The 72,089-nt window shown below is 34.1% G+C and overlaps 3 protein-coding genes and 1 non-coding gene across 4 annotated transcripts; 3 read left to right on the top strand and 1 right to left on the bottom strand.

Annotated features, from left to right (window-relative positions):
* Nucleotides 1-3,200: 3,200 nt before the first annotated feature.
* LOC130977324 (small nucleolar RNA R71) lies at nucleotides 3,201-3,308 on the top strand. Its single transcript, XR_009085021.1, has one exon. It is a non-coding gene; the product is annotated as a small nucleolar RNA R71 (small nucleolar RNA).
* A 38,463-nt stretch (nucleotides 3,309-41,771) lies between these two features.
* Nucleotides 41,772-43,591, top strand: LOC130975518 (uncharacterized). Its single transcript, XM_057900306.1, has 4 exons — nucleotides 41,772-41,880; nucleotides 42,001-42,053; nucleotides 42,128-42,343; nucleotides 43,217-43,591. Exons 1-4 carry the CDS (start codon nucleotides 41,772-41,774, stop codon nucleotides 43,589-43,591), a joined length of 753 nt encoding a protein of 250 aa, XP_057756289.1.
* Nucleotides 43,592-62,169: 18,578 nt separating this feature from the next.
* LOC130975517 (uncharacterized) lies at nucleotides 62,170-62,582 on the bottom strand. Its single transcript, XM_057900304.1, has 2 exons — nucleotides 62,433-62,582; nucleotides 62,170-62,352 (listed from the first exon to the last, which is right to left on the bottom strand). The coding sequence occupies exons 1-2, from the start codon at nucleotides 62,580-62,582 to the stop codon at nucleotides 62,170-62,172; spliced, it is 333 nt and encodes a 110-aa protein (XP_057756287.1).
* A 5,190-nt stretch (nucleotides 62,583-67,772) lies between these two features.
* On the top strand, nucleotides 67,773-70,155 carry LOC130973310 (uncharacterized). The gene has a single exon (XM_057897779.1). It carries the CDS (start codon nucleotides 68,750-68,752, stop codon nucleotides 69,695-69,697), a length of 948 nt encoding a protein of 315 aa, XP_057753762.1. The 5' UTR covers nucleotides 67,773-68,749; the 3' UTR covers nucleotides 69,698-70,155.
* The last annotated feature ends 1,934 nt before the right edge of the window (nucleotides 70,156-72,089 follow it).

The following is a 72,089-nucleotide window of genomic DNA, read 5'->3' as shown; positions in this document are numbered from 1 at the left end:
GTCTAGAGTAACTTCGGACCGGTTGCTAGTGGGAATAACTGAGCGTTGGATGAACTCCAACCATCCTCTAGCTACGGGTTTGAGGTCATGCCTTCTCAATTGAACCGGCTTTTCTCTTGAATCTCTCTTCCATTGGGCGCCCTCTTCACATATGACTGTGAGGACTTGGTCCAACCTTTGATCAAAGTTGACCCTTCTAGTGTAAGGATGTTCATCTCCTTGCATCATGGGCATATTGAATGCCAACCTTACACTTTCCGGACTAAAATCCAAGTATTTCCCCCGAACCATAGTAAGATAATTCTTTGGATTCGGGTTCACACTTTGATCATGGTTCTTGGTGATCCATGCATTGGCATAGAACTCTTGAACCATTAAGATTCCGACTTGTTGAATGGGGTTGGTAAGAACTTCCCAAACTCTTCTTCGGATCTCATGTCGGATCTCCGGATATTCACCCTTTTTAAGTGAAAAAGGGGCCTCGGGGATCACCTTCTTCAAGGCCACAACTTCATAGAAGTGGTCTTGATGCACCCTTGAGATGAATCTCTCCATCTCCCATGACTCGGAGGTAGAAGCTTTTGCCTTCCCTTTCCTCTTTCTAGAGGTTTCTCCGGCCTTGGATGCCATAAATGGTTATGGAAAAACGAAAAAGCAACGCTTTTACCACACCAAACTTAAAAGGTTTGCTCGTCCTCGAGCAAAAGAAGAAAGAAGAGAGTAGAAGAAGAAGAAATGAGGAAGAAGGGAATGGCTTTTGTGTTCGGCCAAAGAGGGGGAGAAGTGGTGTTTAGGTTGTGTGAAAATGAAGGGGTGAAGAAGGGTTTATATAGGGGAGGGGGGAGGGTAAGGTTCGGTCAAGTGAGGGTGGGTTTGGGTGGGAAAGTGGTTTGAATTTGAATGATGAGGTAGGTGGGGTTTTATGAAGGATGGATATGAGTGGTGAAGAGGAAGATGGGATTTGATAGGTGAAGGGTTTTTGGGGAAGAGGTATTGAGGTGATTGGTGAATGGGTGAAGAAGAGAGAGAGTGGTGGGGTTGGTGGGGATCCTGTGGGGTCCACAGATCCTGTGGTGTCAAGGAAAAGTCATCCCTGCACCAAATGGCAAGCAAAATCACGTTTTGAGCCAATTCTAGCGTTAAACGCCGAGCTGGTGCCCATTTCTGGCGTTTAACACCAGGTTCTTGCCCTTTTCTGGCGTTTAACGCCAGTCTGGTGCCCCTTTCTGGCGTTAAACGCCCAGAATGGTGCCAGACTGGGCGTTAAACGCCCACCTGCTAGCCTTACTGGCGTTTAAACGCCAGTAAGTTCTTCCTCCAGGGTGTGCTATTTTTCTTCCTGTTTTTCATTATGTTTTTGCTTTTTCAATTGATTTTGTGACTTCTCATGATCATCAACCTACAAAATAAAATAAAATAACAAAGGAAAATATGTAAAATATAGAATTGGGTTGCCTCCCAACAAGCGCTTCTTTAATGTCAGTAGCTTGACAGATGGCTCTCATGGAGCCTCACATTTTCTCAGAGCAATGTTGGAACCTCCCAACACCAAACTTAGAGTTTGAATGTGGGGGTTCAACACCAAACTTAGAGTCTGGTTGTGGCCTCCCAACACCAAACTTAGAGTTTGACTGTGGGGGCTCTGTTTGACTCTGATTTAAGAGAAGCTCTTCATGCTTCCTCTCTATGGTGACAGAGGGATCTCCTTGAGCCTTAAACACAAAGGATTCTTCATTCACTTGAATGATCAGTTCGCCTCTATCAACATCAATCACAGCCTTTGCTGTGGCTAGGAAGGGTCTGCCAAGGATGATGGTTTCATCCATGCACTTCCCAGTCTCTAGGACTATGAAATTAGCAGGGATGTAATGGTTTTCAATCTTCACCAAAACATCCTCTACAAGTCCATGAGCTAGTTTTCTTGAGTTGTCTGCCATTTCTAATGAGATTCTTGCAGCTTGCACCTCAAAGATCCCTAGCTTCTCTATTACAGAGAGAGGCATGAGGTTTACACTTGACCCTAAGTCACACAGAGCCTTCTTGAAGGTCATGGTGCATATGGTACAAGGTATTGAAAACTTCCCAGGATCTTGTCTCTTTTGAGGTAATTTTTGCCTAGACAAGTCATCCAGTTCTTTGGTGAGCAAAGGAGGTTCATTCTCCCAAGTCTCATTTCCAAATAACTTGTCATTTAGCTTCATGATTGCTCCAAGGTATTTAGCAACTTGCTCTTTAGTGACATACTCATCCTCTTCAGAGGAAGAATACTCATCAGAGCTCATGAATGGCAGAAGTAAGTCCAATGGAATCTCTATGGTCTCATTTTGAGCCTCAAATTCCCATGGTTCCTCGTTGGGGAACTCAGTGGAGGTCAGTGCACGCCCATTGAGGTCTTCCTCAGTGGCGTTCACTGCCTCTCTTTCCTCTCCAAATTCGGCCATGTTGATGGCCTTGCACTCTCCTTTTGGATTTTCTTCTGTGTTGCTTGGGAGAGTACTAGGAGGGAGTTCAGTAACTTTCTTGCTCAGCTGTCCCACTTGTGCCTCCAAATTCCTAATGGAGGACTTTGTTTCAGTCATGAAACTTTGAGTGGTTTTGATTAGATCAGAGACCATAGTTGCTAAGTCAGAGGGATTCTGCTTAGAATTCTCTGTCTGTTGCTGAGAAGATGATGGAAAAGGCTTGCCATTGCTAAACCTGTTTCTTCCACCATTATTGTTATTGAAACCTTGTTGAGGTCTCTCTTGATTCTTCCATGAGAAATTTGGATGATTTCTCCATGAAGAATTATAGGTGTTTCCATAGGGTTCTCCTAGGTAATTCACCTCTTCCATTGAAGGGTTCTCAGGATCATATGCTTCTTCTTCAGATGAAGCATCCTTAGTACTGCTTGGTGCATTTTGCATTCCAGACAGACTTTGAGAAATCAAATTGACTTGTTGAGTCAATATCTTGTTCTGAGCCAATAGGGCATTCAGAGTATCAATCTCAAGAACTCCTTTCTTCTGATTAGTCCCATTGTTCACAGGATTCCTTTCAGAAGTGTACATGAATTGGTTATTTGCAACCATTTCAATTAGCTCTTGAGCTTCTGTAGGCGTCTTCTTCAAATGAAGAGATCCTCCAGCAGAGCTATCCAAAGACATCTTGGATAGTTCAGAGAGACCATCATAGAAAATACCTATGATGCTCCATTCAGAAAGCATGTCAGAAGGACATTTTCTGATCAATTGTTTGTATCTTTCCCAAGCTTCATAGAGGGATTCTCCATCCTTTTGTCTGAAGGTTTGGACTTCCACTCTAAGCTTACTCAATTTTTGAGGTGGAAAGAACTTTGCCAAGAAGGCATTGACTAGCTTTTCCCATGAGTCCAGGCTTTCTTTAGGTTGTGAGTCCAACCATGTCCTAGCTCTGTCTCTTACAGCAAAAGGGAATAGCATAAGTCTGTAGACCTCAGGGTCAACCCCATTAGTCTTGACAGTGTCACAGATTTGCAAGAACTCAGCCAAAAACTGATGAGGATCTTCCAATGGAAGTCCATGAAACTTGCAATTCTGTTGCATTAGAGAAACTAATTGAGGCTTAAGCTCAAAGTTGTTTGCTCCAATGGCAGGGATAGAGATGCTTCTCCCATAGAAGTCAGGAGTAGGTGCAGTAAAGTCACCCAACACCTTCCTTGCATTGTTTGCATTGTTGTTGTTTTCGGCTGCCATGTCTTCTTCTTCTTTGAAGATTTCTGTTAGGTCCTCTATAGAGAATTGTGCCTTAGCTTCTCTTAGCTTTCACTTTAAGGTCCTTTCAGGTTCAGGGTCAGCTTCAACAAGAATGCCTTTGTCTCTGCTCCTGCTCATGAAAGAGAAGAGAACAAGAAAATGTGGAATCCTCTATGTCACAGTATAGAGATTCCTTGAGGTGTCAGAAGAACAGAAAAATAGAAGAAAGAGGTAGAAGAATTCGAACTTAATCAGATAGAGTTCGAATTGTGCATTGAGAAGGAGTGGTACTCCAAAAATAAAAGGATGTGGGAAGAGGGAAAGAGAATTTTTGAAAATTAATTAAAAAGTTTTTTAAAAATCATTTTGAAAAATTGATTGATAATTTTCGAAAACTCACAGTGGAAAAGGAATCAAGTGATTTTTGAAAAAGATTTTGAAATTAGAAGTCAAAAAGATTTGATTGAAAACTTATTTTGAAAAAGATGTGGTTAAGAAGATATGATTGATTTTAAAAAAATGTGATTGAGAAAATATGATTTGAAAATAATTTTAAAAAGATTTGATTTTAAAAATTAGTAACTTGGCTATCAAGAAAAGATATGATTCAAACATTAAACCTTTCTCAACAGAAAAGGCAACATACTTGAAATGCTGAATCAAATCATTAATTGATAGCAAGTATCTTTGAAAAAGGAAAGAAATTGATTTTGAAAACATTTGATTGAAAAGATATGATTTGAAAAAGATTTGATTTTGAAAAACTTTGAAAACTTGAAAAAAATTGATTTGAAAACAAAATTCTCCCCCTTGTGCCATCCTGGCGTTAAACGCCCAGAATGGTATCCATTCTGGCGTTTAACGCCCAAAATGCTACCTTTTGGGCGTTAAACGCCCAACCAGGTACCCTGGCTGGCGTTTAAACGCCAGTCTGTCCTTCTTCACTGGGCGTTTTGAACGCCCAGCTTTTTCTGTGTAATTCCTCTGCTGCATGTTCTGAATCTTCAGTTCCCTGTACTATTGACTTGAAAATAGAACCAAGATCAAATAAACAATACATGCAAGACACCAAACTTAAAAGTAGACACTAGACTCAAACAAGAAACATAAAATATTTTTGGTTTTTATGATTTTTAAAAATTTTTTTGTGCTTTTTTCGAAAATTATATGGAAATAGAAAATAAAAGTTTCAGAATTCTTAATTTGGATTCCAGGAATCATTGCAATGCTAGTCTAAGACTCCGGTCCAGGAATTAGACATGGCTTCACAGCCAGCCAAGCTTTCAAAGAAAGCTTCGGTCCAAAACACTAGACATGGCCAATGGCCAGCCAAGCCTTAGCAGATCATTGCTCCAATAGCAAGATTGATAGAGATCAACAAGCTCTTGTGATGATCAGTTGAAACCTCGGTCCAATAAGATTAGACATGGCTTCTCAGCCAGCCAGACTTCAACAGATCATCATGAAACACTAGAATTCATTCTTAAGAACTCTGAAAAAAAAAATACCTAATCTAAGCAACAAGATGAACCGTCAGTTGTCCATACACAAAACAATCCCCGGCAACGGCGCCAAAAACTTGGTGCGCGAAATTGTGATCACTACACAACTTTGCACAACTAACCAGCAAGTGCACTGGGTCGTCCAAGTAATAAACCTTACGCGAGTAAGGGTCGATCCCACGGAGATTGTTGGTATGAAGCAAGCTATGGTCACCTTGTAAATCTTAGTCAGGCAGACTCAAATGGGTATAGTGATATACGAATAAAGCATAAAGATACAGATAGAGGTACTTATGTAATTCATTGGTAGGAACTTCAGATAAGCGTATGAAGATGCCTTCCCTTCCGTCTCTCTGCTTTCCTACTGTCTTCATCCAATCCTTCTTACTCCTTTCCATGGCAAGCTTATGTAGGGTTTCACCGTTGTCAGTGGCTACCTCCCATCCTCTCAGTGAAAATGTTCCTATGCTCTGTCACAGCATATGGCTAATCAGCTGTCGGTTCTCGGTCAGGTCGGAATAGAATCCAGTGATTCTTTTGCGTCTGTCACTAACGCCCCGCCTGCTAGGAGTTTGAAGCACGTCACAGTCATTCAATCATTGAATCCTACTCAGAATACCACAGACAAGGTTTAGACCTTCCGGATTCTCTTGAATGCCGCCATCAGTTCTCGCCTATACCACGAAGACTCTGATCTCACGGAATGGCTGGCTCGTTTGTCAGGCGAGTACTCGGTTGTCAGGCGATCAACCATGCATCGTGTATCAGGAATCCAAGAGATATTCACTAGAGCCTTGGTTGCTTGTAGAACAAAAGTGGTTGTCAGTCACCTTGTTCATAGGTGAGGATGATGATGAGTGTCACGGATCATCACATTCATCAAGTTGAAGAACAAGTGATATCTTGGACAAAGAACAAGCGGAATTGAATAGAAGAACAATAGTAATTGCATTAATACTCGAGGTACAGCAGAGCTCCACACCTTAATCTATGGTGTGTAGAAACTCCACCGTTGAAAATACATAAGAACAAGGTCTAGGCATGGCCGAATGGCCAGCCTCCCAAAGTGAGTTCAATCGTAAAAATATGATCAAAAGCTCTCTAATACAATAGCAAAAGGTCCTACTTATAGAAAACTAGTAGCCTAGGGTGTACAGAGATGAGTAAATGACATAAAAATCCACTTCCGGGCCCACTTGGTGTGTGCTTGGGCTGAGCAATGAAGCAATTTCGTGTAGAGACTCTTCTTGGAGTTAAACGCTAGCTTTTATGCCAGTTTGGGTGTTTAACTCCCATTTAGGTGCCAGTTCCGGCGTTTAACGCTGGAATTTCTGAGGGTGACTTTGAACGCCGGTTTGGGCCATCAAATCTTGGGCAAAGTATGGACTATCATATATTGCTGGAAATCCCAGGATGTCTACTTTCCAACGCCGTTGAGAGCGCGCTAATTGGCCTTCTGTAGCTCAAGAAAATCCACTTCGAGTGCAGGGAGGTCAGAATCCAACAGCATCTGCAGTCCTTTTCAGTCTTTGAATCAGATTTTTGCTCAGGTCCTTCAATTTCAGCCAGAAAATACCTGAAATCACAGAAAAACACACAAACTCATAGTAAAGTCCAGAAAAGTGAATTTTAACTAAAAACTAATAAAAATATACTAAAAACTAACTAGATCATACTAAAAACATACTAAAAACAATGCCAAAAAGCGTACAAATTATCCGCTCATCAACAGTCCTTTATGCAAACTAACTGTTTGTTATATTTACTGATTTGATTTGGATTAAGCCTTTAGCTGAGATTTTCGTGGATAGTTTGGGGAACCCTTTCTTTAACCATAGCATATTGTTGGCAGTTGTACATTTTATGGCTTTGGGTTCAACTGTATGAAGCTGTTCCTGGGAAAAGGTACAATAGATATGTGGAGCTTGCTCAAGCAGCATTTGGTGAGTTTATTTGATATAGTTTATTTATTATATCACATTGTTATGTAAAGTTGCATAATTAACAATGCAAGAATGCTTTACATATAATTGATCCTCAAAAACTATGTTGGGTACTCAAACTAAATTAATTGAAGATTCATACACATATAACAGTCCTACAACTATCATTGCATGATTTGAAAAGGTTTCAACCTTACTTTTTCAGGTGAAAGATTAGGGGTGTGGCTTGCTCTCTTCCCAACTGTTTATTTATCAGTACGAATTGTAACTGCATTGATCCTTATAGAAGGGGAAACCATGAAACTCTTCTTCCAAATAGTTTGTGGTCCAACGTGTACCTCAAATCCTTTAATCACAGTAGAGTGGTACCTGGTTTTTACTTCTCTATCCATTGTCTTGTCTCAGCTTCCAAACCTCAATTCAATTGCAGGGCTCTCACTCATAGGTGCTGTGACAGCAATTACTTACTCCACCATGGTTTGGGTTCTATCTGTGAGCCAACAAAGGCCACCCTCCATCTCTTATGAGCCTTTGTCATCGCCATCATCTTCTACATCTTTGTTTCTTGCCTTGAATTCTCTTGGAATCATAGCATTTTCTTTCAGAGGCCACAATTTGGCACTAGAGATTCATGTACTAATAATGCCTTGCCATAAAATTTGTGTAATTAAACTTCTGATTTTTCTCTCTTTAGTTAATGAAAATATGAGCTTTTCTTCTTTTTCAGGCTATAATACCGTCGACTTTTAAGCACCCAAGACCCAGCTCGGGTGCCAATGTGGAAAGGTGCCAAGGTTGCTTATTTCTTCATTGCATTGTGCCTCTTTCCTTTAGCTTAGTTAATGGATTATGAATGATTCTTTAGGTAACTGCAGAATTTCAAATATAACTGAGTTGTTTGTAGCTGTTTATCAAAATTTGAGAACTTAGGGTTAAATATAATGGGAGGGACCAATGTGAGTATAAATTAGAAATGAGCCAGCTCAGCTAGCCGTTGGAGTCATCTAGCGTGGCAAAACGATGCCACATAAGCGCTCTGGTGATGACTCATCACCAGAAATATGTCCAGGGACCATTATGAGTGCTCGAAGCTCTATCTGGAGGACTACAGTGGGAAAATCGGGATCTTGAGGACTACATTAAGTAATCATGCGAATCTCAGTGACTACTATAGGGATTTACTCGTACAAAGTCTGATTTTTTTGTAGTGTCAATCGAAGTAATACGCACTTTTTTTCTTCGATTGAAACCAACATGCTCTCTCTCTCTCTCTCTCTCTCTCTCTCTCTCTCTCTCAATTTTCTGGTTCGGTCGTCTTGAAATTCAAAAATTCTAAGTATTAACCGTCAAAATTAATCTCTATAAACATTTGTCTGCCTTTCTCCTGTTCTTGGCATTCTCTAGTGATTCATCCTTTCTCGAAGAGTTTCCAAGTCACCCCCCATTCACCGGCGATTGGAGAAAGGTGAAGAGTTCACCAGCAAAGTTTATGAGGTTTTTTATGGGCCGTGCACAACTTCTCCATAGGTCATGCAAGCTCCTCCCGGGCAAAGTTTCTGTAATCACGCACGGGCCGTGTTGCTCTCATTCTTCCCTTTGTGATTTTTCTCTTCTTGTTGTCGTAAGAGTTGGGCTTTGCGGCTTTTTTCCTTATTCGTCTCATCTCTATAATAGCAAGTATTACTCACTGTCGCCGTCAATTATGGTAAGTCTGCCACTTTATCTCTCCTTCTCATCGATGCCATCCCCTTTTTTTGGGTTCTTCAACACTTAGATTTACGTTTGATACACTGAAGCTTCAACTTTAATGTGAATTTTTTTTCTTTTTTTTTCTGGTCTGAATGATCTGAAACGATTAATGGAAAGATTGAAAGTTGTACTAAATTGTTGTATTTCTCTTTTTATTGATGTAGTTGAAATTAAAGTTGCATTTATGTAATCTGTTTCAATCAATTTCTTGCTGTTAGGGGTGTTTATGGATCGGATCGTATCCACAGATCCGCGGTAAATATCCGCATCCGATCCTAAAATTGCGGATATGATCCGATCTATAAATTGATCGGATCGCGGATATCTGCTCTACATCCGCGTATCCAATCTACGGATCCGCAGATTCGCACAATAATAATTAATATATATATATATATATATATATATATATATATATATGTTTGGTATTATATTTACTTATTTGTTTGTTTTAGTTAGTAATTATTATTCATATATTGTATTATTTTATTTTTGTTATTTAGAAAAAGTTTGATTAAAAATATTTTAGGAATAAATAAGTTTAAAAGTGTGAAATAAATATTTTTATTGAACTTTTTACGTAAAAATATGATTAAAAAGAGAAGGTTCAATTATGCGGATATATCCGATATCCGATCCGATCCGAACATTTGCGGATCGCATCAGATCGGATCCAACATTAAAAAACACGGATATCATATCCGATCCGATCCGATTCTATGAAAATTGTGCGGATTGAATCAAATTTTTGGCCATATCCGATCCAATCCGATCCACGTACACCCTTACTTGCTGTGTGTTGTTATTATAATTTGAAATTAAGTTTATATTTGTGCAATTTGTTGTTGTTATCATGATCTGTGAATTGAACTTGTTGTGGGTGAGTTAATTTATTTGAGACTTGTTTACATGTAATCTGCAACCTGTATATAGTCAGCTCTATTTGTTCTTCAAAGTTCTAATATAAATAGATTAGCTTAATTGCAGTTCTATATACATAATATAGAACGCAAGTCACAGATATAAAGCATAGAAATAGATTTTTATAGACTATCATATTCTCATGAACTTTATCATTTGAAGAAATAGAATTATAGTATATTGCTAGTTTTATACTATCTTTAAAAAAATCTATGAAGTATGAGTTAATGAATCATTCTTTTTTGTCTACATGTGTGCTTCCTCTACATGAAAGTGATAATGCATTAAAATGTAAAGTTGTCTTGATTTTTTTTCTAGATTAAGAGAGTGCAATTGATACATTAAGGTTGATATTCGTGAAAGGATATAGTCTTAGTGTCTATTCAGAATATCTTTATACATGTTCCATTATTTCATTGTATATTGTCTTAGTATTTAACAGAGACATAGCTTCAATAAGGACTTCTCTATAATTTCTACAATTTTATTCTACAATCCACTTATATAATACAATTTTATTCTATAATGATGAGCTGCTATGTTTAGTAGATGCCAACGTGCTGAAACTCTAAATAGATATTTTTATTGATGCACACAAAGTGTTTTCTCTAACGGTTGAACAGTTGTTGTCATTAGAGCTGTGATTATCTTAGTTGAACATTAATGATTCTTGACAAATTTTGTAACTGTTGTTCTCTTATCTAGTTAAAAATTGTTTGCCATGAATCGGCTTTGATTTTGAGTATTTTATTCAATGATTGATAATGTCAGCATCATGAATTATCTTTAATCAAATTATTTTAAGAAAATGAACATATGGTTTGATGACTTATAATATTTTCTAGTCAGTATGCTGGACAAAGATATTCTCATAAGGAGTAGTTTGTTGTAGTAATTATTTATCTTGTTATATTTTCATTGTGATTTTAATTATATCCTTTAGTTGATGACAAAATGAGGTTGTTGATGTTGCAGATTATTTGGAAATTAGCATTAGAGGTGCACTGTAATTTTAAGAAGACGATTGTGTAGCAAGAAGGATGTAAAGGCCAGTTGGAATAAGTAGGTTTGGGCTATGAGTTTTAAAGTGTTGGATGTACTAATTTTTATTTATAAGTTTAACTTAGTTACTAGTTTTATTATTTATTTGTGTTGTTGGAAATTTCGAATTAATTGGTATTATGTTGGTGTAAAAGGGAGTTTACGATTGAGTTCAAAATTTTTGGTGTATGTTAGCTTATTTCTACTCAATTCTTTAGATGTTATAATTAACCATTATTTTTCATGATCTTTGAACACTTTGTTATGGATGAGAGATGACACCAATTGTCAGAAAACAACAAGCTTTTCCCATCCAGTTCATGAATTTTGACTTCATAAAAAATTCAACAATTTTTCAAATAAGAAAAATTGCCTCAAGAGTTAAGTCAAAGTAGCGATATCTTTATTAAAATATTAAACGAATTGTTCCCAGTTCTACAAGATATTTTTCAACCTGTTCGATTTTAATCTAAAATAATTCACACAGACTAAGCCTTTTGTGCCTCATCATGAATGACACTGATCGTAGCATAAGGGTTATGTGATAATGTGATATATGCGTTGACTAGATACAGTGTATCCAACATTGAAGTTTCATGAAATGTCACTTTTAAAATACTGTTAAATACAAGGTGACCGTATCATCATAACCACGCGATAGCAGTAGAGAGCACAAGGTGAAATCGCTTCACTTATTCCTCCTAGAAGGGGTTTTTTCCTTCGTCGAAGACACTGCACCTGACGAGCTGACTTCCAACCTCTGTTTGTTGTTACTCTGTCTCAGCCTATTCTTTACGTGAGAGGCTATCCCCGACTAATTGACATGTACTTTAAGGGAGACTTCCATGAATATTCATTTTGAATAGGCCACATGAAAGTACTCCTCCACATGGGCAAGGAAAATATCCATGTTAGTGTTCAACCCACTCAGAGCACACGATAGCAAGAGACCTTTTCAGAAAGTAGAACTTCCTCCTGAAAATCCAAGAGATGAAAAAAACACGTTATAACTGAATCTGATGTTCGGCACCAAAATTTGACATCAATAATAGTTATGACTTATGATCATAATAAAGCGTAACAAAACAACGATGTCCTAACCTGGTTGTAAGCCGACAAGAAGGCTTCAGGTGACCATTACTGAAGATACTTGTACACAAAAACTCTGCAGTCATCACTGAATAATGAATGCACCAGGGTTAGCATTCTTTATGCCTGGTCTTTAAACCGCCAAAAACCGATAACATTATACAAACTATCCAAAAAAAATATGTTCTACGAAAAGTCACTCTCACCTATTGTGTTGTCTAGGTACAAGGGAATAAATGGTGCAAAGTCCAGAATTGGTAGGAACATGGCTAGGGTCAGCAAAGAGAGGATCTGTTCCAGCTTCTTCTTCGACTGCACACAATCAATCATAAGTGTAACACAAATAGAGATTAACTTAACAAATATGCAAATTGACAGAGTTTAAATATCATACTCACCACCAACAAGTCTAGTTGCTTTCTTTCAAAAGTTGGACACCTTTGGTGGATAGAGTCAAGTACGTATACTATTCTATCCCTGCAATCAAGTGCATAAGCGCACCAGTGCTCATTCCACAAAAAGGGTCCCATTATCTACAAACAAATACGCATTACATGGCCCATAAAAAAAGTATTCAAATGCATAAAACAATGAGAATTATGGCGCTTTTACCAGATTTTTGTCCGCTATCTGAATGCACCTGAAGTAAGGATAATCTTTCAGTTCCTGAAGCGGTCGGTACTTTCCTGACTGATATTGGCTAAGGTTTGATGCAAAGGATGCCTTAAACACCCAAATCTTTAAGTCAAACGTTGGAATTAATGACAAAGATAAAAAATTGGAACAAAGAATTTCAGACAACAATTATCATCAAATACAGGTCGAGACAAATACATTCTTCCAATCGATCATCCGAGCTTTCAGCATTAAAAACTCCGATGACAAACTGTATAAGCTGACAATGCACAAGACACTATTACAGTGGGATGCAATGCAATAAGGAGACAAAAAAAATTCTTAAAACTATACATACATGGTTGTTTATCTAAAGTCTAGATTTTGCACTTGTGGTATCCTCTCAAGTCAAGTAATAGTCAAACCCAATCGCAATCACCTAAATAAAGGCAAATAAAGACTCTTTAGGTAACGAGACCCAATCCAAAGGAGTTCTCCAACATGTCTCCTATAGGTTTAATCGTGATTAATGAAAATGCAGCAAATATAAACATACTCAGACTTGGTTTGGTAAAATTTTTTAAAGAGGTTTTTGTGCTTTTTAAAAGTACAAGTTCTTCATTTTGTATTTGGTAAATAAAAAAGACTATGTGCTTGTGTTTCCAGCTTTTATAAGATCGGGATACTTTTGAAAACACTTAAGGTGTAGCTTTTTAAAGTTGGTTTGTGTTTTTCAAAATTTAAAAGTCTAATATAACTTCATATATTAACTAATTTTTAAATTTAACATTTAAATTTATGTCTCTTATAGTATTTTTAAATTTTAAAAGCTATTTTATCAAACATAATTATTATTACTTGCATTTATTAAAAATTATTTTTAATTTAATTTATCAAATATAAATGATACACTTCTTAAAAATTATTTTTTAAAAATTAACTTTTATAAATTATTTTTGAAAAATAAAAACTTTACTGTCATTACTAGTATAATGCTATGAAGCACAGATTCGTTCATTGTGCCGGCGTATCCGTGTCGGACGCGAATCCGACGCCGACACTCGGTGGATACGTCAAACGAGCGTATCGGCGGCATGTCTTCTTGCGGTGCAAAATTTTGGTGAAGCGGTCACGAATCCAAACGAGTCTGACACGATGCAGATGTTTATGAGACGAATCTTTCTTCTGGGCTACAAATCGTTTGTCTTTGGTGGCTTACTTACTCACTAGTTTAGCCGTTCTTGGTTCTCTGCGTTATATTAAAGAAGAAGAAAAATAGAAGATACAGAGGATGATAGACTTGAAGCTGTGGCGTTTGCAGATGATGGACTTGGAGGAGAAGAAATTGATACATTTTCTGTTAATGAGATAGCAAGAGTAGATTAAAGTTTTTTATTTTTTTTAATAATTGCATAATTTTAAAACTTTTTTATGCAACTATATTTACTTTTATATTTACAATATGATATTTTATTTATTTAATATATTATTTAAATTTTAATTCACAATATATCCTAAACGTATCGTATCCAATTTTTTATAAAAAGAACGTGTCGACGTATCCGTGTCGTGTCGTGTCCCCGTATCGCGTGTTGTATTGGTGCTTCCTAGGTATAATGTTAAAAGAACGTGTTTTACCCCAAATTCGCAATCGCTGCCAGCGTAATTGGAAAAGAATATGCATTACATAAAGATTAACGAGTACATGAAAATTAACTAGCACATGAAAATTAACAATTATATTTAAATGTATATTGAACTTCTCTTTAAACTCATAGTTAGGTGGTTTCACATAAATTTTGTTTGACCAATTTGTCTACATAAACCATATTGACATTTGGTATCAAATCAATATTTTTACATATAATAACAAGTAAAAAAAATATCGAGTGAAAATAAAACAAAATAAATTTAATTTGTCCATCTCATTGTGAAACCTTATAGTCTCCCATCAATGATTTATTGAGTTAGAAAGTTGTTAATTATGGCATTCACTCAAAACGTGCTCAACAAAATATTGAGATAAAACATATACTTCTTCAACTATGTAGACTTTGACTGCAAACCGATTTCAATTTTGCAGTGACGAAGTTGGATTTTTTTTTTTTTATTTTGCTGGCACAGTCTGCAAAATTGGACTGCTTGAGAAATTAGAAAATAATGCGCAAAAAAATTATTTTATAACGATATAAAATGAGAAAATATTTAAATAAATAAAAAGCCCTTCAATCAAATTCGTTTCCCTTTCGGCTTTTTAAGGCAATATCTCTGGTCTCTAGTCTGAAATCTGAATACAAAAAGTGAATATTATGTGACAGATAATAAGTTGTTGAAATATTAAATACTGAATTAATTTAATAAAAAATCTCTAAACTGCTGATACCATAACACCCAGCTAATATAAGAAAATGGCCTCTCGTGCTTGGGATTTGGGATTCTTCCATTTAACTAACTTCGATCATAATGGAAAAAAAGAAAAATAACATACATAATATTAATAAATAAATAATTTAAATGGTAGCTTTCTATGCTTTTTTAAATATTTTTAAAATGTGTTATTCATGGAAGCGAGTTGTAGGTGATTAAATACAATAGAAAAAAACAAGTCTTTTTTTTCATAAACCTTTTTATTGGTTTTTTTATGTATTCCCTAATTCTACATATCAAAAACTAATCCCTTGCACATCCAAGTTTCATCTAAAGATTTGCTGGGAACTTTTAAAAGTATTTGAAGAGCTCCGGAAAAAAAAACTGTTTTTCTCGAATATTATATTCACTGTTCAAAAACCAGTTGGGCTTTCCAGAAGAAACTCATTCCTATTTGAATGGGTTGAAGCCCATTGGGCCCTTTTTTTTCCTATTGAATGTAGTGCCATGACAAAAAACCTAAGGCCGAATACCTAATTGTTATAACATTTTCTGTGTACCATAATACCAAAAAGAAAACCAACTTGGGTTGGTTGAGTGATCAGCTCACTTGTCCGCTTAAACAAGTGTCGGAGGTTTGAATCCCACCTTGTGCATGCAGCAACTCATTGGCCAACGACAGACTTTTAAATGGAGCTCAGATCTGCAACGAATTAGTCCTTGACCTGTCGGGTTAGGAGATATTGTGGGCAACCAAAAAACATAATACCAAAAAAAACATTTTTATGTGTACCATGAAGGCATGAAGTTTGAGATATCCAAAGCCTCCCATGTTCAACTCTAAAAATTTTTGGGGGGAATCAAGAAGTAAATTTATTAGTAAACTGGCTTTAATTTAGTGGCAAATCTTGATATCTGTTACGGTGTTGCATTCGGGTTCAAAACTTGGCTGATATGAAATATGATAGGAGCCTTTAAATATTACATGTATAAATGTATAGTGTGTAAGTTTGTGATATCCCAATATCTAAGATGAAAATTGTCTAATTCAGCTGACAAAAAAAATTTAGTAAACTGATAAAATAAAATATTAATTATTATTGAATTTTTTTTTTATAATATTCGAGTCTTGTTCTTAATTCGAAAGTGATTTGATATTTTTCTTTTACTTTCTTATTCTCTATTTTAAAAGAACTTGATCCAAATTTTTAGTTATACAATAGAAAATGAACTTGAGACGTTGAAAAGAATTAAATAAACAAATAAAAGCTTGGATGATTTACACATGAACGATGAATGATGATTGTGTCAAGGGAACTTATATTAAACCTTGAGAAATATAACTATAATCTTTCCTAGTTGTTTTGCTCAAAGTTAGTGATGTTTTTTAGATTATTTAGCATTGGCTATAGTAGAGAAAGAAATAATAGTAATATACATGACTATGGTGGCACATATTGTTAAAGGGTTTGCTATGCTATTTAAAAGTTTAGTGTTTAATTGCTAAAAAAAGTTAAATAATTAATATTTAATTTAAAAGTATAAAAATTAATAAATTTTAAATATTTAAAATTTATTATAAAAATAAGTTAAACAAAAATTAAATACTAAATAATAAGCACAAGAGAATTGGCCGAATATTAATTCATAGCAGAAACGATCAAATAAAATTCATGAGAATTTTTCATGGCAATTAGAGAAAAATATTTTCTGCCAAATTATCTTATGGATTTTATTCTTAATTTCTATTGAATTTATGCTCTTTTCACTAATTTTAAAACAAATCTATAAAAATATAATAATAAAAGTAGTTAAGTACGATTTGGTTCCTATAGTTTAGGTCGAAAATTTTATTCGTCTCAAATTTTTTTTGTATACAGAATCGTTCTTAAAATTCAACTTAATTTTAAAATCGTTCTTTTTATCTAAATCTTAACATTTTGGACTAACCTCTAACAAAAAATTATATATATATATATAAAAGCACGGAAAAGAGGAAGGTGGCGACAATGCCGGCGAGGGAGATGTTCGTGCCGCTCGCCGCTGCTTTTCACTCACTCGCCGTTGTTCGACACTACCTGCCTTTGTTCGTCGCCACTCGACACTCGCATCCTCGTCGTTTTGCAATTTTGCCTCTGTTTTTTGTCATTCGCCACTCACTTTTTCTTATGCTTCATTTCACTTCTAAATTAGGGTTCTAATTCTATTTTTATTTTCAATTTTGTTGATTCTTTAATATTTGAAATGTAAATTTGTTGATTCTTTGATACTAATTTTTTCTTCTATTTTTTATTTATTACATTGTTTTTTTTTTTACTGTCTTGTTGTTGTGTCTTGTTGATGCTGCTGGTATTTTTTGTTTATTCCTTTTGCTTCTGTTTTAAAACTTCAATTGTTATTGTTAGTGCTATGAAAATTCTTATTGCTGAAAAAACAAAAGTATAAATTTTTGGATGAAGAAGAATAAAAAGAAGAGAAACCAAGTATTTTAGTGAAAAAAGTGGTTGGAGAAGGATTGTTAGAGAAGGGTATTTTGATCCAACTGACGCTTTTAAAATCAAGTTGAACCTTAGGGACGATTTTGTATACAAAAAAAGATTGGAGACGAATAAAATTTTAAGCCTAAACTATAGGGACCAAAATCATACTTAATCCTAACAAAAACCTTAATATTAATAATATAAAAATAACTAATTGTACTAATGAATTTAGCGAATCCTAATAAAAGTACTTATCAAATAAGAAAACTAATGTTGTATCCGTGTGACAAAAGTACCTCTGTCAGTTCAAGATCTATGTCCTCCAACTCACTCTCTCCTAAGAATCACTAATTTACTCACTCTCAGGTCTCACCTCTTTACCTCACTCATCCTAGTTCCACATAGTCATTGCCAAACACAACGGCAGCCAACGACGGAAGATGTCACTCGTCACTCCTCTTGCCGGTTTCTCTGTCTTGTCACCACACCGCCAGTGTCTGCTTGCTTCTGCCTTTTTTGTTTGTGTCGTTCCGGCCGCCTTAGCTCTATTGTGCCTTACATGTCTCTGCCTTTGCCTCGTGCCTCATCTGCCTCTGCTTCTTTCGTCATAATTGTGTTGATTTCTCTGTAGACTTTGTTCTATTCCTTTTCAAAATTCTACTTTTGTAATAATTCCAAATTGAAAAATCATTCATGTTTCTATTTTTGACTTTTTGCTTTTATAGTGTAGTGTAGGTGAATCTCTTTTATTTTTAGTTATTCTTATTAATTTTTTATACTGGATTTTTTTTTGTTTTAATGTAGCTTGAAGGATTAGGAGGTTGCTCTTATTGATCATTCCTTCAGTAATTGCTTTTTTTATTCTTCTTGTTTTCATTATTTTATTGCTTCTTGTTTACTAACTCTCAGGCAGCCGTGGTGTTTAGTTAGTTGTCTTGTGTTTTTTTTTATGTCTTTAATTTGGTTTGTTCTGATTTTTTAAATGTTTTTATTTTTGTATTGATGTTGTTCCTCACTTCTAATGGTGGATCTATATATATATATATAAAAGACATGCGTCCTCCATCTTCCCCTTCGCAATGGCGCCGAGAACGACTCCACTATTGGCTATGTGTCGCGCACCACCATCTTTTTCCAATTGCAAATTTAGGGTATACGTATCTTAGTTTGTTGGAGTTAATTATGTGAAATTGAGAATGGGATCTGAATTGAGAATGGAGGTTGAAGATAAAGGTATGATAATTTGATAATTTTACTAAAAATTCTAATAAAAAATTAGAGTTTGGGTACTTGTCCTATAGAACTCATCTTTTATGGATATAACGTTAGAGCATCTTCAATATTTAGTTTTAATTTCATTTTATTTTGGGTCTCATATAATATCACATAAACATTTGTGGGACCATATATTATAAAAATTGATTTGAAACTCAATGTGAAATTGATCATTTCAATACTTGGTTTCATTTCAATTTAACAATGCTACATAAAAAGGTTACAATGTTCATTTAATGAGTTTAATGGATATACAAATGACAGCATTTTACTAGTCTTTCTTTAAAGGATAAACCACCAAAAATACATCCGAATAATTTTGTCGCTTTAAAGGATAAACCACCAAAAATACACCTGAATAATTTTGTCGCTGACAAAAATACACTCGGATTTTTTGTTATCGACAAAAATACCCTCAAATAATTTAAAAACTCGACAAAAAATGGCCAACATTAAATATATATTTTCAAAAAATATTTTAGAGATTGGATTTTAATACAGTATTTTGCAAACATGATTAGAAAAATGAGATATTTTTATTCTTAAAATTTAGTAATTTTTTATTAAATATATTTTTTGTAATTTTTTTGTTCACAACCAATAATATCAATATCATTTTAAAGATTGTATTTAGTACGAATTTTAATTTTAAATCAGTTCAATTACTATAAAAATCAAAACTGATATAAAAAAATATCTCATTAGAATTACTCTTAGTTTCTTTGTTTGTTGAAGATTTTTATCAACATTCACAAAATTTATAGGTATAAATAATTTTTTTTTATTAATAAACTTATAAATCTATATCATATAATCAGGTACACTACGACCTACGCTACTATTCACTATAGTTGGGGCATGCATTACACAAAATACTCAAAATAATTCCACAAAATCTTGTTAGAAAAAGCCCTATTTTGGAGTGTTATTATAGAATTTATTGATTGATCGTAAAAATGTTTGTGCGATTATTTATGAGGGTTGAAGAGAATAGGCAACACAGGTGGGGATAGTCAAATATGTGGGACCTTTATTATTTCAATATCCAATTTTTTAATTTATCTATCACATGTTTTAATGATATATTTAAAATTGTCAATTACTTTTTTAAAAAATAAAATTGTAATTAATAATTTTAAAACATTTATTAATTAAAAGATTAGTTAACATATACCTCACGAATAAGAGCGGAACTAGAATAAACTTTAGAGTAAAACAAAGATTAATTTTATAATATAACATAAACTAAATTAAATATTTTAAAGAGACTAAACTAAAATTTTTATGTAATTTACAAAAAAATTGAGATTAAGGAGCCATTGCTCCTCTTTTCTTATACTAGGCTCTGCCTCTGCTGACGAATATATGATAATATTACTGTTAATAAAAAATTTTAAAATATTTTTAAAAAAATAAAAAATAAGTATATTAAAATTTTAAAATTTATATTTTTAATAAAAAAATTTTAATTTATAATTTTAATATATGTCTTTATCACATAAGTTAGCTAAACCTTTAGTTAAAATAACTTTTTTAGGGTCCCTTCCCTACAGAAAAGAGCACTTTCAAGCAGCAGAAGAAGCATTAATGTGTTAGAAGTGACTCTACTTTGGGAGTTATAAATGGTCCAACATAAATGCAATCAAGCATACCATATTATATATACATAACGTACACACATCCATATATGTGCATGTATATACATACATAAACTATATATAATAAGAAAGTTTTCAAATGTATTTAGAATAATGGTATTTCAATAATCTTAAACTCTTAACCGTTCATTTTAATTAATATATGTTATATATTTTTATAATTGAAATCAACAATTTTAAAACATCAATATATTTAAAAAAATTTATACAATATATTTGTATAATAATTTAATAATTATATAAAATTTATATGTGTATAATAAACACAATTATCATAATTGAATTGACTAGTCAAATCAATCCAATTGATCATAAATTAATTGAATCGATCGATTAACTAAAAATCAACTATTAGATCGATTTGATTTTTAAAAAAAGAATTAAAAATTAAAAATTGATAAAAAAAATATAAAAAATAAATTGAATTAATTCATGTTTTAATGTTTAATTAATTTAAAATAATAAAATATAAAAAATTTCTTTTTTAAAAAATATAAATTTTTATTATATTTCATTTAATTTTAATTGAATATCAATAAATTTTTAAATTTTTTTTTTTATGAGTTCAAAAACCGGTTTGATCTATAGATAAAACCTTGGGAAAGAGGTAGTGAGGAGTGAAGAGTGAAGAGTGAAGCGAGATATATCATATATGTAATGGAGATTTTTGTTGCAAATAAAGAGCAAAGCCAAAAAGAGAAGAGAGACAGAGAGGCTAATGTCACAATGTCACATGGCAATGCCAAAATGGAAAGGGCAAAGGCACATGCGCATCATCTCATGCCATCTGTGGACCTCCTTCCCTTCAACATATATTTAACTTTATAAATTAATTAATTAATTAAATAATTTCATACTGCATTGCTGCGCGACAGAAGATGGTTGCTTTGCATGAGCTGGCATGGCAGCTCTTCTTTTTTTTTTTTTTCTCTTTTAATTTCGTTTTGTTTGTTAGTGTTATGAATAAATTTATAATTTTTCTTTTTTAGTTTTTACTTTGTTTTGGTGGTCCTTTTTATTTTTTAACTTTTTGCTCGTATTAAATTATGCAACGATCACATTATTCTAATTGTGAATACAGAGAATTCTGTGCTTGCTTCTTTCATGCTTTGAGATGAAAAGTGGCCCCTCCTTTCAACTCTTTATTCATATCTTTACATTTGTTTACGGGAAAAAATCAGAATTAGTCAATAATTAGTTCATACTTAATAAGAACAACTCAATTTTTTTTTTACTCTTTTACTCGGGGACGGAGCTAAAATTTTAAATTGGATGGGCCAATATAAAAATTATAAATTGAGAAAAAAATAAAATTAAAATAGATTAAATTGTAAAATAATAAACTTTTTATATAAAAATTATAACTCTTCATCTACACAGGCTCCGGCCTTTTACTATTTTTATTTAATTATTGATAAAAAATTGACTTCAAAAATTACAAATAAAAAACCTAATTTTGACCTTGTTAATTTACATAAGTTGCTACAACTGAGAGAATTTTACAACTTGTTTGATAATATTCATACTCATAGTAGCAATGACTTATGAGCAAATTTTTTAACTCATTAATAAAAGGGGTATAGGTTTTATTTGTTAATAGGTTATAATAAGCACATCATGACATAAAAAAAAGAAAGTATATTTATGATATTAACTAAATATTTAACAATATTACAAACTTTTATTAACTAAATATTTAGCTCGTGTTGAATGTAACTAGTAAACTTAGATCTACGATTTAAAAGGACTGCTCTTAGAGCCGCTTTAAAGTAATACTATTACAATAGTGATTTATGGAATGCAATTTGTTCAATGATATGGATCAAATAAAATGTAAGTAATTAAAGTGAAAAAACATTATTTTAATAAATCACTACTAAATTAGTATTTCTTTCTACGAAAATTTTAAAGGTTAACAAATCTACTTATAAAAAAATAAATTTGATTTTATATTTATAAAAAATAGACTTTTACTGATAAAATTATCGAAACCTTAAAAAGTTATTTAAAATTTTTAAAATATTTTCTAATCTAAAGTAATCTTAAATTCAAATTTTACTCCATAATTTCACTACTTCAATCCCAAATTTTACCATCATCCAAATTCTTCCTCATCAGCATTCGTCCCCAATTACCATTATCATCGCCGCCATCACCACCACGCCATTGCCATCACAAACTCTTTCTCTTCACCCCCACAATCATACTATTTCATCATGCCAACGAGTTCATCCTCTTTCTCATATGGGCACAAATCACAAATCTCCTTTGTCTCATCTGGGAGCAAATTAAAAACCTCTTCTCCAACAGCTTTGTGAATGCGATACTGTAACCTACCTAATTTTTCTTTCTCATGAAAACAACCATTACCGAAAGTTCATCGTGAAAGAAAATGACGAAATAAAAATAGTGAGAAAAAAATAGATTGAGATAGAGAAAAGAGAAGAGGGACACAACTGATGGAATCACAGCTATCGCTGCCACTGTTGAAAAATTCGAAAGAGAGAAAGAAAGAAACACCAAATAGAGAAAGAGGGAGAAAAAAGAGACAAAGTGTGATGGTGAGGAGTAAGGATGGAGATGAAGGAGAGAGTCACTACCGTCGCTGCTGAGGCAAAGAGAGAGGACACTATACAGTGGAAAGGAGAAAACACAAAGGGATGAGCTATTTGTAAAACCCGGTTAATTAACGGCTAATTAACCCATAAATGAGAATTTATTCTAGACAGCCTAAAATGTGATTTTTATGGCTAAATGGGATAGAGGAGACTGAGACGAGAATTTTGGTACCAATTTTATAGAATTCGGACCAAGATTGGACCGAACGGGCCAAACCGGGCCAATTGGACCCAAAGTGGGCCCTTGGCCCAACATAACTTAACCAAAACCCTAGTTTTCAGCACTCTCTCTCCTCATTTGTTACACACACAAGCTGAAAATTAGAGAGAAAGGGAGAAGAACACTCTCTCAAGTTCTTTCTCTCACTTGATCTTCAAACCACCATAACTTTTGATCTAGAGCTCCGATCGCCGCCCCGTTTGCGGCCACGCGTTCACCGCGGAGAGCTCTACAAAACCCATACCATCAATCTTGAGGTAAGCCACACTTTGCTGTTCGAATCTCAGCCCTTATTTTCGAGTTTATTGGGTGAAATGTTGAGATTTTGGGTTCTTTGATGTTATAGGACCCAACTCACTTGAAGGAGAAGGTTAATCTTGTCTCCTTGGACCTTGGGTGTGGTAAGATTCTCAACCCTAGTGTATTTTGTGATTTTATGATGTTTGGGTTTTGAGATGTTGTGTATGGGTATGATGATTGTGGCTTAGGTTGTGTATATGTGTGTATTGGAGCTTGATTGGTGATATTGAAAAGCTTGGAAAGGGTTTGGTAGTGAAAAATCTGTTCTTGGAGGTTTTGAGGCCTTGAGAGCTTGTGGATAAAAGGTTTGGAAGTGCTCCGGTGGAGCTTGGGAAAATCGGCTAAGGTATGGTTTCGGTTTCCCGTATCTAATATGTAATGTGGTAGGAAATACTTAGGCTAGAGGCCCTAAGATAGGCATTGAATGGTTGATGTTGTTGAATGATTGAGATATATGATGTGGTCATATATGTGATGATGATTATTGATGCCTTGGTGGTATGATGTATGAGAAATATGCATGTTGTGATATATGCTTGATGATTGGTTATGGTTGAATTGTGGGTTGAACCATGTTGTTGGTGAGTATGATGTTGATTATGTACAATAATGATTTATTGGAATTGGTGTTGTTGGTAATTGGCATGAGAAATAGTGTATGATATGTCAATGTGTTTGTGTTTGAGCCACTTGGGTGAAGTGGGGTAAAATGATGAAGTAGTGATTTTGGTAATTGGGGTAATGTGTCAATGTGTGAGTTGAGGAGGCTTGATGGGGAGTTTGATACATTTTGATTGATTTCAAAGAAAAGGGATGAAATTGGCATGTTTTGATTGACTTTGAAAGGAGTTGAAAATGGTTTGTTTTGAAAATGGCATATTGTGGTTTTGAATGAAATTATGGTTTTTGGGCATACTTTGACGGGACATAACTTGGACTACGGATCTCCGTTTTGTACCAAATCTGTTTAAAAATGAAATTGGATCCGGGATGTCCATGCCGTTCGAAGAACGGGTGAAAAACGATTTGAAATGATGAAGTTATGTCCGTTGGAAGATTGGGGTTTAAATCTGTGAAATTCTGCAGCTTTTAACTTAGAAAATTTTTAGCAGAATGACCCCTTGCGCGTGGGCGCACCTGGCGCGTGCGCGCCGATCTTCCGAAACATGCCATCCACGCGTACGCGTGATGTGCGCGAGCGCGCCGATTGTGCTGCACCCAATGCCCAGTCATTTTCCCGAGAGTTATGCCAGAACTGTGCCGGTGTTGTGCCTGGGGCACAAGAACACCCGCGCGTACGCGTGGTTGACGCGTGCGCGTCGATGGGCAAGTTTGGAATCCACGCGTTAGCGTGCATGACGCTTACGCGTCGATGAGTTGTTGAGGCCATCCATGCGTGCGCGTGGAGTGCGCGTACGCGCGGCCCTGTTTTCATCCCAAAGTTGATTTTTGAGTTTTAAAAGCCAAATCTCATACTTCTAAGCCTCCGATCTCACCATGTATGTCTTAAATCATTATGGCATGCCTAGCTATTAGAAAGGGGCTAGTGAATGAGGTAACTTGCGAGTGAAGCAAGGGGAAGATGAATGATCAATGAGGATCAAGATGATTATGTGAGATGCGGAGGATGGTGGTGGAAGTGCTTGGTATGCCATTGGCCGAAGGGCCGTGATTATTTGTGAAATGGCTGGTTATGGATTTAACCGTGAGCCGAATGGCGAATATGGATGTTGATCCATGGATGAGAATTCATGCATGTTGTGCTGAATTGTTGATAATTGTGATTTGTACTTCCACTATCTGAGATACGAGTTTCCCTGGGTAGTAGCAGTGGCTAGCCACCACGTGCTCCAGGTTGAGACTTGATACTCTGTTTACCCTATGTCGTCAGGGTGGCCGGGCACTGTGAAATTCCCGGATGAGCTCACTCCCAAATATTCACCTGTGATGGTGATGGATAAATATTCACCTGTGATGGTGATGGATAAATATTCACCAGTGATGGTGATGGATATGGATCATGTTTATGATCAAGCTCATATTGAGCAAACTCGAGTTGGGGAGACACGACAGAGGGACAGTCCAGTGGTTAACTGCCAGGACTTGTCGGGTTGGCTCTATAACCGACAGATGATATCATCGGCCACTAGGAACAGGCATTCATCATATGCATACTATGTGAATTGTTTGAGATTGCCTATTTGACTGTATATTACTTGCTACTTGTCTAAATGTTTTAAATGCTCCTATTTGTATATTCTTTGTCTGATATACCTGTGTTTGCTATAATATACTCCTGCTGGTGGTTGGGAGGATTGAAGGAATTGGAAAGGGAAGTATTAGTTAGACTGAAGAATCTTTAGTCAAATGCCCTTATATGGTTTAGCTTGTTTATAAGCTTTGATATTATCTGGAGGAAGTTCTAGGATTGCCTTTGGCTTTCCTCCATTATTATGTATTATATATGTGGAAGCTGTTACCATGCTGGGGACCTCTGGTTCTCACCCATGCGGATTTTGTGGTTTTCAGATGCAGGACGTGAGGTTTCCCGCTGAGGCATGCTGGAGACTTCTAGCTTTGCGAAGATCCTTTGTTCTTGGGGACTATGTTTTTGGTTTATATGCTTTGCTTAGATACTTTTATCTCCACTAAATAATACAAACTGTGATGACTCCTCTTATGGGAGATTTTGGAGAATAGGTTTTCTGTATTTGTGTCCCTTTGGGTTTCCTTTGGGGTTTTCCTTATTTTATCATATGTATATATTGCTATGCTCGGACCGGTTATCTTCGCAGCCGGATCTTGAGTCTTGATATTCCTGTTTTTGACACTCTTTTGTATATATATAATCTCGCGTTGGTTTATCTTTGCTCGTTACGTTATCGATCGGAGTGTTGCGCTTTTGAGTTGCGGTTTTTTGTTTACCCCTTTTTCTACAAAGGCTCCTAGTTATAATCAATCATTCATACTACTATACGTACTAAATTTTTATTTTAGAGGTCGTAATACCTTGCCATCTCTGAATTATGACTTAAGCATAAGACTCTGTATGGTAGGGTGTTACATTATGGTATCAGAGCAGTTCGTTCCTGTAGAGCCTGAGGGATGGACTGATTATGCTTCTGTGCATTCTCTGTGTGTGTTATGTGCTATTAGTATATCTGCTTGATATAATTGGCATAAACGTTCATGAGCATGCATTTGGGACTTTGAAGTACTAGACTTCCGATATTGAGACTGATCAACTTAATATCGATTGTTTGGTATGTATAGGAACCAGATGGCGCCTCGTGGACGCGGTAGAGGTAGTGCGAGAGGTCGTACGAACGCTCGTGCGCCGGAGAATAACCCTAATGACCCGGTGAACTTTATGGCTGCGTTGGAGAACATGGCTGCTGCTATGCAAGCCACTGCTGAGGCTCTTGGTCAACAGATGAACAACCATGGTAATGATGGAGGTGGAGTTCAGGGTCCGATGACCTTGGCAAACTTTTTGAAGGTTAATCCACCTAAGTTCAAGGGGACTACTAGTCCGACTGAGGCTGATACATGGTTTCAGGCTATAGAGCGAGCGCTGCAAGCGCAAGTGGTGCCTGAAGGACAGCGTGTCGAGTTTGCTACCTATATGCTCACAGGTGAAGCATCGCATTGGTGGCAAGGTATCCGACGTCTTCTGCAGCAGGGTGATGACTATATCACTTGGAATGTCTTTCAAGAAGAGTTCTATAAGAAGTACTTTCCGACTTCTGCTAGGACGGCTAAGGAACTTGAATTGTTACAGCTGAAGCAGGGTACTATGTCCATATCAGAGTATACTGACAAGTTTGAGGAGCTGTTCAGGTTCTCTCGTATGTGTCAAGGGACTCAGGTGGAATATGAGGAATGGAAGTGTGTTAAGTATGAAGGAGGACTCCGGAGTGATATTTTCAGTTCAGTGGGACCAATGGAGATTAGGACCTTCTCCGAGTTGGTAAACAAGTGTAGGGTTGCTGAAGAGTGTGTGAAGAGGGCAACCGCTGAGAAAGGGAGTCATAGGGGATCATTCCCACAGAATCGAGGGAAGAGCTTTGCACCTAGAGGTCCGTCTTTCAAGAGGGGAGGCTCTTTCAAGAGGCCCAACAACAACAATTTCCAAGGAAAGAAGTTTGGGAAGCAACCTCAGAATGAACAAGCTTGTGCTAGGTGTGGGAGTCACCATCCGGGAGCACCATGCAAGGTCGGATGGGGCTTGTGCTACTATTGTGGAAAGGCGGGGCATAAAGCCGCCAACTACCCGGAGAAGCAGAAACAAGGTGCTGGGAAGGCACAACAGACTGGTCGGGTGTTCACCACTTCAGCTGTAGGAGCTGAGGGATCCGAGACACTTATTCGAGGTAACTGTGAAATAGCTGGTCAAACTTTAAATGCTTTATTTGATTCGGGAGCATCACATTCATTCATTGCATTTGAGAAAGCCCATGAGTTAGGATTGAAGATTGTAACCTTAGGTTATGACCTAAAGGTATATAATGCTACCCATGAAGCCATGGTAACTAGGCTAGGATGCCCTGAAGTTTCCTTTAGGTTCAAGCAGCGTGATTTTGTTCATAATTTAGTCTGCTTGCCGATGATCGGTCTTGATCTTATCTTGGGATTGGATTGGTTATCTAAGAACCATGTTCTGCTTGATTGTTCTACAAAGTCGGTGTACTTTATGCCGGAAGATACAGAAGGGCCGGTCGTGGTGAATAATTATTACTTGAATTCGATGATGGTGAACTGTTCTGGAACCGAATGTCAGGGTGTCATGTTGTTAACCGCGGGCGTTTCGGATGATGATCAAAGGTTGGAACAGATTTCGGTTGTGTGTGAGTTTCCGGAAGTTTTTCCCGATGATATTGATGAGTTTCCACCTAACCGAGAGGTTGAGTTTGCTATTGAGTTGGTGCCCGGGGCGGGACCAATCTCAAGTGCTCCTTATAGGATGTCACCGTTAGAGATGAACGAGCTAAAGTCTCAGTTAGAGGATTTGTTGGGAAAGAATTTTATACGGCCAAGTGTTTCTCCATGGGGTGCTCCAGTGTTATTGGTAAAGAAGAAGGATGGGAGTATGCGGCTCTGTGTGGATTACAGGCAGCTGAACAAGGTTACAATAAAGAATAAGTACCCATTGCCGAGAATTGATGATCTCATGGATCAGTTACAAGGAGCTGGAGTTTTCTCTAAGATTGATTTGCGATCCGGTTACTACCAGATAAGGGTGAGGGGTGAGGATATCCCTAAGACCGCTTTCAGGACTCGTTATGGTCATTACGAGTACACTGTAATGTCTTTTGGGTTGACGAATGCTCCTGCGGTATTCATGGATTATATGAATAGAGTCTTCCGTCCGTTTCTGGATAAATTCGTTGTTGTCTTCATTGATGACATACTGATTTATTCCAAAACTGAAGAAGAGCATGCGGAACACTTGAGGACCGTGTTGCAGATTCTAAAGGAGAAGAAACTTTATGCAAAACTGTCTAAGTGTGAGTTTTGGAAGGGTGAGGTGAAGTTTTTGGGTCATGTGGTGAGTAAGAAGGGAATAGCAGTAGATCCAACTAAGGTGGAGGCGGTGATGGATTGGAAACAACCAACCACCATAACAGAGATAAGGAGTTTTCTGGGTTTAGCTGGCTATTACCGAAGATTTATCAAGGGCTTTTCACAGATAGCCTTGCCAATGACAAAGTTAACCCGCAAAGACACTCCGTTTGTTTGGACTCCTGAATGCGAGGAGAGCTTTCAGACATTGAAGAAAAAGTTGACTACTGCACCTGTGTTAGTGTTACCCGAGCCGAATGAGCCATTTGAGGTGTATTGTGATGCCTCATTGAAGGGTCTAGGGTGCGTGCTGATGCAGCATCGTAATGTGGTGGCGTATGCCTCACGACAGTTGAGACCTCATGAAGTTAGTTACCCTACGCACGATTTGGAACTCGCTGCGGTTGTGTTTGCCTTGAAGGTGTGGAGGCATTATCTCTATGGGGTTAAGTTCCAAGTTTTCTCTGATCATAAGAGCTTGAAGTACCTCTTTGATCAAAAAGAGCTTAATATGAGGCAGAGAAGGTGGATGGAATTGTTGAAGGACTACGACTTTGAGTTGAATTACCATCCGGGAAAGGCGAACGTAGTGGCGGATGCGTTGAGTCGGAAGTCACTATATGCGGCTTGGATGATGCTTCAAGAGGAGAAATTGCTCAAGGGATTTGAGAGTCTAAAAATCGGTGCTCGAGAAGTATCCGGAACCTTGTGTTTGAGCCGATTAGAGATCTCAAGTGACTTTAAGTCCGAACTCCTAAAGGCTCATCAAAATGATGAAGCGTTATGGAAGGTGTTACCGGCTATTGAGCAAGGAAAACGGTGGAGGGTGTCGGAAGAAAAAGATGGGTTATGGAGATTTAAGAGTAGGATCATTGTGCCGGATGTTGGCACTTTGAGGCAAGATATTTTAAAGGAGGCACACAAAAGCGGATTCTCCATTCACCCGGGAAGTACTAAGATGTACCATGATTTGAAGGCGATGTTTTGGTGGCCGGGTATGAAGAATGATGTGGCGGAATATGTATCAAAGTGCTTAACTTGTCAAAAGGTAAAGATTGAACATCAAAGACCTTCCGGGATGTTGCAACCTCTAGAGATTCCACAATGGAAGTGGGAAAGTATTGCAATGGACTTTGTGTCGGGATTGCAAAGGACTAGGGCTGGTTTTGACGCTGTTTGGGTGATTGTGGATCGACTGACGAAGTCAGCTCATTTTTTGCCCATTCGGATGACTTACACCCTTGAGGAGCTAGCACGGTTGTACATAAAGGAGATTGTGAGACTTCATGGTGTACCTGCTACTATAATCTCTGATAGAGATCCTCGTTTCACTTCAAGGTTTTGGGGTGCATTTCAGAAAGCTTTTGGAACCCGATTAAGCTTGAGCACGGCTTACCATCCTCAAACAGATGGTCAATCTGAGAGGACGATCCAAACACTAGAGGATATGTTGAGAGCTTGTGTTTTGGACCAACCGGCGAGCTGGGATCGGTATATGCCATTAGTGGAGTTTGCATACAATAATAGTTATCATGCGAGCATCGGAATGGCTCCGTATGAGGCCTTGTATGGGAGAAAATGTCAATCTCCGCTATGTTGGTATGAAGCTGGAGAGAAAAGCTTGTTGGGACCGGAAATGATAGCTGAGACTACTGAACAAGTCAAGAAAATCCGTGATAGGATGCTTTCGGCGCAGAGTCGTCAAAAGAGTTACGCCGATCAGAGGCGAAAGCCCTTAGAATTTGAGGAAGGAGACCATATTTTCCTTAAGGTTACTCCGACTACGGGAGTAGGTAGGGCGATTAAAGCAAAGAAGTTGAATCCTCGATACATTGGTCCATTTCAAATCCTGGAGAGAATTGGACCGGTGGCGTATCGGATGGCTCTACCACCTCATCTTTCGAACCTGCACGACGTGTTTCACGTGTCGCAGCTTCGGAAGTACACTCCTGATGCTAGCCATGTGTTGGAACCTGAATCGGTTCAGTTAAGGGAAGATTTGACGCTTCCAGTGGCTCCAGTCAGAATTGATGATACTAGTATTAAACGGTTGCGTGGAAAAGACGTTTCATTAGTCAAAGTGGCTTGGAGTCGAGGCGGTGTGGAGGAACACACTTGGGAACTTGAGTCAGAGATGCGAACGGATTACCCGCATTTATTCTCAGGTAATTGCATTTGAATTTTGTGGGCAAAATTCCCAATTAGGTGGGTAGGATGTAAAACCCGGTTAATTAACGGCTAATTAACCCATAAATGAGAATTTATTCTAGACAGCCTAAAATGTGATTTTTATGGCTAAATGAGATAGAGGAGACTGAGACGAGAATTTTGGTACCAATTTTATAGAATTCGGACCAAGATTGGACCGAACGGGCCAAACCGGGCCAATTGGACCCAAAGTGGGCCCTTGGCCCAACATAACTTAACCAAAACCCTAGTTTTCAGCACTCTCTCTCCTCATTTGTTACACACACAAGCTGAAAATTAGAGAGAAAGGGAGAAGAACACTCTCTCAAGTTCTTTCTCTCACTTGATCTTCAAACCACCATAACTTTTGATCTAGAGCTCCGATCGCCGCCCCGTTTGCGGCCACGCGTTCACCGCGGAGAGCTCTACAAAACCCATACCATCAATCTTGAGGTAAGCCACACTTTGCTGTTCGAATCTCAGCCCTTATTTTCGAGTTTATTGGGTGAAATGTTGAGATTTTGGGTTCTTTGATGTTATAGGACCCAACTCACTTGAAGGAGAAGGTTAATCTTGTCTCCTTGGACCTTGGGTGTGGTAAGATTCTCAACCCTAGTGTATTTTGTGATTTTATGATGTTTGGGTTTTGAGATGTTGTGTATGGGTATGATGATTGTGGCTTAGGTTGTGTATATGTGTGTATTGGAGCTTGATTGGTGATATTGAAAAGCTTGGAAAGGGTTTGGTAGTGAAAAATCTGTTCTTGGAGGTTTTGAGGCCTTGAGAGCTTGTGGATAAAAGGTTTGGAAGTGCTCCGGTGGAGCTTGGGAAAATCGGCTAAGGTATGGTTTCGGTTTCCCGTATCTAATATGTAATGTGGTAGGAAATACTTAGGCTAGAGGCCCTAAGATAGGCATTGAATGGTTGATGTTGTTGAATGATTGAGATATATGATGTGGTCATATATGTGATGATGATTATTGATGCCTTGGTGGTATGATGTATGAGAAATATGCATGTTGTGATATATGCTTGATGATTGGTTATGGTTGAATTGTGGGTTGAACCATGTTGTTGGTGAGTATGATGTTGATTATGTACAATAATGATTTATTGGAATTGGTGTTGTTGGTAATTGGCATGAGAAATAGTGTATGATATGTCAATGTGTTTGTGTTTGAGCCACTTGGGTGAAGTGGGGTAAAATGATGAAGTAGTGATTTTGGTAATTGGGGTAATGTGTCAATGTGTGAGTTGAGGAGGCTTGATGGGGAGTTTGATACATTTTGATTGATTTCAAAGAAAAGGGATGAAATTGGCATGTTTTGATTGACTTTGAAAGGAGTTGAAAATGGTTTGTTTTGAAAATGGCATATTGTGGTTTTGAATGAAATTATGGTTTTTGGGCATACTTTGACGGGACATAACTTGGACTACGGATCTCCGTTTTGTACCAAATCTGTTTAAAAATGAAATTGGATCCGGGATGTCCATGCCGTTCGAAGAACGGGTGAAAAACGATTTGAAATGATGAAGTTATGTCCGTTGGAAGATTGGGGTTTAAATCTGTGAAATTCTGCAGCTTTTAACTTAGAAAATTTTTAGCAGAATGACCCCTTGCGCGTGGGCGCACCTGGCGCATGCGCGCCGATCTTCCGAAACATGCCATCCACGCGTACGCGTGATGTGCGCGAGCGCGCCGATTGTGCTGCACCCAATGCCCAGTCATTTTCCCGAGAGTTATGCCAGAACTGTGCCGGTGTTGTGCCTGGGGCACAAGAACACCCGCGCGTACGCGTGGTTGACGCGTGCGCGTCGATGGGCAAGTTTGGAATCCACGCGTTAGCGTGCATGACGCTTACGCGTCGATGAGTTGTTGAGGCCATCCACGCGTGCGCGTGGAGTGCGCGTACGCGCGGCCCTGTTTTCATCCCAAAGTTGATTTTTGAGTTTTAAAAGCCAAATCTCATACTTCTAAGCCTCCGATCTCACCATGTATGTCTCAAATCATTATGGCATGCCTACCTATTAGAAAGGGGCTAGTAAATGAGGTAACTTGCGAGTGAAGCAAGGGGAAGATGAATGATCAATGAGGATCAAGATGATTATGTGAGATGCGGAGGATGGTGGTGGAAGTGCTTGGTATGCCATTGGCCGAAGGGCCGTGATTATTTGTGAAATGGCTGGTTATGGATTTAACCGTGAGCCGAATGGCGAATATGGATGTTGATCCATGGATGAGAATTCATGCATGTTGTGCTGAATTGTTGATAATTGTGATTTGTACTTCCACTATCTGAGATACGAGTTTCCCTGGGTAGTAGCAGTGGCTAGCCACCACGTGCTCCAGGTTGAGACTTGATACTCTGTTTACCCTATGTCGTCAGGGTGGCCGGGCACTGTGAAATTCCCGGATGAGCTCACTCCCAAATATTCACCTGTGATGGTGATGGATAAATATTCACCTGTGATGGTGATGGATAAATATTCACCAGTGATGGTGATGGATATGGATCATGTTTATGATCAAGCTCATATTGAGCAAACTCGAGTTGGGGAGACACGACAGAGGGACAGTCCAGTGGTTAACTGCCAGGACTTGTCGGGTTGGCTCTATAACCGACAGATGATATCATCGGCCACTAGGAACAGGCATTCATCATATGCATACTATGTGAATTGTTTGAGATTGCCTATTTGACTGTATATTACTTGCTACTTGTCTAAATGTTTTAAATGCTCCTATTTGTATATTCTTTGTCTGATATACCTGTGTTTGCTATAATATACTCCTGCTGGTGGTTGGGAGGATTGAAGGAATTGGAAAGGGAAGTATTAGTTAGACTGAAGAATCTTTAGTCAAATGCCCTTATATGGTTTAACTTGTTTATAAGCTTTGATATTATCTGGAGGAAGTTCTAGGATTGCCTTTGGCTTTCCTCCATTATTATGTATTATATGTGGAAGCTGTTACCATGCTGGGGACCTCTGGTTCTCACCCATGCGGATTTTGTGGTTTTCAGATGCAGGACGTGAGGTTTCCCGCTGAGGCATGCTGGAGACTTCTAGCTTTGCGAAGATCCTTTGTTCTTGGGGACTATGTTTTTGGTTTATATGCTTTGCTTAGATACTTTTATCTCCACTAAATAATACAAACTGTGATGACTCCTCTTATGGGAGATTTTGGAGAATAGGTTTTCTGTATTTGTGTCCCTTTGGGTTTCCTTTGGGGTTTTCCTTATTTTATCATATGTATATATTGCTATGCTCGGACCGGTTATCTTCGCAGCCGGATCTTGAGTCTTGATATTCCTGTTTTTGACACTCTTTTGTATATATATAATCTCGCGTTGGTTTATCTTTGCTCGTTACGTTATCGATCGGAGTGTTGCGCTTTTGAGTTGCGGTTTTTTGTTTACCCCTTTTTCTACAAAGGCTCCTAGTTATAATCAATCATTCATACTACTATACGTACTAAATTTTTATTTTAGAGGTCGTAATACCTTGCCATCTCTGAATTATGACTTAAGCATAAGACTCTGTATGGTAGGGTGTTACACTATTGCCGAGAATGAGATGAGCCACCACCATTTGAATGTTGCTGCTTTTTTTTTTCTTCTCTCTGCTTTAGTTTTTAAGTAGGGCTTTAGAAAATTTTTGAGTTTCGAAATCTGAAAATAATACAATCATGGAAGATTTTGAGGAGTTAAATTTCTGGTAATGGTGATGATGGATTTAGAAAGAGAAAGAGAAAGAGAAATGTTGGTTCTAAGAATTTTGAAACTGCTTGATGGTTATCAGTGGCTAAGAGAAGGGGGTTGAATCTTGACCTCCTTTTAATTTTGTTTTCAACCTTGAGTTCAGTTAAGATACTTTGAGTAGAAAACAGGAGATACTATGGTTTTGTCTCTTAACGCGGTAGGAGCCAGAACAGAGTTACATGCAAGGTGTGTTATGAAGAAGTGTTGCTGAATACTTGAATCAGGAGATACTTCAGTTTTGTCTCTTATAATGCAGAACCAAAAACAGAGAAGAGAAAGGATAATGACATACAAATATATCCTGGTTCAGCTACTCAATACAATGTAGCTTATATCCAGTCTCCATCACAACAATGACAGAATTTTACAATCTTTCAACAGAATTACATTCACCAATTCTCTCTAGGATTCTAACCAATCCTATCTGGGACAAATTTAGTTTTTAACCCAAACTAGACTTGACTAGGAACTCACCCTAACTTTTCAACTGCAAAGTGCTAATCCAACTTGTAAGAGAATCCCCTCAATATCATGACAACAAAACAGATAAACTTACAAAGAATTTCTGGAATAAATATGACTTTTTCTCCAATTCTAACTCTACATTTTTTTACTCAATGGCTTTTACTTATAAACCTCATTATTTTGCTTTTTACCATTGAAACACACAAAGACTAAACCGAGAAAAAGAAATACTCAATGAAAACCATGAAGGAGAAGAATAAACAGCTCAGTAAGCTATGAAAACCCAAACAATTGTACTCTCACTCCTTACTCCAATCTTTAGCCATTCATCCCTTTAATAGAGAAATGAAGTTTTCAGGGTTTGAAACCTTACTTCAGCACTTGTTGGACTTCTTCTCCCAAAAATTAGACATAGCAGTAGCGTGACAGAGGAGAGAGATGGTAGAAGCAGTGACTGAATCAAACATGCAACCATACCTTCAATCTTCTCTTTTAACCTTTTTCATCTTGCCTCTTGAATCTGAATCGTGTATTCTTGCTTTGATTCCAAGTCAGATTCTTGAGCGTTGATTTACATCAGAGCTTCATCATTTTTTATTTCTTTAGTTTTCCACTTCTATGCTTGTAAAGAAGGGATTTCTTCATCGAGCTTCACTGAAGCACAATTTTGAAAATGCTTTTTGTGATTTACCCTTCTGATTTGATTTTACCTTTTTGCTATAGCCTCTTTGACCTTCTCTTCTTGCTTGAAATTGGAAACCTTCTTTTTTTATCTTTGATTTTTTCCTAGCTTCAAAATTTTCTTTTTCTTTCTTCTTATTTCAGAGAGTTCACGTGATGTGATTTGAAAAAAAAAAGAGAAGAGAGAAAAGAGAGAGATTTGGTTTCAATAGTGTGATGTGAATTGATTCAAATGGAATGAAATTCAATTTTAGTTATCGCCAAGTTGAGTGAATGAATTTGGGTGTGACCACCATTTGGGCTTGTGATGATCTTGGGCAAAGTTGAGTGAATGAATTTGATACTGTCTTTGTATTCTATCTATTTTTATATTGTCCTTGTATATTCTTTCTATGTTTATATTGTCCTTATATATTCTTTCACATGGTTTGTAGAAGCCGCTGGTTCGTAGAGAATATGATAGATGCGTCTCTATTCTCTTCGTTAGACAACGCAACATCCTATGCAAGGCAGGTGTGGTTCAAAGAGTCCCGTATACAATCATGGCTGGATGCTTTCTCTGGACACAAACACCTCACTCAAGCCATCGGTCATGCACCGGCTTCAATGATGAAGATTTGATTGCTGCTAACCATACAAATTTTAAAGTCCTTTTCATATTTTTGGAAGAAAACCAACAGAGATTTTAGTTGATTATGTTAAAATTTTAGGAATTGCTTCAATCGGATCGAAGGTACATCGCTAAATTTGGATTTGAATTTACAACGAGTACAGACACGTGGGAGTCACAGAAAATACTTGATGAGGTGAAGGATAAATATTCATGTGTTTACTCTTGTATTTATCTATGTCTAACATATATAACTATTCTTTATTAGCAATAAGGATCATATAGTAGTCCACACATATATATAAGTAAATCACTTTTCAGGATAATGTGTACATAGGCTATTTACGAAGTTATTTGTTTTCATCTCTTAAGAATTATGACTTCAGGCTTTTAAAATTGTGATAGGTGGTAATGGGTTTTGGCTAAATTATTTGGTGGTGAATTTTATGTTGAATAAAAAAATAAAATAAATATGTAACTAAACAATTCTTGTACCCTAAATCTAGTTATTACACCTCTCGGTCTCTGACTTTGTTGTTGTTATATACAATGTGGTCCTGAATTGCTAATATTCAGTGCATAGAGAGTTTTTACATGAAATTAGTATGAACAAGAATTTTGAAGTACTAATATTAGTCATGGTTAATAGAATATGGTTTTATGGTTGTTCTGATAATGTGTGTTTAGAGGGTGGTGTGGTGCCACTGTTTAGATAAATCATGCGGTGATATTGAGTATCGACATAACTAGACATTTATTGATGTTTTCTTTCTTTGGTGCTATAGTCTTCTTACATTCTAATATGCTTGCTATCTCAAAAAAAAAATGTAATTCTTCTAATAACGAGTCACTTGCTTTCTAATTCTTAGGTCTTGAATCATTTGAATAATTTGTGCATTTCATATATTGTAAGGGATTACATTGTCTCAGGTTATTTACAAACAGTATTTCTATATTATTTTTGGTATTTTGTGCAGGCATGCTATGAAAATGCTCTTGTCGTTGAGCTTGATATTGCAGCATGAGAGGAATTCAAACTCATAGAACATGGACTTGAACGACTATGGGGACATAAGAAAAACAACTTTTTGGCTGTTGATGTAATAAGATTATGTTCATCCACTAATTTTTCATATTCTGCGCTTATTTGGCTATGATGTACCTCTCAGGGTTGTCTCGATCCCAGACTCAGGAGGCATCTGAAGAAATAGAGGAGGTGGTTCTGGATTCAATAGAGGAAGAGGACGTTGTCTCCTCCAATGGCTCTGAAGAGGCTGATTCTCAAGGACGAAAAGTCTCGATGCTGTCATACGACCTCAATAAAACGCCAGAAGAGAACGAATATCCTTATAGTAGAATGTTCCCTGATAAGAAGAATGCGTGGCACCTGGCTATGTGGGTGACACGATACTTGAAACCTTGAGGATAGTGCAATAGTTTAATTGAAGTCCTACTCGATTCAGATTTATAGGATAGCCAAGGCTTGTTTGTTAAATTTGTCGTGAATTTATAACTGTTCATATTGTTATTATGGATTGTTAGTATGCTACATTGCAAGCCCTTGGTCTATCGTTTTATCCATTTCTGCAATTTGTTGAAAGACCATTGCAAGATGTGGATTAATATAAATTTAGTTGGCACAATGAGTGAGACTTCTTTTTTATGATTTCTACTCTGTCACCCATAGATATTTTCCAAACAAACTAAAAAGTAACAATCTATTTGTATTTTCTTAATGACGCCTAAAACAAGTACTAAGAAATATACTTATTAGTATTTTAATGCTTGATATTCCTGTTACAATAAACATTCCTGTTATTGTATTATTATTATGGCAACATAAACTCATTATATTACAAATTATTATGATTACTTTATTATTGATAGTAATATCTTGTTATTTATCTTCCCTCCAAGCAGATAGAAATTCTTTTATTGGCTGTGAAAGAATTTGATCCTCGTAGTAGTGATTCTGCATATACCATGGGCATTGTTGATTTGTTACTTGCATGTATGGCATTGTCGTATAGACTTGAAAATTTACTGTTCATATTTTTTGTTTTTCATTTTAATGTGTTTCATAAAAAAAACGAAGAAAAAAAAAAAGAAAGAAAGAGAATGACTAAGATTTTTATAGATGTATTAGTAGCAATTATCATGGTTTAAAATCTGGTATAAGTTGGCATGACTTTATGTTTACTTGGTTAGCCACCCCACTATGAATTGCGCGTGACTAGTTCTGATACCTTATACTTTATTTGCAGAGGCTGGTAATGTCAGACTACAGGAGAATATTTGTAATGCCCATAAATATCAGTTCTTTGTTCAATTTTTACTAACTGTTTCGAACATATTATTAAGCTAATAATAATAATAATAATAATAATAATAATAATAATAATAATAATAATATTATTATTATTATTATTATTATTATATTATTATTATTATTATTATTATTATTATTATTATTTACTCCTATTCCCTATTATTATGATAACTATTATTATCATTTATTATTACTACTATTTCAAAATTAAAAAATTAATAATAAATTTAGATTCTTTAATATTTTTATGTTTCAGTTTCCTCCTGTTATATAATCATTCCCGCGTCTCTAATATTTTTCTTTGGACAATATTTACTCATTATAATAAATAGTATTATACTTACTATTATTTAATGTTCACAATTTTATTATCAAAATTAATATTGTTAATTCAGAATAAAAGACATATAAGATTTGGTTTTTCACAATTTCAAACACCTGCCTTAAAAGTATTCCTCTTATGAAATATCTCAGTTTCTGCACCCTACCTCTTCTCTTCAATCCTTATACACTGTATATTGGATCCAGCCCTAGTTCACAACTTTGACTACATTGAACCAACTCCCCAGGAGAAGCTCTCATCTCTCGCGTTCTAGGATTTCTTTACTGTTGCCAACGAGGACTGCTCATCTCGCATCGCATTTTCAAGTTCTAAAAGCTGCCGGTCACGTCGCTATCTCTACACACGTGATCATCGTCAGTTTGGGACTGCTGCTAGGCCCGTCCTCTCTGTTCCGGTAACCACCTCTCTTTCTTCCAATAAAATGTGTGATGTTCTAATATGATTACGGTAGGTGTTTTTACTGTCACCTGGCTATGTGTGTCTCGTTAATTGGACACTAGTCCTCTATCTTCTTATCAAATTAGGATTTATTTAAAGTGATGCAAAATTTGATCAAAGTCCTATCATGATAACCAATGCTCTGAACCTTCCAATTAATCATGTCTCATTTTTTGTTGAAATCCTACTCCAATTAATCATCTCATCTGTTACCAAACACACTTCGCCTATCTATTAAATTGATTTGTGTATTTGATTAATTTGTGAATATTTGTCCTGCTTTCATTTAGAACCTGCATTTAATTGGGTATATTAGCGTGATTTTTAATTATTAATTGTTGATAAATGCTATATAAAAAATTACTCATGGGTTGTTAGGTAATGTTGTTAGGCAAATATAATATGATTATTGTAGTCATGATGGGACTTATAAGATGGATTGGATATTCAAGATATTTTGCTATCTCTCAAACAATGTTGGAAAACAGGTGGTGTGATAAATGTGTTTTTAGACATTGGATTGTCTTGATTTTTTTTTTCCTTTCAAATTCTGAGGGTGGATGTGAATTGTGTGGGAAGTTATTATCTTCTTGCTAGATGTTCCTTTTTTGGGCTTGTTGTAGCATGATGAATGAGCATGGAAAGACTCACTAATATCATCCAATTTGAGATATTCTACATCTGTTTGTTTGAGTTTTGATTAGTGCTGCCATGTATATCCATCCTTAGTCGTATCACTGTACAATTTTTTTTCTCTCCCTTGTTAAATTTGTATAGAACTTATTTGAAATTGGATTTTTACTTTCACAATTTAGGATAATAGGTGAAATATAGGTTCATTACTACTACTGTTATTACTTTGCAAATCTGTTGTCAAGAAGCTTCAAATTTTAATATGTTTTGATGTTTGTGTGATCATAATAAACTTGTATTTGAATCTTTGACTGTCTATTGCCCATGCCCTTTTTTTATTAATGGATTTCTGTTGATCTTATTTAATTATTTTATAATTTATTACCATGATTTGGATTCTAGTTTGAAACATGACTCTAGAACTTTTTTTGGGGCAGTACTAGAGGTATTGTTTTTGAAAATCTCATATTTTTATTTGTATCTTTTCTTTTAAATTTAATTGGTTTTTTTAAATTAGTCCTTTTATACTATATGTATTCACTGTGCAGATACACTCATAGATGCATTAATCATTTAGTTTTGGACATCGCTGATTCTTTTGAAGTACCGGGCACTATTCAAATGCATCTTTTAAATTAGTACCAAATTATTATTACTATTGACTACTAAAGACCTAGATTCTGAAACCTGTATTTACCTTATGCTTGGTAGATTTTTTCTCTTATCATTGTTGATGACTGCTATTCAAACTTGCTCATGGTTACTAACAAATCATCTTAATTGGATTTTAATGTGACTTAATTTTTTTCTGTATCCTGGTGTTAGGACATTAAGATGGTTAGAAAAGGTCGGTAAATGAAAAAACTAAAATTAGGATCAGGATGTCAGCAACCTCAAATGGCTCTCCCTCCGACTTCGAATTCCCACTATGATGACTCTCAAATCCTCCCGGCCGGTGGTAATGGTGTCCCTGCAACTTTCCCCCTCCTCCCATTTTGTCCACCACAGTAAACCAAGGCCTGCTCTACAAATGAGCACAAATAGCATTTACAACTCGGAGCTAGGCCACGAAAACTTTTTGGATGGGAATACAAATGAGGTAGATTCTCTTGATCATGAAGTTGACGACCACTTTGTTGCTGGAGCTCAGAGTTGCAAAAGACACAAGACTATAGAGTTTTGAACGATTAAGATCATTGTTAACGTATTTAATAATTTTTCTGTATTAAATTTTAGCCAGACTCTATGTTATATATTGTTTTTTGTGCATAATGTCAACAACGGATGCACACATAAGATATTATATTTGGCTTATAGATTCCAACAGCACAATCAAGCCGGCAAGATTAAGTGTGAGGGAGGCTATGAAACGGCCTAACGGTAGAAGGATCATGCTCAGGTTCAACAATGAAAAGTAGCCAATTGGAGACAAAGCTGGACTGTTGAGTGGGATGCTTGGTCTGCTGGGATCTGATTATAAAAAATTTTCTATCGCTAAAGAAAGTTGGCGTAAGATTACCACTAAATACAAGGTTTATAAAGAATGTGTCAAGGTAAATGTTTATATCTCCTTTGAATTAAGTCTGCTTATTTTTACAATTGTTGAAAAATTGTATTATATGTGTAGCAAATTTTTCGCTTTGATGAAAATAATGAAAGAACTATCAAGAAATATATTTTGAAAAGTATGAGAAGGTCTTGGAAGGAAACAAGGCTAAGGTTGTATGATGCCTTTTACGAGCCAACATTCACATTTGAACAAAATATTGAGCACCGTCCACCGGGAATTAATCGAGAGCATTGGAGAAAGTTCCTGGAATATCGCGCCAAAGCTGAGATGAAGGTAATCTAGTATATCATTGGTAGACAACACAGCAATTTATGTTGCATTGGGTCTTTTTAAATCAGTATCTAATCGCCCTTTGTCTCTGATGGACCAATAGAAGAAGTGCAGGAAAAATGCGATTAATCGATCAAAACAACTATATACCCATACTGACAGTTCGAAAAGATTTGCATGGCGGATGGAAGAAGAGGTACTCCACTTTTTTATTCACTGTTTGGATTATCTCTATGACTTAAGTTTCCTTGATTGTGTGGAATACGGTAATGGCATAAACTTTATTGTTACAGTCTGAACAACAAGGAAGGAGAGTCGGTAGAGGAGAGTTATGAATCACAGTGCATAAAAAAAATGATGGCTCCTATATCAATGATGACGCAAGAGCAATTAGTGTAAGTACAACTTGTTAAAATTTATCGATAAAATTATGATCTCAAATACGTTAATAGTTTACTTCTCTATTTTATTTGTTCTTTATTTCTTTGCTGAATGGTTTGGACTTGGATTGGAAACAGTAATAAAATATTCAAAGATGAGTTTCTATTAATCCTAATTCAAAATGGACCAAAAGAATTTTTTTTTCAATTTCCAATTCTGCATACTTTTAATTATTTTGCTAATTTACCTTAGATGTTTCTAAACAGTTTAAACTTCAATGTAATTTAGAGACAGTTGGGTTAAAATTAAAATAATTCAATTTCACTTATCCCTTGTTTCTTTTTATAGTGTTTGGCATCCTATGTAACAATTGTTATTTTGGTTGTTTTACGTAAATAACTTTCGAATTTAATTTTTTTCTCTCATATTTGACTGATTTTTTATTGAGATAGACCTATCAACAAAATGATTGTATTTGCTAATTTGTGTATGTAGAAAAAAATTGAGATTGAGCAACATGATGAGTCTTCTAGAGTGTTGTCTCAAAATAATTCCATTGCTCAGGTTTTCGGAAAAGAGAAACCGGGTAGAGTACGTGGTATGGGTTTCGGTCCGACTCCTACTCAACTCTTCGGTTCAAATTCACATGTGCCAGGTAACGGAGTCGAAGTAGAAGAGACCCAGAGAAAGCTGCTTGCACTACAGGCAGAGCTGGATGGCGAGAAGTTGAAGAGGAAGAAGATGGAGGATGAGGCAACAGCAGAGAAGAAAAAGATGCAAGCGATGGAGAGAGATCTGATTTATCTATTTCAAAGGCAGGGTGAGGAGCTGCCACGAGACATCGCTGTAGAGACGAGTTCCGTGGAATGATAGAGTGAAAAATAATAGTGTATTCGGGTTGGAGATATTTTGGATTGAAGCAAACATTTTTTTTGAATTAGACTATGCAACTATTTCTGCGAGATTTGTTTTCTTCGTATTTATATGAATATATTATTTTGTTTTACAGATAATTTATTTGTTTTTTCTACAAGTTTACATTCTAAGGTTGAAAATATGAACTCTTAAGATATTAAAAAAATTTAAAAAGCAAAAAAAATAGTTCTATAATATTTTAAAAAAATTATATGATATTTTTTATAAAAACCCAAATTTTCTTATTTTTAATTCTTCTTAATTTAGTGGCGGTTTAAAACCGCCGAAAAGTCTCTCAAAGCTACTAAAAATCTGTCAGAGATTGCGGTGATTTGCAACTACCGGTAACTATTTTCAAAAGCTTAATTCCATTTTGTGGCAGTTTTAAAACAGCAGCAAAGCATGCGGCAGCATGAAAACATCAAGGTGAATAGCGGCGGTTTTAGAACCGCCGGTGAACATGCTGTAAATTGTGTCACTAGCGTTTGGCGGCGGTTTTCTGAATGATTGCCGTAAAATATTGATTTAGCAGCAGTTATACCAGTGGTTAATGAAAACCGCCACCAAATCTAATCCCCGCACCCAAAACCGTGGCGGTCCAGAAAGCCCCCGGCCTTTGATTTTTGCCACTAATCATTAAAAAAAGCGCTAGTATTTTGTGCCTCCCTTGTAGTGCATGTTGAGTGCCTTAGCATTGATTTCAACCTTTTTCTTGTCATCTTCATTCTACTCTGCTTTGGTTTAAGGAGTAACAACACTATTAGCAGCAGTTTTAGTAGGGATTTGAGAACCATTCATGATTATCTTCTAGACGTTGTAATCCACCAATTGAACAAAGATCTTCATTCTTTCTTTCCAGTAGTTGTAGTTTTTTCCATTGAAGAATAGAGGTCTATTGTTGGATTGTCTTTCTGTCAGTGTGTAAGCCACCGTGTTGGAACCAGCATTGTTCGCCACCAAGATCATTTCTCCAAGCTGTGAAGCTTTATCTCTTTGAGACCAAGCTCTGGTACCAATTGATGGTTATCAGTGGCTAAAAGAAGGGGGTTGATTCTTGGCTTCCTTTTGATTTTGGTTTCAACCTTGAGTTCAGTTAAGATACTTTGAGTAGAAAATAGGAGAGACTATAGTTTTGTCTTTTAACGAGGTAGGAGCCAGAACAGAGTTACGTGCAAGCTGTGTTATGAAGAAGTGGTGCTGAATAGTTAAATCAGGAGATACTTCAGTTTTGTCTCCTATAATGCAGAACCAGAAATAGAGAAGAGAAAGGATAATGACATACAAATGTATCCTGGTTCAGCTATTCAGCGCAATGTAGCCTATATCCAGACTCCATCCCAATAGTGGCGAAATTTCACTATCTTTCAACAGAATTACATTCACCAATTCTTCCTAGGTTTCTAATCAATCCTATCTGGGACAAATTCAGTTTCTAACCCAAACTAGACTTGACTAGAAACTTACCCTAACTTTTCAACTGCAAAGTGCTAACCTAACTTGTAAGGGAATCCCCTCAGGATCATGACAACAAAACAGAAAAACTTACAAAGAATTTCTGGAATAATATGGCTTTTTCTCCAAGTCTAACTCTCTGCCTTTTTTCTCTCAATGACTTTTACTTACAAATCTCCTCATTTTTCTTTTTACCATTGAAACAAAGAAAGACTAAATTGAGAAAAAGTACTCAATGAAAACCATGAAGGAGAAGAATAAACAACTCAGTGAGCTATGGAAACCCAAACGGTTGTGCTCTTACTCCTTACTCCAATCTTTGGCTGTCCATCCCTTTAATAGAGGAATGATGCTTCCAGGGTTTGAAACCTTGCTTCAGCACTTGTTGGTCTTCTTCTCCCAAAAATCAGACATAGCAGCGGTGTGACAAAGGCAAGAGATGGTAGAAGCAGTGATTGAATTAAACATGCAACCATACCTTCAATCTTTTCTTTCAATCTTTTTCATCTTGCCTCTTGAATCTGAACAGTGTATTCTTGCTTTGGCTCCAAGTCAGATTCTTGAGCGTTGATTCACAACAGAGCTTTATCATTTTTTATTTCTTTAGTTTTCCACTTCTGTGCTTGTAAAGAGGAGATTTCTTCATCGAGCTTTACTAAAGCACAATTGTGGAAATATTTTTTGTGATTTGTGCTTCTGATTTGATTTTGCCTTTTTTTTATAGTCTCTTTGACCTTCTCTTCTTGATTGAAATTGAAAACTTTGTTTTTGATATTTGATTTCGCCTTAGGTAAAAAAAATTTTTCTTTCTTCTTGTTTCAAAGAGTTCACGTGATGTGATTGATGCGTGAGCATCTTTTCTATCTTTTCCTAGTGAATTTGAATTTAAATTGTTGAGTTTAATAAAGAATTAATTATCTTTTATCCAATATAGATGCTACTTTGAGTCATTTGCAATTTTGTTTATTTTAGGTAGTATTCGACTGGATTTGATGGAGTTTTTGCAGCTCAAGAATCAAAAGAGATGGCAGCGACGCATACACGTGATTTGGAGCTTTTCATGGCGACGCGTGCGCGTGACTGACGCGGACGCGTGATTTGAAGATTTGCTCAGCGACGCGTGCGCGTGATCGACGCGTGCGCGTGACTCGGGAAAAAGACCATCGACGCGTACGCGTGACTGACGCGTACGCATGACATGCGCCACGTGCAGAAAACGCAGAAATTGCTGGGGGTAATTTCTGAGCCCCATTTTAGCACCCAAGTTAGGCGCGGATCCAATGAAGCCAAGTGGTCTCTACGTTACAAAACACAGAGTAGTTAGTTAATTCTGATTTAAATTCAAATTTGATTTTAAAATAGGAAAAGTTATTATCTTAATTTTAGATTTTAGATTTTAAATTAATTAGGATTAGTTATAAAAGGGGAGACTTCTCTTCTATTGGGGTTAGATTCCATTAGGGGGATTCCATTAGTGAATTATATACAAATTTACATTCCGCATTCCATGAGCAACTAATCCTCCATTGTTAAGGTTAGGAACTCTGTCTATTTGTATGGATTTATTCGTTTGATCTTTCTAATTTAATCTATGTTTTGATTTATATTTCAATAATTATTTTCGCTCTTTATTTTATGAATTTGGGTGGAACGGAAGTATGACCCATGTTCTAATTGAGTTCTTGTAAAATTTGGAAAAGCTCTTTACTTGAACAACAGCTTGAAAACATATTCTCCTAATTTTAATTATCTGGATTTAATGGGCTACGTGACATATAATCCCCTTATTTTTGGATAATTAGGATTTTTATGGCATATAAACTGGAATTTGATCATTACCTTCTAATTGGATTTAATTGACCAAGGAATTGGCAGTTAATGAATTTTAGAGGAGACTAGGAAGGTCTAAGGAATTAGGGTCTAGTCACATATAGTTTGCCATGAATTAAATCATACATGATTAAATTAGTTAGTAAGAAGAGTAAATCCGGAAAAATAGATAACTCTGAAGCCTTAACTGCTTTCTCAATATTTTATTCCTAACTCATTGCTGCTGGCTTTCTAAAATTCTTAATTTACTGTTTAATGCTCTTTGAACTTCCAACACTATTTTCTGCTTGCCTAACTATTCCTTTCAAACGCTATTGTTGCTTAATCCATCAATCCTCGCGGGATCGACCCTTACTTACGTAAGGTATTACTTGGTACGACTCGGTGCACTTGCCGGTAAGTTAGTGGGTTACAAATACCGCACCAAATTTTTGGCGCCGTTGCCGGGGATTGATAGTGATTAACAACTATCAGTTGTTTGATTGCTTAGATTAGGCGTTTTATTTTTAATTTTATTAAAATCTATTTTTCTTTAATTCATGGCAAACTATATGTGACTAGACCCTAATTTCTTAGACATTCTTAGTCTCCTCTAAAATTCATTAACTGCCAATTCCTTGGTCAATTAAATCCAATTAGAAGGTAATGATCAAATTCCAGTTTATATGCCACAAAAATCCTAATTATCCAAAAATAAGGGGATTATATGTCACATATCCCGTTAAATCCAGATAATTAAAATTTAGGAGAATATGTTTTCAAGCTATTGTTCAAGTAAAGAGCTTTTCCAAGTTTTACAAGAACTCAATTAGAACATGGATCATACTTCCGTTCCACCCAAATTCATAAAATAAAGAGCGAAAACAATTATTGAAATATAAATCAAAACATGGATTAAATTAGAAAGATCAAACGAATAAATCCATACAAATAGATAGAGCTCCTAACCTTAACAATAGAGGATTAGTTGCTCATAGAATGTGGAATGTAAATTTGTATATAATTCCCTAATGGAATCCCCTAATGGAATCTAACCCCAATAGAAGAGAAGTCTCCCCTTTTTATAACTAATCCTAATTAATTTAAAATCTAAAATCTAAAATTAAGATAATATCTTTTCCTATTTTAAAATCAAATTTGAATTTAAATCAGAATTAACTAACTACTCCACGTTTTGTAACGTGGAGACCACTCGGCTTCACTGGATCCGCGCCTAACTTGGGTGCTAAAATAGGGCTCAAAAATCACCCCCAGCGTTTTCTGCATTTTTTGTACATGGCACATGTCACGCATATGCGTCAGTCACGCGTACGCGTCGCGATAGTCTTTTTCCCGAGTCACACGGACGCGTCGATCACGTGCACGTGTCACTGAGCAACTCTTCAAATCACGCGTCCGCGTCAGTCACGCACACGCGTCGCCGTGGAAAGCTCCAAATCACGCGTACGCGTTAGTCACGCATATGCGTTGCTCCTTGCTGCAATCTCTTTTGATTCTTGAGCTGCAAAAACTCCATCAAATCCAATCGAATGCTACCTAAAATAAACAAAATTGCAAATGACTCAAAGTAGCATCCATATTGGCTAAAAAATAATTAATTCTTTATTAAACTCAACAATTTAGATGCAAATTCATTAGGAAAAGATAGAAAATATGCTCACGCATCAGTGATGTGAAAGAAAAGAGAAAAGAGAGAAGAGAGATATTAGATTTCGGTGGTGTGATGTGAATTGATTCAAATGGAATGACATTCAATTTTAGTTATCACCAAGTTGAGTGAATGGATTTGGGTGTGACCACCATTTGGGCTTGTGATGATCTCGGGCCAATAGCTTTCTTTCTTTTATATGCTAGAGGCTAATTTTTGTTTTAGATGGTGAATACTTGTGAAGTAGCAAGTAAGTCATGGGCCATGATTGTGTGTGAGTGTGGGTCAGATGCTATTTGTGTCATTGTTTCTTGGGCCTGTTTCAATTCTATTTGTTTTCTACATACTAAATTAGACAAATCACACAAACAATTGGATAATAATCCAATAATAGTTATTCATTATCTTAACAACATTTTAGATCTTTAAACTCAACACTGTCTAAGTCTGAGTTATTGGTGGTGGCGGAGGTGTAGTGGTAGCAACTATAGTGGTGATGGTGGTGGGGCGATACCAGTATTGGTAGTTAGGGATGAGATTTTAATGATGATAGATTTGGATGATGGTGATGGTAAAGAGTTGGGAATTTAGGAGGTAGGTCTGCACACAAATCTAATCAGATCAGATATGGCAAAAAATTCGATCCAATCCGCACTCTGCCCATTAGATCGGATACGATATCTGTAATTTTTAGCGTAGGATCCGATCCACACTTATGCAGACCGGATATCGGATATATCAAAGCCTTTTTTCTATAAAAAATTGTCAATAAAACCTATTTTCTCTTTTTTAAATCTATTTACTCCTAAAATATTGTCAATCAAAGTTCTCTTGAATAACAAAAGAAAAATAATAACACAAGATCTGAGTATAACTATAAGTTGAATTTTAAAAACAGCCAAAGATAATTTTTAACATTCCACTAAAATTTATAAAATAGCACACTAAAACAACACACTAAATGAATAAACTAAAATAGCAAGCTCTAATTTGACATATCTCTTTGTCAATTTCCAAACAATCCTATAATTAAATAAACCATATCAGTTTATGCACTAATAATATTTTTCATTCTTAATATATCACCTTCTGCTCTTCTGCAACTCTGTTCATCATTCTGCATCATTGATCTCAAAATATTACCTAATGAAGGATTAAAGTAAAAAGAACTCATTGATATCAAATTGTTAAACTTAAGTACCTAATTAGTGATGAAGACAATGGAGACGTGGTCTGATAGAGCTGATGGAGGAGACGTGGTCTGACGGAGTCGATGGAGAGGACGACGAATACGCGATCAGAAGATGAACGCGATGAGGAAACGAACGCATGAGAAGACAATGGGGGAGACGACAAACTTGCCGACAGAGGAGACAACGAATGGTCGAATGCCCTGACGGAGGAGACGAAGAACCCACTGTGGAGGAGACTACGACGCAACAATGGAGGAGGCGAAGAACCCACCTACGAAGGAGACGATAATGCGACGATGGAGACGGTGAACAACGCCGGTGACGGAAGTGAGCTCTGAGTTTGAGAGAAGAAGAGCGGCGAGCATAGGAGAGGGAGAGGGGAACAACACCGTTTAAAGGAATGAAGGGTTTCCGTATTAGGGTTTCTTAACTATAGGTATTTATATTTTTCAATTATATATTTATTTATTTATTAAAGGTGCATATTCGCAAATTTATGGTTTGAATCCATGGGTATCAGTGCAATATTTGCTATCCGATCCTATTAAAGTACGGATCGGATTTGGTCTGATCCGATTATTTTGCGAATCGAATTTGATCTGATTTGATCAAATGACTTTGCAGATCAGATAATATCCGCAAATTGCGGATCGAATACAGATAATTATCGCGGATAATATCTTATCCATGTGCAGCCTATTAGGAGGTGGTGGTGAAGGGTTAAATATGAATTAAAATAGGTAAAGAGGGCAGTTTAAAAATTCTAAATAATTGTTTAGGGTTTATGAGTTTTGTAGCAAAATTCCATCTTTTATGAGTATAAAGACAATTTCATTTTTTCGTGAGTAAATTTATTAGTGTTCTGAATATTTATAAGTAGAAACGGTAATTTACTCTAAATCACTTAAAAAAATTGATGGAATATAATGAGGTAAACAATAATATCCAATTCATTATATTTACATTATATGCATTAATAAAATAATACGTATAATAAAAAATTGAATTTTTGTTTTCATAAAATATAGTTAACTATAATGTTAATACGTAAAAATATTCTTAATTAATCTACTAATTTTTGGATAAATTATTTATAACCTAAAAGATTGCTGGTTGAAAGATTGTACAGGCAAGATTGATGATGTTAGTGTTTTGCATGTAGAATTTTATATTATTTGAAAGGGCTTAATTTTTAATTAGGAGTGCCTTTTTCAAAAAGTTACCGATAAAACAAATTATTTATATGCTTTCTTAATAGAATTAGGGGTGTGCATGGCCCGTCTCAACCTGAAGACCCGGTCCAGCTTCGAGTATTTTAGGGTTTAAGTTGGTGTGATTTCATCGGGTCTTGGACAGAGTAAGAGTCTAAAAAATAGACCCGGTCATTATTTTGGGTCGGGTTCGGGCCATGACTCGGGTCACCCGAAGTCGGTCCGGTAGCCCGGTCATCATACACAATTAATATTTTGTGTTTTTAGTGATAGATGATGGCTATTCTTATGTGGAATTTAAGTATTGTAAACCTTAATATTTTGTGTTATTAGTTATTATAAGACTATAAGTTAATGTTTTATGTTTAAAATGCATAAGATTTTAGACTAATGTATAATGTTGTGTTATTTGTATTGATTTAAATATTTGGTGTTATTATACAATATTAGTATTGATTATGATTATGCTTTAATTTTCAAGAAGAGTCGGTTCTTATTTTTCTAAGTGAATTTTACCATGTCAAATAATAGTTGGAGCCTTGGAAATTTAGATATTTTCACATGCTATCTTATAAGAAGGTATCAAGATAATGTAATGTTAATGGCCTGGTTTTCATCCGGTTTTTATCCGGTATAATCGTGGCCCAAAATGTATAGGTTTCATCGGGTCTAGGGCCGAGTTCGGGTCTAATAAATAGGTCCGATATATATTTCGAAACAAGTCTGAGTCACATCAAACTCGGTTTCACCCGACCCATGGACACCCCTAAATGGAATACGAAGAATCTTAGCGTAATTTGGAGATAAAGATTCAAAAGAACTTGAATTGGAATTACAAGGTCAATGTGTCATGTTACTTCCAAAACAACCAACAATGCAGCTAATCTTATGGCCAAAACTACAACTTCAGGGTGAGAATCTCTATGTAGAATGGCTTGAGTCGTGGAATGACCTTAGTCATGTTATAAACTTAAATAGAAATCTGGTTATCTACGTGAGTCGTGGCTTGATTCAATTTTTTCATATAATTATATATTTACCCCTTAAGACTTCTATATTCATAATTTTTTATCCTGATTCTTGTGAATTATATTTTTAACCCTCTTAGTTTTCTAAATCTTTTAAGTGCTATTTTTAGTGTATCAAACTTTTTTTCTAGAGCTATAATTTATGTTTTTAACCTCTTTTGACCATTTTTTTTCTAAATATTTTACTCTTTCTCATAATTATCTTTCTTAAGACTTTATCTTATGACTTGTATGATTTGTTGGTGTCTTTTATAAAATGAAACCTTAACCCCAAGTGCATTACATATTCCGCCATCATTCATACATTAGGCATATAGCTATAATTTTCACATAAATTAAAGAATATATTGCATTCATAAAAAGACAATTCATTATTTAATCAAAATTTCATACAAACATACACATCATAGCTCTTTTAAGAGAAAATATGAGCATTACTTTTCAACATAGAGATCAAACAACTATTTCTAACCTTATCTTTTTCTTGATTTACTCTTTGAACACGTTAATCACTAAGAATTTCCTAAGCAAGGACAATTTTCTAATTAATAAAATTAGAGTGATTATAGCCGAAACATAGAGGGAAAAAATGGGATGTCTTGTATCCTCTTGAGCTTGATTTTGAGACCTTTTATGCGTGTTTCTTGTAGCTCTTAGTGATGGCTAGCTAAATTAAAAAGAGAGCAATATGGTCTCTTATTGAGAGCTTCTCAAAATCGAAAAAGAAGATGATAAACTAGAGATGTTCTTATACTTACCTTGCTGAATTTTGAAAGAGTGAATGTATGAGATAGAATGCTTGATTTTTGAAGAAATGATCCTTGAATTAGTGATGTAGAATTGTATGAAATAAGGCTAATTCTCTCTCTTTTTCCTCACTAAGGCTTCAGCCTCTTTGTCTCTCTTTCTTTTTATCTTTTTTCTTTTCTCACTTATTAATTTTATTTAGATGAAATGAGATGAAATTAAGAAAGTGGTGAAGAAAGAGATCATATAGTTTGCTGGAATTGAAAAAGAGATATGTTAAAATTTAATTATCCTAATTATTTTTTAGTGAATAATCTTATCTCTAATTAACCTTGGTTAACTTTTAAGGTAAAAATTAATTAATGAAAGCGCTAGAGAGAGTGTGTTCAGCAATGAAGAGAGAGGGAGAGAGAAAAAAATTTACGAGGTTCAGAAATTGTGTATTAGGTTCAGGTTGTTCTTAAAGTAATTTTATCATATGGTAAAATAATGGATAGATAAGATTTATTCATGAAAATACTAAGTAGTGAATAAGATCGAGGGGCTGAAAATTGTCTTTAGAAAAAAATTACCAAAATAATAACTTTCTACTCACAAATTTTACGATTTTTTGTAAAATTAATAAGGGGAAACTATTAAATTAGTCTCTTATATTTGAACATAATTTTATTTTAGTCTTTAAAATTTAAAATATCTTATTTAAATTAAAAAAAGTTTTATTTAATTTCATTATTTAACTAAGTATCCTACGTTAAAACTAAATAATTTTTTTTGAATTTAAATAGAACATTTTAAATTTTAAAGATTAAAATAATAATACATCTAAATATAAAAGATCAATTTAATATTTTATCTAACTGATAATTAATCCAATTTAATTAAGATCGACATTAATTATGATATCGGTTCTAGAATATTTGTACGATGTTTTAAAGAAAGTAACATATAAAAATATTTGTAAATTGAAATTGCTATTTTATTTAATAATTTTGAATTTTTTTTGACCGAGCTACAGATTTTTACAGTTGGTGTGTCTGTTATTATGTCACATGTCAAGTTCGGGATAAATAGATCCCTCCTTACAAGGAAAAATTTCATTTCAAGACAAATATTAAAAAAAAATGATTACATAAAATTCATGTAAATTCAATAAGAGAAGCTATTGATTGAATGACATGTTAGATATAAACATTCATATGTATTTATTTATTAGTTTAAATTTTTTGAATAAATAATTTTATGACAATGATTTTCATTATCATTATGCTATAAGATATTTTAATAGGATAGTATTGTCCAAAAATTAATATTTTTTAATAAAAAGACCATTTTAAAAATTTTATGTAACATTAGGAATGATTTTGATTTCAACAAAATATTGAGAATTACGATGATATTTTACCCTTTTGTTAATTTATTAATTTTTAAAAAATATTAAAAAATAAATTTAAACAAATTTTTAGTTTCTATTAAATGTGTTTTTGGAATTCGAAAGAAATGTTCTTTTAATCAATTATATAATTTTTTTATGAAAATAACGTAGTTATGTATACATTATAAAAATTATTAATATTAAATTATTATAAAATAAATTTATATCAAAATTAAAATATTAAAATATTTGTATTTAAAATATGTAAAAATAAAAAATTAGTTGTTTTTTAATTTTTTTGAGAATTTTAAACTTTTAAAAGCAAAAATAAGTGAGATTGGTGCATGGATTGATTTAATTTATGACATTTTATTTTAGAGACTAAAAATAAGTCAATTAATCAATTCCAGAAATCAATTTAATTCTCTTTCAATAATAATAATAATAATAATAATAATAATAATAATATATGAAATAATATGTGAGTAAATAGTATTGTAGTACGTGATGCATGCCAGTGACTAACTGATCATCACTTCATTCAATAGTCAAATCATATTATATCAAGTAACACTAATTATTTACATTATTAGGTGGAGTTAATCCTCAGATTCGTCGCTGAAATTAAAGATAATTCACTTTTTAAATTAATCTTTGAGAATTTTGTTAATTATATTAGTATTTGAAAAATATAATTATAAGATCAATTAATAATTTTATAAATTAAATAATGATATATCATATTATTTATCACGTGATATGATCATGTGACAAGTTAATATTATATACCATAAAATAATTGATTAACCAATTATAACCATAAAACAAGTTATTCTAAAGTTAGAAATGAAATTTGAATCTACAACTTTTAAATGAGTATAGAGAAACTATGCTATTTGAATTATAACTCATTGTTAGTATTAATATAATATGAATAACAAAATTTTTCGAAAATCAATTTAAAAAACGGAATATCTTTCAAAAACGAATTTGAATATTAACCCAAAATAAGGCACATTAGTATATGAATAATGTAAGTCAATTTAAAAAAAAGTATATACAAAAAATTAATTTTTATTTAATTACTATTAATTAATTTTTTAACTATAAAGAATTTTGGTAAGCAAAATACAATTTAATCAATAAAAGAATAATTTATTTAAAAGTATTTTGGTAAGCAAAATTTAATGATAAAAAATAAAATTTTTGCTTATGAGTATTTTTTTTAGAAATAATTCATTTTTTCTTAAAAAATGGATAAAGTTAACATTAGTTAACACAAAAGGTTTAAAATGGACTAAAGAAGAGATTTTTAAAGGTTAGAAGAGAGGAGAATGTACATTTATAAAATAGAGGGGAGGGGAGTGTCATTTTAGCATCTCGCAGGGGAGAGGAGTGAAATTTTCTCAAATATATATATATTTTTTTATTTAATCACTATTAATTAATTTTTAAACTATAAATTTTTTTAAGGACTTAAGAATTAAGTTTATAATTTAAAATTTAAGATTAAAAATATATAATTTAATATTTCTATTGTAAAATAAACAAAATAAATTAAAAAAATAGTAAAAAAAAAATTGACTGCCTCACATGACTTTTTAAAAAGAAACAATAGTTGAGGACTTTAGTCTACAACTCTAACTCCCAGGTTCATGACATTGAAGCTCAATTGGATTTGATTTGCTACCTACCAGCATCCTTCATAATCACATTATTATTCATAGTTTTCCAACCCAATTTATTAGTACGTATTAAGGTAGTACCGGAGTAGCACAAGAACAGCGACACATACATCTTTTTAGTTTCACTTTATAGTATACTAGTTTTGACTTTTATGTACAGTTCCATATTCAAATTGTCACCTAGCTTTGTTTCTCTCGTAATTAAGTCTTTAATTAATTAACTGCTTGAGAGAAAAGAAGCATCGCCAAAATCTTTTGTTTGCTAATGTTTAAATGTTTTGTTTGAAATAGATATAAGAAGGAAAAAAAGCAAGAAGAGAATAGTAACGAACTAACGATAATTTCTAACTGTATTTGAAGATGTAAATTTTAACTATTTTGTGGGTAGTTAGAAATTATCAGTATGATTTTTTTTAGAAATTACAAATTCTTATCAGTATGATTTTTTTTAGAATATAAATTTTTAAATAAAACTTAAATAGATGAATAATTTTTAGTTCAATTAATAAGAAATAAAATAAAATAGAACATTTCCTCGCGCTATGTTTGTTAGCCGATTAAATAATTTTTTCAAGCGTGTCAGGCGTCTAAGTATATTTTTTGAGCAATGTTAGGGAGTCAGTAATTTTTGTGATTGTTAGTCATCAACTAACTATCAATGATGATTTGATGGTGTGAGATTGGTGTGAAATTTCATCCAATGGCTCACCTTTCTCTGTTGGTTACATGCGAGTCAAAATTTAATAAAACTGCTGGCCCCTAGACTTTTCCATATTTTTTAATTAAGTTCTCGTGTGATCCTTTTTTTTTTAAATACAGTTAGGTATACTTTTTCTTTTCTTTCGGACATAAGTGGATACCTTTTCTCTTTTTTTTTTTAACTAATAAAATACGCATAACATCTAAATAATTTTTCTAATATATATTTACAACAAAAATTTATGTTAAATACAAAAATTTATATACGTACTAATAAAATACGCATAACACATAATTTTATTGTATAATATAAAAATTTTAGTATATAATATAGAAATTTTGATATATAGCACATAAATTTTTAAAAGATTACATATTTAAAATATTGGCTCATTCAACTAATAAAATATATTCACAATAAAAAAATTGTGTTATATGTAAAAATATGTGTTCTATATCAATAAAATACACACAATACATAAATTTTAGTGCATAGCATAAAATTTTAATGTATAGTATAAAATTTTTTAAAAGACTATATACATAAAATATTAACTCACACAACTAACAAAATATATTTACAGAAAAAATTTGTATATTATGTACAAAAATTTGTTTGCTATATCGACAAATTTGTGTTATGTGCAAAATTTTTTGTGTTATGTTTTGAAAATTTTGTGATATATCAATAAATTTTTGTGCTCTCCAATCTTTGGTTAAATGGGAATTGGTTCAGGCCCAAAAAAAGCTAGGGGATCTAGGAGTTGGTGATGCAATGGTTCGGAATACAGCACTGTTATTCAAGTGGTGGTGGAGGTTTTCCAAGGAGGATTGTCTGTTGTGGAAAAAAGTGGTATGTTCGTGTAATAAACTCAACCCCGACGAGCTTCTCTCCACTCAAAAATTACCGACTAGAGGGGGTCCATGGAATGATATCTGACAATTACAGATAAAGGAGCAGCATGTAAGAGATAAGATGATAACAAGGCTGACCATGGAAGTTGGTGATGGTCGAAGAACTAGATTCTGAGAGGATGTCTAGCTATACTGTGGTGCTCTAAAGGATAGGTTTCCAAGACTCTTCTCGGTTTCAAACCAAAAAGGAGCTGTCATAGGGGATTGTGGGTTCTGGGATGGGTTAGAGTTGATCTGAAATTTTCAATGGAGGCGTGTGTTATTTCATTGGGAATTGGAAATTGTGAATCAATTACATGACACTTTGAGACTAGTTAAGTTAGCAGCTGACAGAGAGGATAGAGTGGTGTGGAAGTTTGATAGACAATGTGTATTTTCCACTAACTCATTTGTGCAGGTATTGCAGGAAGAAACGCTTCCGGTGCACGTAACCAGTTTTAGTTTCACCAAGACCATCTGGAAAGGACTAGTTCCTCCAAGGGTGGAGTTGCTTGTTTGGTTTGCCTTAGTAGGGAGGGTGAATACAAAAGAGAGATTGTGTCGGCTTGGGATAGTTAATAATGAGGATAATATGTGCGCCCTATGTAATACGGATGTAGAAAATGTCCATCATTTATTCCTTGCATGTGAGTTTTCTTGGCAGGTATGGTGCGCTTGGTTATCTCCTCTTGACAGGAATTGGTGCGTCCTGGGTACTTTGAAGGACCATTTTCAAAGCTGGACAGGCGCAACTTGTAGAAAGGAGGAGTGCAAAAAATGGTATATATCCTTCTTTACTATAGTTTGGAACATCTGGATTGAAAGAAATAGGAGGATATTTTAGAATAAAGCCAAAGAGGTGGCAGAAGTTGTTAACTTGTCTAGCATTAGTTATCAAGAGTGGAGGAGGGAGGATCCCTTTTGTTGTTGATGGCAGTGCCGAAGATGACAAGGAGATTGTTTAGCTTGCAAAGTTGTTGGGTGGGTACTTTTCATTTCTAGTTTCTTTTGGTTTCTGTCCTTTGCTCCACTTGTGTGTTGAGCTCCTTTCGTTCAAAAAAAAAATTTATGTGATGTGAAAAGTACAAAAAAAAGAGTAATAATGTATGTACACCTTTTTTTTGTTAAACTTTGCACCAATTTGATTAGATTTAGTTATAAAAATAATTGTACATATTAGGGGTGTACATGGTCTGGTTCGCCCCGATCCGAAGACCCAACTCGGATCCGAACACTTTGGGGATTAATTTGGTGTGATTTCACCGGGTATACTGGTATAGGATCGGATAAGGATCTCAAAAATAGATTCGGTCATTATTTAGGAGTGGGTTCGAGTCAAGGCAAACCTGACTTTACCCGACCCATATGCATCCTAAAAGGACTAAAAAAAGTATATATGTTTTAAATTAATTCCAATATTATGTTATATTAATTATAAGTTGAATTAAAAAATAAATCAAAGAAGCATGAAATTAGAATTTATGGACAAATTCAAGTTCAAATATGGATATCAACTTCTCGATAATAAGTATTTTTTTTCTTTGTAAATAAGTGAATCATAATTTTTTGACATAAAATTTATCAAGATCCAAATTTTACCGATTTAGACCTGGTTTTAACGTGACCCAAAAGTAGTAAGATTTCATGGGGTTAGAAACGGATAAGGATTTCAAAAATAGACTCGATCATTATTTAGGGCCAAATTCGGATCTAAGCAAACTCAATTTCATCCGACCCATGTACACCCCTAGGACATATAGTGTCACTCGTTAAATTTATAAGGGTAAAGTACTAAATTGGTCCCCTACTTTTAGGTGTAATCCTATTTTGGTTCTTAACATTTAAAGTGTCCTATTTGAATCTAAAAAAGTTTTATTTATCTTCAATGTAGTTCTACCGTGAGGTCAAAGTTAAATAATTAACGGAATGTCTTACATAACAGCAGTACAAGAACAAGATTGATAATATGGAGAATAAGTACAAGCTCGAGAGGTACAAAATCAACTGTGGATGCATCAATACATTTAGGGTTAAGTACTGAAATTGTCCCTAAGGTAAGGGGCAAAAATCAAATTCGTCCCCAATATTTTTTTGCTATTAAAATCATTCCGAATGCTCAGAAACACTTTAAAATCATCCTCAAGTGCATTAAAAAAATTTTAATTACAATTTTGCCCCTGGACCCATTGACGCTTGGTGTTTTATTCCCGCGAAAGGGGTTCCTTCTCTGAGTAACGTTACCCCAAGGAAAACTGATCATTCACCTTCAATGATGCCCTAACAGAGTGATAGCTGGCCTGATTTAGTAGCGTCACTGCATTTGCATTGCGTGGGAAGGAGTGTGAGAGGAGCTCGTTCTCGTGGCAGTCATCTCGAATCAGGTACGTGTGCAGCATTTGTTTCGGTTTTTTTGAGCTTGAACTACATAATCACTCATGGGTATTCGTTGGTTTACAAATGAGATTTGGGTGTGATTTATGTTTGTAGGTTTTAGGTGATGGAAACCTTTAACCTAAGTGTCTACCATGGTGGTAGATTTGGATATGACAATGGTACATTGGAGTATATATGGGGAGAAAGGACAGTGATCGAAGATATTGATATGGATTGTTGGCCTGTTTTTGAGGTATATGCTGAGGTGGGACAATTTAGGTACACAAAGGAAAAGATTTCAGGTTTTTGGTATAAGGACCCAAGTTCTAAATGGTTAGAGAAGGATCTGAAGTTATTTGATGGAGACAGAGATGCCATTGAGATGTGTAAAATAGCAGAGAAGAGGGGTCATGTTGAGCTTTATGTGGTCCATAAGGTTGAGGATGCTGAAGAATTTTTTGAAGTAGGATTTCTTGATGTTGGAGGCCAGAGTGAACAAGGTCAGGAGATGGAGAGGGGCAATGATGAAGAGGTACATAATGAGAAGGAGTTAGTGGTATTTCAGGGTGAACAGGGTCAGGAGGTGGAAATGGATAATGTGGAGAAGGTTGATGAAGGAGATAAATTGAACCCGAAAGAACAGATTAAATCGAATAGTGACGATGATAGCGATGATGGGAATTTCATTCCATCTATTGATGAGGTTGACAGTGCAGATGATGTGATGTTTACAGACAGTGAAGAGGAGTACGATGATGAGAGCGGATTTGATGAAGTACGAGGTAAGACTTATGGTAATCGGGTTGATAAAGGAAAAGGGATTGCAGGAGGTGATTTCAGTGATGAGGAAGGGTTCAATAGTGATGAAGTTGATGTGGATTATGAAGTGGGTGGTGGTTCAGAGAAAGAGGACAATGAGGATGATGATAACCATGAAGCTAATCGATATCCAATACATAGAGATGTGAAAGACATGACAAGTTACAAATGAGAAGTTGGAACTGTATATGCTTCAAGGGAGGAATTCAAGGACACTGTTACAGCTTATGCAGTGCAAACAAGAAGGGGAGTGAGGTATGCCAAGCTTGACTTGGTGAGAGTGAGGGCTGTTTGTCAAGAAGGTTGTCCGTTTTGGTTATACGCAGCAAAAATGAGTGAGGAAGAGACTTGGTAGCTTAGATCAATGAACCTTAAGCATACCTGTGGCCAGTCACACAGGGTAGAAAAACTGCATACTGGTTGGCTGAGTAGGACATTTAGGAAGAAAGTGGAAGGTAACCCAAAGTTGAAGATGAAGGACCTAGTCAACAAGGCACAAAGGAAATGAAATTTGACAGTAACAATTTTAATGGCAGCTAGGTCTAGACAAGCTGCATTGGATGAGATTCAGGGAGCTTACCGGAAGCAGTACAAAAGGATTGCTGACTACTGCTAGGAGTTGTTACGGGCTAATCCAGGGTCATCAGTCACGCTCAAGGTCCAGAGGTCCTCTGATTTCGAGGTTGAGGACCAGCACCAGGGATTAAACAATTATTGCATATTTCAAAGGGTATATGTGTGTCTAGCTGCTTGCAAGAAGAGCTTCCTACAGTGTAAAAAGTTTGTGGGATTGGATGGGTGTTTTCTAAAGACACCTCAAGGAGGACAGTTTTTGACAGCGATAGGGTGGGATCCTAATGATCAAATGCTTCCAATCGCGTATGCCGTTGTGGAGGCAGATACTAAAGACACCTGGAAGTGATTTCTTCGGCTACTAATTGATGATTTTGGAGTTGAGATCATTGAGAAAACAACCTTCATGTCAGCAGAAGGTAAATTGGTTGATAATATATTGTTTGATAAATATATTGTTTGATAAATATCATGTTTGATAAATAAATTGGTTGATAAATATATTGGTTGATACATATATTTAAATTTTGGATATTGAAGCTTTTCTCCTTTATTCAAACAATTATTGTAATGTTACACAATTTTATTTCATGGTGACTGAAGTTTCTACCTTTTGGTATTATTTTGCTATGCTTATTAATCAATTACACAAAGTTGTGTTCTGTCTAATATTATTCTGGTTCTGTTTAATGAATTTTCACCTTTAAGTTGATATGCTGTAAAGTTGATTAACATAACTCATCAATCACAATTTTCAAGCTAACATATAAATTTTTGTTTCCAATTAATTGTCAAATTACAAGGACATCATTTCACTCACATAGTTAATCACAAAAAACCTCAACCAAACCCACATGTTCATTCAACACTCAGTACAACTCAATTTATATAACTCAGACCCAATCAAACAAATCCAAACTGCACCCTAAATTCTCCCCTAATTTCATCAACCATACTTCAACGGCGTCACACATGCTACCCGCTGCTTCTGATTAAACCAAATCTATCATCAGAAGCAAAATAACACCACCCACCCAAAAATATCTAACACTGCAGCAACCTTGAACTTCCACTCAATGTCCCTCACTTTTGCTTTCATGGTCGCAACTTTCCTCTTTATCCTTGCAACATGAGGATCGTCACTGTCTGCTTCTGGGTCTGCCCATCGGAAGAAATCACACTCCTCTTGGATCTGCAGCAACCCACCAGAGTCAGTACCCAGAACAAACAATACATTGCCATCACCCACCTAAAGAAACTTAAATCCCTAACCTCATAGTAGACACACCCCCAAAATCGTCGCCCAAGGTTGTTCCTCGTTCCCGAAACTCTAAGCACGAGTCTCTCCCCATGTCGACACACGAGCTCCCTTTTCTGCGCAGACGACCTACTCCGACACGACCGTGAGCTCTCGGCAGCCATGGCTCCACTCACCTTCGCAAGCCCTATCTGCTACTCTGCTTCTTTGGTTAGGGATGACAGCTCTGATTTAATCCCAACCCTCCCCAAACCACGATTTTATAAAAATAAATAAATAAACAAATAAATTAATTTTATTCTTTAAAAGCTGCAACAGACTAACGGCTACAAGGGTAAAAGTGTTCAAAAAATTTGTTTTAAGCAGGGAAGGATGATTTTAAAGTGTTTCTCAGCGTTCAGGATGATTTTAATAACAAAAAAAGGTCGGGAACGAATTTGATTTTTGCCCCTTACCTTAGGGACGATTTCAGTACTTAACCCATACATTTATTTATCATTCTCTTTAGTTCTATAGAAAATATTTCATTTAAATTATAAGAAAAATGATAAATAAATGTATTGATACATTTACAGTTAATTTTATACCTCTAAAATTTGTACTTGTTCTCTAAATTATCAATATTGTTCTTTGTACTACTGTTATGTAAAATATTCTATTAATAATTTAACTTTAACCTCACAATAAAACTATATTAAAATTAAATAATTTTTTTTAATTCAAATAAGACACTTTAATCTTTAAACACTTAAACAAGATTGCGTCTAAACTTATTATAAAGTAATTTAGAAAAGGAAAAAGGTTTTGAATAAATTAAACTTGCCCCATTTGAGTAAGAGATGACCCTTTTCTGCTCATCACGGTTAAATTTTTTATACTAAAAGATGGTGATAAAGTCTTTATACTCATTCATGAGAAAATATTTACAAGAGAAGTATTGGTATTCTTATAAAGTATATTTCATTTTTCTCTTGGATTGAGATAGGACTTTAAATTCAGTCCTTTACTTACTAAAACGTAGTGAATTTCGATAAGGTTGAGTTTATAATGATTCAAAATAGAAAAAAAAAATAAGGGATAAACTAAAAAAATATATATCTGAATTATTTTATCATTATAAAAAATATCCTCAGAATTTGTCACTGATGATAAGAAGTATTCTTAAATTATTTAAAAAGTAACGAAAATCACACATTCTTAAATTAACTTACTTTTTTCTTGATTTCTTTAATCATCGCTAATCATTTTTTACATGTTTTTAAATTATTTAAAAAAATGTGCGGATAATAAAATTTAAGGATACTTTTATTATTGACAAAATAATTTGAAGATATTTTTAGTAGTTTATCCCAAAAAAATTAATAAATAATCAGTCAATCTGATTTATTTTTGTTGTTAAATTATATATCTATTAGCAGTCTAAAATCCAAACATATTAAATCGGATAAATTTTAATAAATTATAAATGAATATATCATATTAGAATTGAATGGTTTAATTTAATATTAAAAAACTATCTCATAAGTGAGGATTATTGAAATCCACGAAACCATAAAAGACCATATCCGTAATTGATAATATAAGATTTCATAATACGTTCCTCTAACCGGATACTTGTATACATCTTATTTTTATTAATTTTTTTTTTATCTTTTGGTATATAACTATATATAGCTAAGAAACAAATAAAAAGACATAATTTAATTTTGATACATTATCAATATAAAATAATTTTATATGTATATTTAATTATATAATATTATATTAATAAAAATAATTATTGTTTATATTAATTATATAAATCATCATCTAAAACAAATATAATTAATTAATTATATAAAATATTTCACAATATCAAAACATTAAAATAAAACTCAAAAACTATATCGAGCACCATCATATATATATTTACATTCATCAACCTCCTCCATGCGATGTCTTCATTTTTATTAACTCGAATGGTAAAATGACTTTTACTACCAATAAATTTTGATCCAGTCGGTAGATAGCAAGGTAGATCTCTTATTTTATTAGGGTTAAATTTCTAATAATTCTATAAAACAATAAATTGTATTAATGGGAAATAATATACTCAGTTCAATAATATGAAGCTTTTACAACTACCACCACTAACAAATTCAAAGAGACCATACTCACTGAACCTAAAATGATTACCACCAATTATTATTTTAATGGCCCAAAACCCAGTGATGAGAAAATCATTAGGGAAAAAGAAAATAATATGGCAGCATATATTTAATTAAATGATTTACTAATAATACCAGTGTGACTTTTTTTGAACTTCTTTTTCATTAATAATCATATTGGATGAAATTAACATTAGAGTAATTGAAAGATTCTGATTTTAATAAATGAATTCTAAATTTTATTTTTAACAAAATAAACTCTTAAATATCAGCTTCATTTGATAAAATTAACTAATTATTATCTAAATATTTAGACCATTTTGTCAAATATTTAGAAATTTATTTTATCAAAAAAAATTAGAATTTATTTTATCAATATCAAAATTTTTCGAATGCCAAAATAATTATTTATTCTTAATATTAATAATTAATTTTCTAATTATCTCTCTGATCTCTAAACCACACTATGATCGATTAAATATGAAGATTTTAAATTAAAGTTTATTTTCTGGCCGAATTAAATAGATATTATTAATTAAAAATATGGACAGCTAGGACGGATCTAATTAGTATTCATATAGAAATTAAATTAGTAAAAAAAATTAAAATATAATAAACTTTTAACTGTTTTAAGTACTATATCTAATATATTCAAAAATCAACCAAAAAAAATTAGAATAAAAATTTTATTATACATATAAGTATTTTTGTCAATCAAAATAGTCCAATTTTAACAAAAATCACGCACTTTTTTTTTACGTTCTTTTTTTTTTTGTTTTTTTCCTTCTCGTCGTTTTTTCTATTTCTACTGCGACGTTTTTTCATTTCTTCTCCTCTTCTTTCTTCTGGTGTTGTTGTAGCATTTTTTATTTTTTTATTTTTTGTATAATTTTTTTATCTTTTATTTTTTGTTTTTATTCTTCGTAAGAAGATGAAAACAAAAAACATAATAAAAAAGTGAAACAAAAAAAAGAAAACGATGATAATAAAAAATAGAAAGAAATGGACTGTGAATTATATAGAATTTATAAAAAAAATAACACTGAAATTTTTTAAATTTAACATAAAAATTTTTTAATTTAAACACAAAATTTTTTTAACAATGTCAAAAATATTTTTAACTAATTAAAAATTAGCAAAAATAAAATAACACCTAAAATTTTTAACTATGATATATACTAAAATTTCTCATAATATATCGTCTTCTTCTACTGTTTTTTTTTTCATATTTTATTTTCTTTTTCTTTCGCTGAACATATTCTAATTCTTCTTTTTAATATTTTGTTATTGATACAAAATTTTTCGTATCTTCTTATGCTTTAAATTTAAAAATAGATAATTTTATCTAAATAAATTTATTTTAAAATTGAGTTATATATTCATGACTCTTACACAATAAACTATCTTTCAATGTAACGTGAAAAATAATTTAAATTATGTATTTATCATAGTAAGATTTTCGTGTTTTATATAATAAATTTTGATAATATTTCTATTTCACTTCTATGTTTTATCTAAAATATTTTGGCATTATTTTTTTCTTTATTATTATCATTTTTTGTTATGCTTTTTTTATTTTTTTATTAAATTTTTAAAAATATAGAAATAAATAAATAAATAAAGAAGATAAATAAAACAAAAAAATGTATAAGAAAAAGAAAAAAATGATGCTAATGATGTTAATAAGACGAGGAAGTAGAGGAGGAGAAGAAAAAAAATTTAAAAATTTAAAAAAGGGAGAAGAAAGATAGAAAGAAAGAAAATAAATAAAAAAGAAAAAATCGTGCATATCCTGATTTAATTGGACTTGATTACGTATAAAATTTGGTGGTCTAAAATTATTGTTTCAATAATTAAGGATATAAATGTGACGACAAGCCCATTAAATTTATTTAAGGAATATAAATTTTCTTAGAGATTATCCTAATTTATTGGGATATTGTTGAACATTCCTACCCATGGTTTAACAAAACCAGAATTTGTCAAATATCCAACTCTAAATTGATTCTATTTTTGGTAGGTTCATCACTTGATATTGATATTGCCGTTATCCTTTTGTTGCTTCTTACCTTGTTAGTATTTTTTTTCCAAATCCTTCATAACTAGTGTTTGAAAAGGAAATTAAAAAACAATCTTTAAACCAAAATATATATATATATATATATATATATATATATATATATATATATATAAAATTAACAGATATAATTTATTTAAAAATGTATGGAGCCACCAGGAGCGGGGTTTTGAGAAATAAGAAAGTAGTATATCAACAAATGAAATATGGGATTTATTTTGTTTTATTTTATTTTCGTCAAAAGACTCAAAGGAATAATCATGTGTTTTTTGGGTTCACAGATATTTTAGGTTTTGTTTTTTGTTTGTACACTGAAAAAGAAAATGCTTTCTATGTATCAGAAAAATACATTACCCTACCTTAAAACATATGTGGCAGTAGTATCACATAGTAAATGCAAATAAATAAATAATTTATTTTATTTTCTTTAACTAATTAAAAAAAATTCCTTTTTATTGTTGTAAAACACAAAAGTTAGGTGGCATTCCCAAGTTTTTTTTTCAGCAGAAAAAAAAAATCTTAACACCATTTTAAGAAATCAAAATTATGTTATACCCTAATTATACAAGAAGAATTACATAACACTAAAAAAGAAACAATACATATTTAAATATTATTAAAGATCAATTATTTACCTGTCTCATTTTATTGATTTAAAATTTTTACACAAATAATTATATAATATAATATCAGAATTTCATCTTTACTGATCTCAAATATTATAAAATCATTTTTTTCTTTAGGAAAAAAATGATTGCTACTCATATCATGATACTGTGATAGCTTGCATGTGAGTTATACTTTTGCTTATTTGGATAAAAAAGATAATTATTAAGTTTAATATGTTTACAAATAAAAATAAAAAAGACATAAACACATAAAAAAAATATGTTTCAAATATATACATATATAATATGATTAAATATCTGGATACTATATATGTAAACAGAATTTTGATAAATCTAAAAGGATATTTTAATTCCTTAACTGAAGCAGATTTTTCTTTTTTACCTTAACTTTTAGCCTTATGTGTGTGTTAGTTAATTGTAGATAATTTCTTTTTTCTATTTTACAAATAAGAACATGCACCCATTTTCCCATTCTCTCTCTCTCTCTAGAAAAGTCACAACTTGCACTTCTTCATCACAGTTCACACACACTTCACAGTTCACACCCTTCCTCCTTGTCCTCTTTTCTTTCTCTTTCTCTTTCATCATTCATAGAAAAAAAGGAAAAAAAAAAAAAAGTCTCAGTTGCTGTATAACCAGCAACCATTCACATTCTCATTCACTGTACATAGAACTAATTAGAAAAGAAAAAAGTAAAAGAAGTGAATCACTGAATCTACCATCATCATCATCAGCAGCATCTACTACTACTACTACTACTATGGAGGAGGATCATTAACATGTGTCTCTGAGTCATTATCCCCAAGATTCACCACAATGGGGACTCTAGTTCATCTTCAACTTTGGATTCTAGTGCCTCTTAAGGTGCATGCTGTTTCTTCACTTTTCAGCTTCAACAACTAGTTCCTCAGTGATGTTGGAACCCCCCAGGAAAAAAAGCTCAATTTTTTTCAGGTAATTAGTGTTAGTTTGCCTTCAATCTTCACAGTACCATTGCCAAATCCAAAAGGGTGTGTGTGCCTTGGATCTCAATTTCAACAATATAAGCATTGAATGGTTTTTCAGTTCAGGTTCTTTATTGTGATTTTCTCTGGTAATTTCTCCCTTGAGCCTTGCACAGCAATTGTTTGCTTAATTGCCACCCTTTATTGAAAGTTTTGATTTTTGGGGGTTGACAAGAGGAAATAAAATGAAATGAAATGCCCTGAAACTGAAGAAGATTCCAAAGCATTAAGTAGCTTTTTGAGGGGAAAGTGTTGCATTGTAACGGCTGAAACGGTCATTGCTGCCTTTATTCTCCAACCCCAGAAGCATATTTCCCTTTATTGCAGCAAAATTTGGCTACAAGTTTCCGTTTTTCAAGAATTGGTCTCTGAGATTTTGAAATAAGAAAATTCATTGCTCTTTTTCTAGGTTACAATCTTCTCAGTACATAATAGTGTTCCTACAATTAGTCCAAGGGGGTAAATTTTCATATTATGGGGCTTCTTCATACAAATCTAGTTATGTTTTTTCTTCTTCTATGCTTTGAACCACTTCACACTACTGCTGCTGATTCTTCTTTACCAAGTGGAGCAAAGGCCCTTGATGCAACTCTTCAGCATTATGCACACAATGCTTTGGTGAAGCCAAAAACAGGTACAATTTACAATGCTCAGCTTCCTTCAAATTTGAATGGGATTAAGGTTTCAGCATTGAGATTAAGGAGTGGAAGTTTAAGGAGAAAAGGGTATCCTAATTACAATGAGTTTGAGATCCCCAAAGGAATCATTGAGAGGCCTTATGTAGAAAGGTTGGTTTTGGTGTACCAAAATTTGGGGAATTTAGATTTGTCCAGAAAGTATTATCCATTGGAAAATTACACATATCTGGCTCCAATTTTGGGACTTTTAGCTTATAATGGTTCAGATTTATCAACCAGGAATCTACCAGAACTAGATGATGTCAAAGCATATGGTGACCCTGTATTGATCAAGTTCCGAAATGTGAAGCCGGTTCCTAGTGGCGCCGTTGCGAAATGTGTGTGGTTTGATTTAAACGGTACTTCCAATTTCACCAATGTAACAGGAGAAGGCAACACATGTTCTACTTCCCAACAAGGGCATTTTGCCATTGTGGTTGAATCACCTTCGGCTCCATCGCCAGCTCCTGCGCCAGCAGGAGGAGGAGGAGGAGGAGGGAAGAAGAGTCACAAGAAGGTGTGGATCATTGTTGGTTCTGTGTTGGGAGGTCTTGCATTGTTGGTGGTGTTGTTATTGTTAGTTTTGTGGATTCAAAAGTACAAAGAAAAGAAGAAAATGCAACAAATGGAAAGGGCTGCAGAGGTAGGAGAAGCTCTTAACATGACTTCCATTGGAGATACAATGGCACCTTCTGCAACAGTTACAAGAACACAACCATCCCTTGAACATGAATATGCACCCTGACACCAATAATTCTTTTTTGGCCACAAAATCTTCTTCAGTTGCTCTTTTTCCCACTCATTATTCAAGTTCATTCACTGTAATCAGGAAAATTCTTCTAATCACACCTTTTGTCCTTTTTTGTTTGCTTATATAGCCTGTTTGGTTCTCTTGTTTTTAACACCAAAACCATGGCTTTTGGTGAAAACTTTTGGAGTAGTTACTGTCAAAACCATGGCTTTTTGAGGTTTATAAATGAGAAACCAAACATACCATTAGGCTCTCTTTGGTTTATTGTACTGGTGGTAGTAACATAGAATTTTTGTGTAAATCTGTCATCTCTTTTTTCCTTTCTTTTTCTTTCTTTTTTGTGATTCATTGTGGTGTGAAATTTTAGCAGCCAAAAAATTGATTATATATGTGATCTGAATTCAAGTTGTTCCATTGACAAAGAATAAAATGTTGCACCTACTTTTGTGGGTTGTTTTCAACTTGTTTTTCTTAGTTCGTACTAACATTTGCACATTGTTGAAAGTGTTCCTTTGATATTGTTAGAGAATATAACTATTAATGTGTCTCTTATCGATTTAAATTTTTTGGGAGAAGTGATTTCATGACATGGTATCAGAGCACAACTCTAGAGTTCGACCCTTATTGAGTTCGACCCTTATTGATTCTAAAAGAAAGAATTTAGCATAAGGTCAGTAATAAAAGAGAAAAAAATGCCTATGCAAAATTCACGCAAAATTTAAGTGATTTTTTTGTGAAGAGACGTGTTAGAGAATATAATTATTTATCTATCTTTTTCTATCTATTTAAATTTTTGGAAGAATTGATTTTATGATATATATCAATATAGTACCTAAATATTAACAATTGAATTGAAAAAAAAGAAATAAGAGCTTGGTATAAATGTTTGTGGGCACAGATTAGTTACTTGCAGAGCCACCACCCCATTATTCCCTTTGATTCATTTAATTGAATCGGAGACCAAGATCTCTTTGTTGTTAACCTTTGTTCCTCAATGTGTGCTGCAACCATGCTCCTATTAAATTTGGTTTTTGATGCTGCACTTTAATGTTATCATTTGTACCATGTCATTAAAAATATTAATAAAAAATATTAATTAAATGGAATGTACGTATGATTAGGAATTGAAATAATCAGGTTCTTGAACATTGGTGATTAAGTTTGTTGATGTGTCTGCGTCATCATTGCTAATTAAAACTTTATTATGATTCTTTGAACTGTGGCTTCAAAGATACAACTGTGCAAAAACAAAATAACTAAATGGTTTAATTATTTTATTGGTCATTATAGTTCTATTAAATTTATAATTAGATTTTTATTTTTTTCAATTAAATTTTTATATTATTTTTAATTTTATAATCAAATTTTTTATGTCAAAAATATTAAAATTAATAAAAAAAAGAGTAATATACCCAAATAGGTTTTAAGAAATTTTGCATTGAACATTTTTGTCTCTTAGAAAATTTTATTATGTCGAAGTTTCTGAACTTTATAAAAACAAGACATATAAATTCCTATTTTAGTCAATTTTGTTATTTTTATTTGAACAAATAGATTCTAAAAATTGTGACAAAATGACCTATATGTTTTACTTTTATAAAGTTTAGAGACCTCAACGATAAAATTTTTTTGGAGACAAAAATATTTGATTTGATATTTTTTAAAGACCTATTTAAATATATACTCATAAAATAACTTTTTCAAAAAATATATAATCAAAGATCTAGTTAGATTTTTAATTGCGAATATCTTTAATTTACAAAAAAATATTTAGTTAATTTTAATATTTTTTATACTAAAAAAATTAACTATAAAATTAAAAATAATATAAAAATTTAATTAAAAAATTATAAAATCTAATTACAAATTTAATAAAACAGAAGTACCAACTGAATAATTACGTTACTAAAAATAAAAACTAAGACATGGTGGTGAGTGACGGCATCTACACCCAAAAAGGGTCAATATAATGCAAGTAATCAAGTCAAGACAGAAAGTCGTCATAATTTTGACTGCAATAAATTCTTTTCCCAACCCCCATTGATAAAAATAATCAATTCCCTCATATCCGTTTTATTTTGTGTCATTGTTGTGTTTTTGGTATGTTTATTTAATAATATGTAATGTACTTAAAAAAAATCTTTCTTCGGTTATAACTTGTATCTCTATGATTATGGTGTTTATAGTACCTAAGATTACACCATTTTATTATTTTATTTTAAGTATATAACAACATTTTTTTTTAATTTGATCAACCTTCCTCCCCTCCCCCCAAATTCATCATTTGGCTCCTATACCAAAATTACAATGTTTTTAAATAATTGTTCAATTTTATTTATTAGATGTGGCAAAAAAAATTATTAATAATTTATTTTTTAAGGATTAA

The sequence above is a fragment of the Arachis stenosperma genome, chromosome 4, assembly GCF_014773155.1.
Source record: "Arachis stenosperma cultivar V10309 chromosome 4, arast.V10309.gnm1.PFL2, whole genome shotgun sequence".
Lineage (NCBI taxonomy): Eukaryota > Viridiplantae > Streptophyta > Magnoliopsida > Fabales > Fabaceae > Arachis > Arachis stenosperma.
This window is presented reverse-complemented; position numbering and strand designations above follow the sequence as displayed.

Coding starts and splice junctions, on each gene's coding strand:
- LOC130975517 (XM_057900304.1), bottom strand. CDS start 62,582: ATGGCTGCCGAGAGCTCACGGTCGTGTCGGAGTAGGTCGTCTGCGCAG. Junction 62,353..62,432: donor GGGGGTGTGTCTACTATGAG/GTTAGGGATTTA, acceptor GGGTTGCTGCAG/ATCCAAGAGGAGTGTGATTT.
- LOC130975518 (XM_057900306.1), top strand. CDS start 41,772: ATGTCAACAACGGATGCACACATAAGATATTATATTTGGCTTATAGAT. Junction 41,881..42,000: donor GGCTATGAAACGGCCTAACG/GTAGAAGGATCA, acceptor CTATCGCTAAAG/AAAGTTGGCGTAAGATTACC. Junction 42,344..43,216: donor GCGCCAAAGCTGAGATGAAG/GTAATCTAGTAT, acceptor TTGTGTATGTAG/AAAAAAATTGAGATTGAGCA.
- LOC130973310 (XM_057897779.1), top strand. CDS start 68,750: ATGGGGCTTCTTCATACAAATCTAGTTATGTTTTTTCTTCTTCTATGC.